This window comes from Triticum aestivum, chromosome 5A, assembly GCF_018294505.1.
Source record: "Triticum aestivum cultivar Chinese Spring chromosome 5A, IWGSC CS RefSeq v2.1, whole genome shotgun sequence".
NCBI classification, from domain to species: Eukaryota; Viridiplantae; Streptophyta; class Magnoliopsida; order Poales; family Poaceae; genus Triticum; species Triticum aestivum.
In genome coordinates, this window is record NC_057806.1 from 353355998 (window position 1) to 353428086 (window position 72089).

The following is a 72089-nucleotide window of genomic DNA, read 5'->3' on the forward strand; positions in this document are numbered from 1 at the left end:
AGTGTGAAGAAGGAGGGCTCTACGTCAATGACGACAACTCCGTGATGGCATCTGCAAGGACTGCATCTTCAAGGCCTCAAGACATCAAGACTAGAGACAAGAATTCAATATACCTCTGGTTGGAGAATGATTAATAAGGGTACATAGTGCACCCAGTACTCTGTGATTCCGGAGAAGCACCGCGATATCATGCGAAAAGCTCCACCCGGGCCCAAAGAGACGAAATAATACTTCATGCCCGGAAGCTTACCTGTGCAACCGTAAGTCACTATGGGCTCTGGCTTGGTTGACCTTAGTGGTGACTCTAGCTGGGACGGTGCCAGCAGATGTAGAACTACGGTAGGATTGGATGGGCACCGGACAGTGGTTAGAGTAACTCTTCGGAAGACCATGTTCCGATCGTCCTGCTCCCAAATGATCTAAAGTGCCAAGACGGAAAGGGAGGGATCGAATCTTGCGAGTACAGTGTACAAACCTATGCTGAGGGTTAAAACCTAATTGATTAGCCCTGTCCCGGATATAGACAATTTGAGCATCTGGACTTGGATCTATCTCAGAACTCTCAACATGAGATTGATAACTTAATTGTGGGCAACTTATGATGATTTGGGCTATGAGATATCAGTTGGCCGAACCATGTCATAGTATATAACTCTGTAGTGAAGACTCCTGATATCCCATTGTTGTAGGGAAAATAAAACCAGCTTTTACGCAAAAACTCAGGCCCAGAGCCACAAAGCCATATTGCATATAGTATAGTTATATCATATGTTTTTCTTACAGTGATCTTGCCGGTACATTCAATGTACTGACCTACACGGCTGCAACGTCTCATGTTGCAGATATTTCTTCGACGAGTAAGAGTTACGATACAGGGTTATGGTCTACACTCAACCTGCCGATGGCATTGATGGGACTCCACACCCGTTGTTTATTTCCGTTGAGACTTATGAGGTATATATCAGTTTTACGTTATTTATACATGTGATTGCACTTTGATATATACATTGATGTATTGTGTGTGCCAGCATACTGATCCAGGGATGGCACAGATACACAGAGACTTGACCGTTTGAGGTCGGGTCACTACATGATTATACTTATAATAACTTGAGGTTTAATTAAAAAAAGACATTATGCATGTTGATGTCTACTACACAACCTTCTTCTTGTAGACATTGTTGGGCCTCCAAGTGCAGAGGTTTGTAGGACAGTAGCAAATTTCCCTCAAGTGGATGACCTAAGGTTTATCAATCCGTAGGAGGCGTAGGATGAAGATGGTCTCTCTCAAGCAACCCTGCAACCAAATAACAAAGAGTCTCTTGTGTCCCCAACACACCCAATACAATGGTAAATTGTATAGGTGCACTAGATCGGCGAAGAGATGGTGAAACAAGTGGTATATGGATAGTAGATAAAGGTATTTGTAATCTGAAATTATAAAAACAGCAAGGTAGCAAGTGATAAAAGTGAGCATAAACGGTATTGCAATGATAGGAAATAAGGCCTAGGGTTCATACTTTCACTAGTGTAAGTTCCCTCAACAATAATATCATAATTGAGTCACATAACTATCCCTCAACATGCAACAAAGAGTCACTCCAAAGTCACTAATAGCGGAGAACGAACGAAGAGATTATGGTAGGGTACGAAACCACCTCAAAGTTATTCTTTCCAATCAATCCGTTGGGCTATTCCTATAAGTGTCACAAACAGCCCTAGAGTTCATACTAGAATAACACCTTAAGACACAAATCAACCAAGACCCTAATTTCACCTAGATACTCCAATGTCACCTCAAGTATCCGTGGGTATGATTATACGATATGCGTCACACAATCTCAAATTCATCTATTCAACCAACACATAGAACCTCAAAGAGTGCCCCAAAGTTTCTACCGGAGAATCACGACGAAAACGTGTGCCAACCCCTATGCATAGGTTCATGGGCGGAACCCGCAAGTTGATCACCAAAACATACATCAAGTGAATCACGTGATATCCCATTATCACCACAGATATCCACGGCAAGACATACATCAAGTGTTCTCAAATCTATAAAGACTCAATCCGATAAGATTACTTCAAGGGGAAAACTCAATCCATTACAAGAGAGTAGAGGGGGAGAAGCAACATAAGATCCAACTATAATAGCAAAGCTCGCGATACATCAAGATCGTGCCAAATCAAGAACACGAGAGAGAGAGAGAGAGATCAAACACATAGCTACTGGTACATACCCTCAGCCCCGAGGGTGAACTACTCCCTCCTCGTCATGGAGAGCGCCGGGATGATGAAGATGGCCACCGGAGAAGGATTCCCCCTCCGGCAGGGTGTCGGAACGGGTCTAGATTGGTTTTTGGTGGCTACGGAGGCTTCTGGCGGCGGAACTCCTGATCTATTGTGCTCCCGGATGTTTTTAGGGTATATGGAGATATATATATAGGCGGAAGAAGTACGTCAGGGGGGCCACGAGGGGCTCACGAGGGTGGAGGGCGTGCCCAGGGGGGTGGGTGCGCCCCCTGCCTCGTGACCTCCTCGCAGATCCCCCGACGTGCACTCCAAGTCTTCTGGGCTTCTTTCCTTCCAAAAATGAGTTCTGTGAAGTTTCAGGTCAATTGGGCTCCATTTGATTTTCCTTTTCTTTGAAACCCTAAAACAGGGTAAAAACAGAAACTGGCACTGGGCTCTGGGTTAATAGGTTAGTCCCAAAAATGATATAAAAGTGTATAATAAAGCCCATAAACATTCAAAACAGTAGATAATATAGCATGGAGCAATCAAAAATTATAGATACGTTGGAGACGTATCAGCATCCCCAAGCTCAATTCCTACTCGTCCTCGAGTAGGTAAATGATAAAAACAGAATTTTTGATGCGGAGTGCTACTTGGCATAATTTCAATGTGATTCTTCTTAATTGTGCCATGAATATTCAGATCTGAAAGATTAAAGATAAAAGTTCATATTGACATAGAAATAATAATACTTCAAGCATACTAACTAAGCAATTATGTCCTCTCAAAATAACATGGCCAAAGAAAGTTCATCCCTACAAAATCAAATAGTTTAGTCATGTTTCATTTTCGTTACACAAGAATGCTCTCATCATGCACAACCCCGATGACAAGCCAAGCAATTGTTTCATACTTTAGTGATCTCAAACTCATAAACCTTCACGCAATACATGAGCGCGAGCCATGGACATAGCACTATGGGTGGAATAGAATATAATGAGGGGGTTATGTGGAGAAGACAAAAAAGGAGAAAGTCTCACAACAATGAGGCTAATCAATGCGCTATGGAGATGCCCATCGATTGATGTTAATGCAAGGAGTAGGGATTGCCATGCAACGGATGCACTAGAGCTATAAATGTATGAAAGCTCAACAAAAGAAACTGGTGGGTGTGCATCCAACTTGCTTGCTCACGAAGACCTAGGTCACTTGAGGAGGCCCATTGTTGGAATATACAAGCCAAGTTCTATAATGAAAAATTCCCACTAGTATATGAAAGTGATAACATGAGAGACTCTCTACTATGAAGATCATGGTGATACTTTGAAGCACAAGTGTGGTAAAAGGATAGTAACATTGTCCCTTCTCTCTTTTTCTCTCATTTTTTGGGGGCCTTTTCTTTTTTTATGGCCTTTCTCTTTTTTTTGGGCCTTCTCTTTTTTTGGGCCTTCTCTTTTTTATGGCCTTTCTCTTTTTTATGGCCTTTCTCTTTTTTTATTTTTTTATTTATTCCTCACTTGGGACAATGCTCTAATAATTATGATCATCACACTTCTATTTATTTACAACTCAATGATTCCAACTCGATACTAGAACAAAGATGACTCTATATGAATGCCTCCGGCGGTGTACCGGGATGTGCAATGATTCATGAGTGACATGTATGGAAGAATTATGAACGGTGGCTTTGCCACAAATACTATGTCAACTACATGATCATGCTAAGCAATATGACAATGATGAATGTGTCATGATGAACGGAATGGTGGAAAGTTGCATGGCAATATATCTCGGAATGGCTATGGAAATGCCATAATAGGTAGGTATGGTGGCTGTTTTGAGGAAGATATAAGGAGGTTTATGTGTGAAAGAGCGTATCATATCACGGGGTTTGGATGCACCGGCGAAGTTTGCGCCAACTCTCAATGTGAGAAAGGGCAATGCACGATACTGAAGAGGCTAGCAAGGATGGAAGGGTAAGAGTGCGTATAATCCATGGACTCAACATTAGTCATAAAGAACTCACATACTTATTGCAAAAATCTACAAGTCATCAAAAACCTCGGCACTACGCGCATGCTCCTAGGGGGGTAGATTGGTAGGAAAAGACCATCGCTCGTCCCCGACCGCCACTCATAAGGAGGACAATCAAATAACACCTCATGTTTCAAATTTGTTACACAATGTTTACCATACGTGCATGCTATGGGACTTGCAAACTTCAACACAAGTATTCCTCAAATTCACAACTACTCAACTAGCACGACTTTGATATTATTACCTCTATATCTCAAAACAATCATCAAGCATCAAACTTCTCTTAGTATTCAAAACACTCATAAGAAAATTTTATTTTTCTTGAATACCTAGCATATTAGGATTTTAAGCAAATTACCATGCTATTTAAGACTCTCAAAATTATATAATTGAAGCATGAGAGTTCATCTATTTCTTCAAAATAAAACTGCCGCCATGCTCTAAAAGATATAAGTGAAGCACTAGAGCAAATGACAAACTACTCCGAAAGATATAAGCGAAGATCAATGAGTAGTTGAATAATTATGCAACTATATGAAGACTCTCTAACATTTAAGAATTTAAGATCTTGGTATTTTATTCACACAGCAAGCAAAGAAAAATAAAATGACATTCTAAGAATGGCAAACATCATGTGAAGAAGCAAAAACTTAGGATCAACCGAAACTAACCGATAGTTGTTGAAGAAGAAAGGTGGGATGCCAACCGGGGCATCCCCAAGCTTAGATGCTTGAGACTTCTTGAAATATTATCTTGGGATGCCTTGGGAATCCCCAAGCTTGAGCTTTTGTGTCTCCTTAATTCCTCTCATATCACGGTCTCCCTAAATCTCAAAAGCTTCATCCACACAAAACTCAACAAGGACTCGTGAGATAAGTTAGTATAAACCATTGCAAAAACCTTATCATAATCTACTGTAGCAAATCAATAAAATTATTATTCAACATTGGATACTAAATGCCTCTGCATATTTAATAGTCCTATCCTCAAATAGAATCATTAAAGAAGCAAACATATGCAAACAGTGCAAACATAACAGCAATCTGCCTAAACAGGATAGTCTGTAAAGAATGCAGCAACATCCATACTTCCCTAGATCCAAAAATTATTAAATAAAATTCCCACTCTGGTAAATTTGTAAGAGCTTAATATGCAAAAGGTTTCAACATTTTATCACATTCTGACTTTTCTAGGGAATTATTGCAACAGTGGTAAACTTTCTGTTTTCAAACAGCAACATGTACACTTGTAACATAGGCATAGTAAAGGCTATCAATGCCACTTTTATTGAAATAAAAGATGCAAAACATTTTTCTAAATAACATAAAGCAAATCCTCACAAAATAAATTGACGCTCCAAGCAAAACACATATCATGTGGTGAATAAAAATATAGCTCCAAGTAAAGTTACCGATGAACGAAGACGAAAGAGGGGATGCCTTCCGGGGCATCCCCAAGCTTAGGCTCTTGGTTGTCCTTGAATATTACCTTAGGGTGCCTTGGGAATCCTCAATCTTAGGCTCTTGCCACTCCTTATTCCGTAGTCCATCGAATCCTTACCCAAAACTTGAAAACTTCACAACACAAAACTTAACAGAAAACTCGTAAGCTCCGTTAGCGAAAGAAAAGAAAACACCACTTCAAGATACTGTAATGAACTCATTCTTTATTTATATTGGTGTTAAACCTACTGTATTCCAACTTCTCTATGGTTTATAAACTATTTTACTAGCCATAGATTCATCAAAATAAGAAAACAACACAATGAAAACAGAATCTGTCAAAAACAGAACAGTCTGTAGTAATCTGGATCAAACTTATACTTCTGGAACTCATAAAATTCTAAAATAAATTGCTGTACCTGAGGAATTTATCTATTAATCATCTTCAAAAAGAATTAACTAAATATCACTCTCCAAATAAAAATGGCAGCAATTCTCATGAGCGCTAAAGTTTCTGTTTTTTTACAGCATGATCACAAAGACTTCACCCAAGTCTTCCCTAAGGTTCTACTTGGCACAAACACTAATTAAAAGCATAAAACCAAATCTAAACAGAGGCTAGATGAATTATTTATTACTAAACAGGAACAAAAATCAAGGAACAAAAATAAAGTTGGGTTGCCTCCCAACAAACGCTATCGTTTAATGCCCCTAGCTAGGCATGATGATTTCAATGATGCTCACATAAAGGATAAGAATTGAAACATAAAGAGAGCATCATGAAGAATATGACTAGAACATTTAAGTATAACCCACTTCCTATGAATAGGGGTTTTGTGAGCAAACAACTTATAGGAACAACAATCAACTTGCATAGGAAGGTAAAACAAGCATAACTTCAAGATTTTAAGCACATAGAGAGGAAACTTGATATTACTGCAATTCCTACAAGCATATGTTCCTCCCTCATAATAATTTTCAGTAGCATCATGAATGAATTCAACAATATAACCAGCACCTAAAACATTCTTTTCATGATCTACAAGCATAGAATTTTTATTACTCTCCACACAAGCAAAATTCTTCTCATGAATAATAGTGGGAGCAAACTCAACAAAATGATTATCATGTGAGGCATAATCCAATTGAAAACTAAAATCATGATGACAAGTTTCATGGATATCATTATTCTTTATAGCATACAAGTCATCACAATAATCATGATAGATATCAACTTTGTTCTCGTAATCAATTGGAACCTCTTCCGGAATAGTGGATTCATCACAAAATAAAGTCATGACCTCTCCGAAACCACTTTCATCAACATAATCATCATAAATAGGAGGCATGCTTTCATCATAATAAATTTGCTCATCAAAACTTGGGGGACAAAAAATATCATCTTAATCAAACATAGCTTCCCCAAGCTTGTGGCTTTGCATATCATTAGCATCATGGATATTCAAGGAATTCATACTAACAACATTGCAATCATGCTCGTCATTCAAATATTTAGTGCCAAACATTCTAATGCATTCTTCTTTTAGCATTTGAGCACAATTTTCCTTTCCATCATACTCACGAAAAATATTAAAAAGATGAAGTGTATGAGGCAAACTCAACTCCATATGCTTTTGTAGTTTTCTTTTATAAACTAAACTAGTGATAAAACAAGAAACTAAAAGACTCGATTGCAAGATCTAAAGATATACTGATACGTCTCCAACGTATCTATAATTTTTGATTGCTCCATGCTATATTATCTACTGTTTTGGACTATATTGGGCTTTATTTTCCACTTTTATATTATTTTTGGGACTAACCTATTAACCGGAGGCCCAACCCAGAATTGATGTTTTTTGCCTATTTCGGTGTTTCGAGGAAACGGAATATCAAACGGAGTCCAAACGGAATAAAACCTTCGAGAACGTGATTTTCTCACCGAATGTGATCCAGGAGACTTGGACCCTACTCCAAGGAGTCAAAGAGGTGGTCACGAGGGTGGGGGGCGCCCCCCCTAGGGCGCGCCCCCTGCCTCGTGGGCCCCTCGGTGCTCCACCGACGTACTCCTTCCTCCTATATATACCTACGTACCCCCAAATGATCAGAAAAGGAGCCAAAAACCTAATTCCACCGCCGCAACTTTCTGTATCCACGAGATCCCATCTTGGGGCCTGTTCCGGAGCTTCGCCGGAAGAGGGCCGTCATCACGGAGGGCTTCTACATCATCATAGCCCCTCCGATGGAGTGTGAGTAGTTTACCTCAGACCTTCGGGTCCATAGTTAGTAGCTAGATGGCTTCTTCTCTCTTTTTGGATCTCAATACAAAGTTCTCCCCCTCTCTCATGGAGATCTATTCGATGTAATCTTCTTTTTGCGGTGTGTTTGTTGAGACCGATGAATTGTGGGTTTATGATCAAGTCTATCTATGAATAATATTTGAATCTTCTCTGAATTCTTTTATGTATGATTGGTTATCTTTGCAAGTCTCTTCGAATTATCCGTTTGGTTTGGCCAACTAGATTGGTAGTTCTTGCCATGGGAGAAGTGCTTAGCTTTGGGTTCGATGTTGTGGTGTCCTTTCCCAGTGACAGAAGGGGCAGCAAGGCACGTATTGTATCCTTGCCATCGAAGATAACAAGATGGGGTTTATTTCATATTGCATGAATTTATCTCTCTGCATCATGTCATCTTGCTTAAGGCGTTACTTTGTTTTTAACTTAATACTCTAGATGCATGCTGGATAGCGGTCGATGAGTGGAGTAATAGTAGTAGATGCAGAATCGCTTCGGTCTACTTGTCACGAACGTGATGCCTATATACATGATCATGCCTAGATATTCTCATAACTATGCTCAATTCTGTCAATTGCTCAACAGTAATTTGTTCACCCACCATAGAATACTTATGCTCTTGAGAGAAGCCACTAGTCAAACCTATGGCCCCCGGGTCTATTCTCATCATATCAATCTCCATCACTTTAATCTTGCTTTGCTTTTTACTTTGCCTTTACTTTTCACTTTGCATCTTTATACCAAAAATATTATATCTATCAGATCTCACTCTCCTAAGTGACCGTGAAGGGATTGACAACCCCTAATCGCGTTGGTTGCGAGTAGCTATCGTTTTGTGCAGGTACGAGGGACTTGAGCATGGCCTCCTACTGGATTGATACCTTGGTTCTCAAAAACTGAGGGAAATACTTACGCTACTCTGCTGCATCATCCTTTCCTCTTCGAGGAAATCCAACGCAAGCTCAAGAGGTAGCAAGAATAATTTCTGGCGCCATTGTCGGGGAGTCTATGCAAAAAGTCAACATACCAAGTACCCATCACAATCCCTATCTCTCGCATTACATTATTTGCCATTTCCCTCTCGTTTTGCTCTCCCCCACTTCACCCTTGCCGTTTTATTCGCCCTCTCTCTCTCTATCCTCCCTCTCTATTTGCCTTTTTTGCATGTTTGCCCTTGTTTGCTCATGTGCTAGTTTGTTTGCTTGTTTGTCGCGATGGCTCAAGATACTAACAAATTGTGTGACTTCACCAATACCAATAATAATGATTTCCTTAGCACTCCGATTGCTCCTCTTGCCAATACTGAAACTTGTGAAATCAATGTTGCTTTGTTGAATCTTGTTATGAAAGATCAATTCGCCGGCCTTCCTAGTGAAGATGCTGCTACTCATCTGAATAGCTTCATTGATTTATGTGATACGCAAAAGAAAAGAGATGTCGATAATGATGTTGTTAAATTGAAGCTATTTCCTTTTTCTCTTAGAGATCATGCTAAAGTTTGGTTTTTGTCTTTGCCTGAAAATAGTATTGATTCTTGGAACAAGTGCAAAGATGATTTTATCTCTAAGTATTTCCCTCCCGCTAAGATCATCTCTCTTAGAAACGATATTATGAACTTTCAACAACTTGATCATGAACATGTTGCGCAAGCTTGGGAGAGAATGAAATTAATGATACGTAATTACCCTACTCATGGTTTGAATTTGTGGATGATTATACAAAAAATTTATGCCGGATTGAATTTTTCTTCTAGAAATCTTTTAGATTCGTCGCGGGAGGTACTTTTATGGAAATCACTTTAGGAGATGCTACTAAACTCCTAGATAATGTTATGGTTAATTATTCTCAATGGCATACTGAAAGAACTTCTAATAAAAAAGTGCATGCGATAGAAGAACTCAATGTGTTGAGTGGAAAGATGGATGAACTTATGAAATTATTTGCTACTAAGAGTGTTTCTTCTGATCTTAATGATATGCCTTTGTCTACTTTGATTGAGAATAACAATGAATCTATGGATGTGAATTTTATTGGTAGGAATAATTTTGGTAACAACGCTTATAGAGGGAATTTTAATCCTAGGCCATACCCTAGTAATCCTTCTAATAATTATGGGAATTCCTACAACAACTCTTATGGAAATTATAATAAGATGCCCTCTGAATTTGAGAATAGTGTTAAAGAGTTTATGAATTCACAAAAGAATTTTAATGCTTTGCTTGAAGAGAAATTGCCTAAAGTTGATGATTTGGCTAGGAACGTTGATAGAATTTCTCTTGAGGTTGATTCTTTAAAGCTTAGATCTATTCCTCCTAAGCATGATATAAATGAGTCTCCCAAAGCCATGAGAATTTCCATTTATGGGTGCAAGGAAAGAACCGCTAGGATGCGTTCTTCCAATGATGCCTTTATTAAAGCGTGTTCTTCCAATTCCTATGAAAATCAAGATGAAGATCTAAAAGTTATTGATGTGTCTCCTATTAAATCTTTGTTTTGCAATATGAATCTTGATGAAACTTAATATGATCTTCCTTTACCTAGAAGGCATTCTAAAAATTCGGAGTATTTAGATCTTTATGATGAAATTGATGAAAGTGGGATTGAAAGAAATAAAAATTTAGATGTTGCTAAACCCACTATATTGGATTTCAAGGAATTTAATTATGAAAGTTGTTCTTTAATTGATTGTATTTCCTTGTTGCAATACATGCTAAATTCTCCACATGCTTATAGTCAAAAGAAAGCCTTCACCGAACATATTGTTGATGCCTTGATGCAATCTTATGAAGAAAAACTTGAGTTGAAAGTTTCTATCCCTAGAAAATTCTATGATGAGTGGGAACCAACTATTAAAATTAAAATTAAAGATCATTAGTTTTATGCTTTGTGTGATTTGGGTGCTAGTGTCTCCACTATCCCCAAAACTTTGTGTGATTTGCTAGATTTCCGTAATTTTGGTGATTGCCCTCTAAACTTGCATCTTGCGGATTCTACTATTAATAAACCTATGGGAAGGATTAATGATGTTATTATTGTTGCAAATAGAAATTATGTGCCCATAGATTTCATTGTTCTTGATATAGATTGCAATCCTTCTTGCCCTATTATTCTTGGTAGACCTTTCCTTAGAACGGTTGGTGCGATTATTGATATGAAGGAAGGGAATATTAGATTTCAATTTCCATTAAAAAAGGGCATGGAACACTTTCCAAGAAAGAAAATAAAATTTCCATATAAAACTATCATGAGAGCCACTTATGGATTGCCTACCAAAGATGGCAATACCTATATCTATCTTCTCTTTTATGCCTAGCTAGGGGCGTTAAACGATAGCGCTTGTTGGGAGGCAACCCAATTTTATTCCTTGGTTTTTGCTCCTGTTTAGTAACAAATAAATTATTTAGCCTCTGTTTTGGTTGTGTTTTTTTGTGTTTAATTAGCGTTTGTGCCAAGTAGAACCGTTGGGAAGACTTGGGGAAAGTCTTGTTGAACTTGCTGTAAAAAACAGAAACTTTAGCGCTCACGAGAACTACTGTCATTTTTATTTGGAGAGTGCTATTTAGTTAATTATTTTTGCAGATGATTAATAGATAAATTCCTCATGTCCAGCAATTTATTTTAGAATTTTTGGGGTTCCAGATCTTGCGCTAGCTACAGATTACTACAGACTATTCTGTTTTTGACAGATTCTGTTTTTCGTGTGTTTTTTGCTTATTTTGATGAATCTATGGTTAGTAAAATAGTTTATAATCCATAGAGAAGTTGGAATACAGTAGGTTTAACACCAATATAAATAAATAATGAGTTCATTACAGTACCTTGAAGTGGTTTTTTGTTTTCTTTCGCTAACGGAGCTCGTGAGTTTTCTACTTTAAGTTTTGTGCTGTGAAGTTTTCAAGTTTTGGATGAATTCTTGTGATGGATTATGGAACAAGGAGTGGCAAGAGCCTAATATTGGGGATGCCCATGGCACCCCCAAGATAATCCAAGGACACCAAAAATTCAAAGCTTGGGGATGCCCCGGAAGGCATCCCCTCTTTCGTCCACTTCCATCGGTAATTTACTTGGAGCTATATTTTTATTCACCAACATGATATGTGTTTTGCTTGGAGCGTCTTGTATTATTTGTGTCTTTTGTTGTTACTGTGCCACAATAATCCTTGCTGTACACACCTTTTGAGAGATCCATACATGAATTAGAATTTGATAGAATACTCTGTGTGCTTCACTTATATCTTTTGAGCTAAGTAGTTTTGCTCTATGTGCTTCACTTATATCTTTTGAACGTTATAATTTTGCTCTATGTGCTTCACTTAGATTTTTTAGAACACGGTGGTGGATTTGTTTTAAAGAAACTATTGATCTATCATGCTTCACTTAAATTATTTTGAGAGTCTTAATAGCATGGTAATTTGCTTAATAATAACATGCTTGGTATTCAAGATTTGTGAAACTTTCTTTTGAGTGTGCTGAATACTAAGAAAAGTTGGGTGCTTGATAATTGTTTTGAGATATGGAGGTAGTAATATCAAAGTCATGCTAGTAGAGTAATTGTGAATTTTATAAGTGCTCGAGTTAAAGTTTGCAAGTCCCGTAGCATGCACGTATGGTAAACGTTATACAACAAATTTGAAACATGATGTGTTATTTGATTGTCCTCCTTATGAGTGGCGGTCGGGGACGAGCGATGGTCTTTTCCTACCAATCTATCCCCCTAGGAGCATGCGCATAGTACCGAGGTTTTTGATGACTTGTAGAATTTTGCAATAAGTATATGAGTTCTTTATGACTAATGTTGAGTCCATGGATTATACGCACTCTCACCCTTCCATCATTGCTAGCCTCTACGGTACCGTGCATTGCCCTTTCTCACATCGAGAGTTGGTGCAAACTTCGCCGGTGCATCCAAACCCCGTGATATGATACGCTCTGTCACACATAAACCTCCTTATATCTTCCTCAAAACAGCCACCATACCTACCTATTGTGGCATTTTCATAGCCATTCCGAGATATATTACCATGCAACTTTCCACCATCATGACACGCATTCATCATTGTCATATTGCTTTGCGTGATCATGTAGTTGACATCGTATTTGTGGCAAAGCCACCGTTCATAATTTTTCATACATGTCGCTCTTGATTCATCGCAATACCGGTACACCGCCGGAGGCATTCATATAGAGTCATACTTTGTTCTAGTATCGAGTTGTAATCATTGAGTTGTAAATAAATAGAAGTGTGATGATCATCATTCAATAGAGCATTGTCCCAATAAAAAAAGAGAAAGGCCAAAGAAAAAAAGAAGGCCCAAAAAAAGGGCAATGCTACTATCCTTTTTCCACACTTGTGCTTCAAAGTAGCACCATGTTCTTCATATAGCGAGTCTCATATATTGTGCTTCAAAGTAGCACCATGTTTTTCATATAGAGAGTCTCTTGAGTTATCACTTTCATATACTAGAGGGAATCTTTCATTATAGAACTTGGCTTGTATATTCCGACAATGGGCCTCCTCAAGTGCCCTAGGTCTTCGTGAGCAAGCAAGTTGGATGCACACCCACTAGTTTCTTTTGTTGAGCTTTCATACATTTATAGCTGTAGTGCATCCGTTGCATGGCAATCCCTACTCCTTGCATTAACATCAATCGATGGGCATCTCCCTAGCCCATTGATTAGCCTCGTTGATGTGAGACTTTCTCTTTTTTGTCTTCTCCACATAACCCCCATCATTATTCTATTCCACCCGTAGTGCTATATCCATGGCTCACGCTCATGTATTGCGTGAAAGTTTATGAGTTTGAATAAAGGTATGAAACGATTGCTTGGCTTGTCATCGGGGTTGTGCATGATGAGAGCATTCTTGTGTGATGTAAATGGAGCATGACTAAACTATATGATTTTGTAGGGATGAACTTTCTTTGGCCATGTTACTTTAAGAAAACATAATTGCTTTGTTGGTTTGCTTGAAGTATTATTATTCTCTATGTTAATATGAACTTTTGTCTTGAATCTTCCTAATCTGAATATTCATACCACAATTAAGAAGATTTGCATTGAAATTATGCCAAGTAGCACTCCGCATCAAAAATTCTCTTTTTATCATTTACCTACTTGAGGATGAGCAGGGATTAAGCTTGGGGATGCCTGATACGTCTCCAACGTATCTATAATTTTTTATTGCTCCATGCTATATTATCTACTATTTTGGACTATATTGGGCTTTATTTTCCACTTTTATATTATTTCTAGGATTAACATATTAGCCGGAGGCCCAGCCCAGAATTGCTGTTTTTTGCCTATTTCAGTGTTTCGAAGAAACGGAATATCAAACGGAGTCCAAATGGAATAAAACCTTTGGGAACGTGATTTTCTCACCGAACGTGATCCAGGAGACTTGGACCCTACTCCAAGGATTCAAAGAGGCGGTCATGAGGGTGGGGCCCCCTAGGGCGCGCCCCCTGCCTCGTGGGCCCCTCGGTGCTCCACCGACGTACTCCTTACTCCTATATATACCTACGTACCCCCAAACAATCAGAAAAGGAGCCAAAAACCTAATTCCACCACCACAACTTTCTGTATCCACGAGATCCCATCTTGGGGCCTGTTCCGGAGCTCCGCCGGAAGAGGGTCGTCATCACGGAGGGCTTCTACATCATCATAGCCCCTCCAATGAAGTGTGAGTAGTTTACCTCAGACCTTCGGGTCCATAGTTAGTAGCTAGATGGCTTCTTCTCTCTTTTTGGATCTCAATACAAAGTTCCCCCCTCTCTCGTGGAGATCTATTCGATGTAATCTTCTTTTTTCGGTGTGTTTGTTGAGACCGATGAATTGTGGGTTTATGATCAAGTCTATCTATGAATAATATTTGGATCTTCTCTGAATTCTTTTATGTATGATTGGTTATCTTTGCAAGTCTCTTCGAATTATCCGTTTGGTTTGGCCAACTAGATTGGTAGTGATTGCCATGGGAGAAGTGCTTAGCTTTGGGTTCAATCTTGCGGTGTCCTTTCCCAGTGACAGAAGGGGCAGCAAGGCACGTATTGTATCATTGCCATCGAGGATAACAAGATGGGGTTTATTTCATATTGCATGAATTTATCTCTCTACATCATGTCATCTTGCTTAAGGCGTTACTCTGTTTTTAACTTAATACTCTAGATGCATGCGGGATAGCGGTCGATGAGTGGAGTAATAGTAGTAGATGCAGAATCGTTTCGGTCTACTTGTCACGGACGTGATGCCTATATACATGATCATGCCTAGATATTCTCATAACTATGCTCAGTTCTGTCAATTGCTCAACAGTAATTTGTTCACCCACCGTAGAATACTTATGCTCTTGAGAGAAGCCACTAGTGAAACCTATGCCCCCCGGGTCTATTCTCATCATATCAATCTCCATCACTTTAATCTTGCTTTGCTTTTTTACTTTGCCTTTACTTTTCACTTTGCATCTTTATACCAAAAATACCAAAAATATTATATCTATCAGATCTCACTCTCGTAAGTGACCATGAAGGGATTGACAACCCCTAATCGCGTTGGTTGCGAGTAGCTATCGTTTTGTGCAGGTACGAGGGACTTGAGCGTGGCCTCCTACTGGATTGATACCTTGGTTCTCAAAAACTAAGGGAAATACTTACGCTACTCTGATGCATCATCCTTTCCTCTTCGGGGAAATCCAACACAAGCTCAAGAGGTAGCATATACCTTCAAGCACTCACCTCCCCGGCAACGGCGCCAGAAAAGAGCTTGATGTCTACTACACAACCTTCTTCTTGTAGACGTTGTTGGGCCTCCAAGTGCAGAGGTTTGTAGGACAGTAGCAAATTTCCCTCAAGTGGATGACCTAAGGTTTATCAATCCGTAGGAGGCGTAGGATGAAGATGGTCTCTCTCAAGCAACCCTGCAACCAAATAACAAAGAGTCTCTTGTGCCCCCAACACACCCAATACAATGGTAAATTGTATAGGTGCACTAGTTCGGCGAAGAGATGGTGAAACAAGTGGTATATGGATAGTAGATAAAGGTATTGTAATCTGAAATTATAAAAACAGCAAGGTAGCAAGTGATAAAAGTGAGCATAAACGGTATTGCAATGATAGGAAATAAGGCCTAGGGTTCATACTTTCACTAGTGTAAGTTCCCTCAACAATAATATCATAATTGGATCACATAACTATCCCTCAACATGCAACAAAGAGTCACTCCAAAGTCACTAATAGCGGAGAACGAACGAAGAGATTATGGTAGGGTATGAAACCACCTCAAAGTTATTCTTTCCAATCAATCCGTTGGGCTATTCCTATAAGTGTCACAAACAGCCCTAGAGTTCGTACTAGAATAACACCTTAAGACACAAATCAACCAAGACCCTAATGTCACCTAGATACTCCAATGTCACCTCAAGTATCCGTGGGTATGATTATACAATATGCGTCACACAATCTCAGATTCATCTATTCAACCAAAACATAGAACCTCAAAGAGTGCCCCAAAGTTTCTACCGAAGAATCACGACGAAAACGTGTGCCAACCCCTATGCATAGGTTCATGGGTGGAATCCGCTAGTTGATCACCAAAACATACATCAAGTGAATCACGTGATATCCCATTGTCACCACAGATATCCATGGCAAGACATACATCAAGTGTTCTCAAATCTATAAAGACTCAATCCGATAAGATTACTTCAAGGGGAAAACTCAATCCATTTCAAGAGAGTAGAGGGGGAGAAGCAACATAAGATCCAACTATAATAGCAAAGCTCGCGATACATCAAGATCGTGCCAAATCAAGAACACGAGAGAGAGAGAGAGAGAGAGAGAGAGAGATCAAACACATAGCTACTGGTACATACCCTCAGCCCCGAGGGTGAACTACTCCCTCCTCGTCATGGAGAGCGCCGGGATGATGAAGATGGCCACCAGAGAAGGATTCCCCCTCTGGCAGGGTGCCGGAACGGGTCTAGATTGGTTTTCGGTGGCTACGGAGGCTTCTGGTGGTGGAACTCCCGATCTATTGTGCTCCCGGATGTTTTTAGGGTATATGGAGATATATAGGCGGAAGAAGTATGTCAGGGGGGCCATGAGGGGCTCACGAGGGTGGAGGGCGCGCACAGGGGGTGGGCGCGCCCCCCTGCCTCGTGACCTCCTCGCAGATCCCCCGACGTGCACTCCAAGTCTTCTGGGCTTCTTTCCTTCCAAAAATGAGTTCCGTGAAGTTTCAGGTCAATTAGACTCCGTTTGATTTTCCTTTTCTTCGAAACCCTAAAACAGGGTAAAAACAGAAACTGGCACTGGGCTCTGGGTTAATAGGTTAGTCCCAAAAATGATATAAAAGTGTATAATAAAGCCCATAAACATTCAAAACAGTAGATAATATAGCATGGAGCAATCAAAAATTATAGATACGTTGGAGACGTATCACATACTATTTTTCATGTGCCTGCTCTCTTTGATTATCACATCAAAGGATGATATTATGTTTTTGAGAACGAGGCCCGCGCGCACAACGCGGAGGTCGCGGCTGCTCGGCAGGCTGAGGTGGTTGCACCAAGAGCCTTCATGAGCTACCACCCTGACATCTATACAGAACGCGGATAGTGATTACCAAGCTAGGCCAAAAGCCTAAGCTAGGGGGAGTACGTGTTTCCACCGACGTTACATTCATGTTTACACATTTCATTCCAGTTCTCGGTGCCCACACTTTTTCATTGTATTATCCATGTTAGATTTATTTTCTCGCTTTCTTCTTGTGTGTTTGAAAAAAAGACTTTGAGAAAATTCAAAAAAAATGTGTCGCTTCTTTTCGGTTTTTCTTTCTAGTTTAGTTAGTTGTAGTATTAAAAAGAAACCCCAAAAATATTTCCTAGTTCTTCTTTTGCTTGTTGGGAGCTTTCCCGTGTAAATAGTTTTTCTCGTTTTTGTCTTTCTTTCTTTAATTTTGCTTCCTTCAAGAAAATTAAGAACTCCAAAAATATTCAATGTGTTTCTTTGAAATTCTTTCCTTTTTATTGAGTCGTACCGAGGAGAAGACCACAATGAAAATGTTGAGTGGCTCTCATATGCATGATTGTCAATCTAACAAAGGGATCAAATTACTTTGTCTTCTCTTTTTGAATAAAATGTTTGCAGATTCCAGCTTAGTCCACGGTACTCTTGCACTATTATTGTTTTCATATTGTTCAGTCATGCAAGTGAAAGGCAATAATGATGATATTTGACGAACTGGTTGTGGCAGAGAGAAACATGTATGAACTCAACTTGTTCTGTTTTTGTAATATGTTTAACCTTGTATCCATGATTCAGCCTATTATGATCAAACATGTTTTCAATGACAATTAGAGATTATAGTTTCTCATGACATGCTTAAGTAGCTAGGAGTGGATAATGATTTATCTTGGATGTTAACATTGTGTTAAAATGATTGTGATGTGGTATGATGATATGGTATCCTCCTGTAAATGTTCCAAGTGGCTTGACTTGGCACATATTTATGCATGTAGTTGAATCAAAACCAACATAGCCTCTATGATATTTATGTTCATGGTGTCCATATCCTACTCATGCTAGTATCCAATGTTTATTATTCATAATGCATGTTCATGACCGTCTTCTCTCTCTAGCTGGTCGCTTCTCAACCTATTTGCTAGCCTTCGCCTGTACTAAGCGGAAATACTGCTTGTGCATCAAAATCCTAAAACCCAAGTTATTCCACATGAGTCCACCATATCTACCTATATGCGGTATTACCCTACCGTTCTAAGTAAATTTGCATGTTCCACCTCTAAAAACTTCAAATAAACACATGTTTTTGTGTGCCTGGATTGTTCATAGAGCGACAGGGGGTAGTCGATATCTTCCATGCTAAGCGGGTTATTCTCATGATGAGTGTTTATTCACTCGTCCTTGCACGAGAGGGGCGGTAATAGGGATGCCCAGTACCGAGTTCGAAATTGCAAATAATTAAATAAAAACTCCCCTAGGATTGATGTTGGGATGGACGGTACCCGTGGATTTGGCTAGCCCTGGAGTGTGTTTGTTGGTGGAGGGGGAGTAACCCTTTACTTTTATCGCTTGGGAACCACCACTAATGTGTTTACATGGAAGATATTGATAACTTTCGGTCGTGAAGTAAATAGGAAGGGTGCATTTCTCAAATTTCATTTATCTCTGTTTTAAAATTTTGAGCTCTGGCACCACTGCAAATCCCTGCTTCCCTCTGCGAAGGGACTATCTATTTACTTTTATGTTGAGTCATAACCTTCTCAAATAAGCGCCAGATCTGAGAGAACTATTGTCATCCTCATGCATTGTGTATAGTTAAGGTTGGATGCATCATGACTAGATCTGTTCTACCATGAATTACAATGTTTAGTCACTGCTTGAACTTTGGAGGTGCTCTGCATTTATGTTTTACGGTCTCGGAAAGGGCTAGCGAGATACCACTACTGTCATATTATATCATGATTGTTTTGACAAAGTGTTGGCATTTGAGATATCTTATTATTGCTCGCTAGTTGATTATGTCATTGATATGAGCTATAATTTTTAAGAGTTATTGTTGACATGGTTAGTCATGATCTTTGCTGAAAACCTAGGTGCTACTTAAACTTATTTATGTAAACATGAGCAAAAAGTTCGTAAAAGTTCTTCTTTTTCACTTCCAATTTATCAACTGAATTGCTTGAGGACAAGCAAAGGTTTAAGCTTGGGGGAGTTGATACGTCTCCGTCGTATCTACTTTTCCTAACGTTTTTCCTCTGGTTTCGGACTCTAATTTGCATGATTTGAATGAAACTAACCTGGACTGACGATGTTTTCAGCAGAACTTCCATGGTATTGTTTTTGTGCAGAAATAAAAGTTTTCGGATTGGAACGAAACTTTTTCGAGAATTATTTTAGAATAAAAGAAAAATACTGGAGCCAAGAACCATCGGAGGGGCGCCCCTGGGTGAGCACAACCCACCAGGGCACGCCACCCCTCCAGGCGCACCCAGGTGGGTTGTGCCTACCTGGTGGCCCCGTAGACCCTGATCTTGACTCCATAAATACCTGTTTTTTCTAGAAAAAATGAGGGAGAAAGAATTATTGCGTTTCACGAGACGGAGCCATGCCACCTCCTGTTCTTCATCGGGAGGCCAGATTTGGAGTCCGTTTGGGGCTTCGGAGAGGGAGATCTTCGATTTTCGTCATCACCAACTCTTCTCCATCACCAATTCCATGATGCTACCCACCGGGAGTGAGTAATTCCTTCGTAGGCTCGCTGGTCGATGAGGAGTTGGATGATATTCATCATGTAATCGAGTTAGTTTTGTTAGGGCTTGATCCCTAGTATTCACTATGTTCTGAGCTTGATGTTGCTATGACTTTGCCATGCTTAATGCTTGTCACTTTGGGCCCAGGTGCCATGATTTCAGATCTGAACTGTTTATGTTTTCACCATTATATATATGTCCTTGTCCGATCTTGCAAGTTGTATGCACCTGCTACGTGTTATGATCCGCAAACCCCGGAGTGACAGTATTTGGGGTACTTTCTGGTGATGACGTAGTTTGAGGAGTTTATGTATTCACTATGTGTTAATGTTTTGTTCCGGTTCTTCTATTAAAAGGAGGCCTTTATATCCCTTAGTTTCCTTATGGACCCCGCTGCCACGGGAGGGTAGGACAAAAGATGTCGTGCAAGTTCTTTTCATAAGAACGTATGACTATTTATGAAATACATGCCTACATTATATTTATGAGCTGGAGCTAGTTTTGTATCGCCCTAGGTTATGACTGTTATATGATGAATATCATCCAACAAATCCACCGATCCAATGCCTATGAATTTCCTACATATTGTTTCTGCTAAGTTACTACTACTATTGTTACTGTTACACTTGCTACAAAATTATTGCTATCACTGTTACCGTTACTAACGCTGCTACCATTACTATCAAAACTATCATATTACTTTGTTACTGATCACATTGTTGCAGACAATTAATCTCCAGGTGTGGTTGAATTGACAACTCAGCTGCTAATACTTACAAATATTCTTTGGCTCCCCTTGTGTTGAATCAATAAATTTGGTTTGAATACTCTACCCTCGAAAACTGTTGCGATCCCCTATACTTGTGGGTTATCAACCGCCCGCCATCCAACCCGGCTGTAAATATCCAAAACTACCATCTCCCACCGGGTATGCCCAATATCCAAAAGCTCCCTGGCTTTCGTAGGAGTGAGTAACGACCAGGTACGGGTGCCCTGCTTGTTGTGATAGAAGATGGTGGAGACTTTTGTTTAAGCCCACACAGTAGGCACTCTAGACAAAGAAGACTCATGCAGTACCAAAATTATGTGGATTGCCGAGATGGAAAAGGTGAAGTTATTTTATTGACGACATATCTGAAATACCTCGATGCAACCTTTCATCTTACCATAGATATTTGTTTTATGTATTTATGTTTGCCTCTTTGATCTAGTGTATTTTTTAGTTAAGCAACAAATTAAAGTCATATTGTTTTTTTAACAAAAACAGATATACCAAATATATATATTTTTCCTTCGCTTCTTTACAAAAATTACAAAAAACAAATCATAATCAGCACGTTTCTTGTAGGAACTAAGAAAAAACAGCTCCACAATACAAGTGGGTAACAATCCTCTTGCTATGATTTTTCTAAAACGCGCATGAGACTTGTGCATGGTTTCAATTAAAGAGAAGAACAAAGTTTTAGGTTTTTACAACTAGACTGCCCAAGGCAAGGGGAACCCGAGGCACCACAGTCCACAAAGCACACCTAGTGCAACTACTCCCGGATGCCCACTGGACCACGGCTAATCTTCTTCTGCTCTCGTGCCAATTGCCACACCCTCCATTCATCCCGAATGTGAGACGAAAGCCAACTCCTTGTATTTGAAACATTGTCAAACACTCTACGGTTCTGCTCTTTCCAAATGGAGTACATGACCAAAATGATGAGGTTGTTCACCTCTTTCTTCCGCCCCTTCGGCGCCACGTCACACTCATTCCTTCCACCACTCAACCACCTGTGCATGCACCATCGGAGTGAAACTCTCCCATCCTTTAACCTGCAACACATCAATCCAAATCGCATGCGCGAAGGACCACTGCACCAGCAAGTAATCCTATGATTCCTGGTCCTGCAAGCACAAAGGGCAGCACATCTAATGCACTAGTCCCCTTGTTGTGAGACGATCGGACGTCTAGCACATGTTCTTTGCGATGAGACACGCGAAGAACTTGAGTTGTGGACTAGCCTAAAAACTCCAGATTTCTCGCGCACCGAGCATCCCGGTAAGGCAGAAGAAGCATGCCCGATATGCCGACCTCACCGAATATTGACCTGTCTCCGACCAAATCCACCGGAAGGAGTTCGGCTCCTCTAATGCCTGACAAAGAATTTTGCTCCATAGACTGCAAAACTGGACTATCATCTTGATGTTGAAGAGGACCTTGATGTGCTCGATCCACTTTGTATTCATGATCCCCTCCTTTACCACACAAGTTAACCGGATCTGAGGGACACCTTTGACAATGTCTGACATAATTTCCCCAGCCAAGACTCCCTCGATCCGGCAATCCACCCAAAACACAGCCACCGTACCTTCTCCAACCGAACAGATAGTCGATGTCAGGAACATATCGGCCACCTCCAACATGATATGGACCTATAGGCCCTGCCATGGCCACTCTGGGTCTGTTCACATGAGCCAGAACTAGTGCACTCACGGCGCCATGTTCAGGATCCAGAGGTTGTGAATGCCAACCCCCCCCCCCCAGTTCCTTTGGCCGACACACCATGTCCCAAGCCACTTTACAATGCCAACCCTCATATCCACCAATCCTATCCACACGAAGCTTCTTTGAATTTTGTTGATAGTGTGTAACACCCAAGGGGGGATATCCATGGATAGCATCTGATATATCGACGTGGCCGTCAGCACAGAATTAATAAGGACTACCCTCCCAACTGCCGTTAGCAGCCCGCACTGCCAATGATGCAACTAGTTGAGAAAGCGCGATGCAAGCGGCAATCCCAAGTACTTACATGGGAATGAAGCAATCGTGCATGGCAAGTTAGGCATCACATTGCCCACCATTGAAGGTGTGCACCAAATGGGAATGATGGAGCTCTTTCACATATTCACTTGTAAGCCCGGGGCTTATCCAAAAATCTGAAACACCTCTTTGATCATGTCCATCTCTCTCACAGCTGGCTGAGCAAAGAGTACCACATCATCAGCATAAAGGGATAATCGGTGTATCACTCCCACATTGGCCATCAAAGCCTACAGACTCTATTGTTCAACCTTCTAGATCATTACACTAAGAACGTCCATCGCTAGTATAAAAAGCATTGAAGAGATTGGATCTCCTTGCCTTAGACCCCTTGCATGCCAAATTTTCTCTCCCGGCCTTCCAATTTATGAGAACCCGTGTTGACGCAAATGATAGTGATATGTCTCTAATGCATCTAAAATTTATGAAGTATTAATGTCATGTTTACAATAATTTTATATGCTTTTGGTGTAATTTTATGTTATTTTTATGGACTAACATATTAATCTAGTGCCCAATGCCAGTTCCTGTTTTTGGTCTATTTCTTTGTTTCACAGAAAATCCATACCAAACAAAGTCCAAACACGATAAAATTTACAGTGATTTTTTAGGGAAGAAAAGAGACCCAGGAAGCTTCGGGGGAGCCAGAAGGTGTCCAGGGGAGCCACAAGCTCAAGGGGCGTTGTCATGACCCCGACTCAATGCCACATCGATCTAGCATGTAACACCTCATATCACTTTGCGGCCTCACGCACGGTATTCCCACGGGTGTCGCCTTACCTTTGCCCGGGACCATTTGCGCCTTTTGGCACACGTATATGATAGTGTTGCTAGCATCCATATGATAAGGAGCCCGGGCTGACATGGCTAGTCGTAAACCCGAAGTGGCACAAACTTACAGGGACAGGCATCCATGACCCAGCATCGAACGTGTCGGTCATCAGCGGGTGAATCCAGGCTGTAGCACTGGGCTAGCAGGACTCCGGTGAACCGGGCTGTAGCGGGCTAACAGGACTCCGGTATTCATCGCGTGACATTTCTCCGAAGGGACAGACACAGGAACGAAGAAGGACACATGCCGGCCAGCCTAAGTGTTCCGGAGCAGTAGCAAGCTACCATGGCTCGGTGGAAACACTAGGAGTCATTTCCCGGTAAGAGAGGCTACTAAAGATAAACAACTAGATAGTCAGATTCCACACATACCAAGCATTTCAATAACATACACACAATATGCTCGATATGTGCAAATACAACATGGCATCACAACATGACTCTACGACTCAAGTATTTAACCAATAGGCTCCGAGGAGCGAGATATTACAAACAGGGGTCTCATGACCCAACATTCAGAGCATACAGATCAAAACACAAGCGGAAGCTAATATGTCTGAGTACAGACATCTACAAATGAAAGAGGCTGAGAAGCCTGACTATCTACCAGATCCTGCCGAGGGCACAAGATCGTAGCTGAGGTATCAAACTAAACGTCAAAGTCCACGTGGAACTACTAGCGAGACTGAAGTCTCTCTGCAAAAACATAAAATAGGCAAACGTGAGTACAAATGTACCCAGCAAGACTTACATCAGAACTAACTACATATGCATCATTATCAACAAAGGGATGGTGGGGGTTTAATTGCAGCAAGCCAGCTTTGACTCGGTGGCTATCCTGAACTACGACTGCAAGTAACTCTTTTGAGGTGGCGCACACGAGTCCACATATTCACCAACCAATACACCACTATGGAACCGCTCCCGTCTCCCTACGAGAACGCCATCCATAGCACTCACGCTTATCTTGCGTATTTTAGAGTATCCACTTTCACTTGTCTATGAACTGATATAAGCAACCCAGAAGTCCTTTACCGCGGACACGGCTATTCGAATAGATCATGTTAACCCTGCAGGGGTGTACTTCTTCATACATGTTTCCACCACTTAGCGTCTGCACACGACATGTGCTCGGCAGACTTCAAGCGAAAGCCGACGTGGGTGTAGACCACGACCTACCTAAACACTCAAGTCTCTAGTCTAGGTTTATCGCTTATTCGGGTTCCATCCATGAGGAGATCCGGCCGGAGTTTCGCTCACAGCCCCAAACGATGTGTGCAGGGTTCCCGAGATACCTAACGGGTATCCGGTACACCGTGCCACGTACCTACCGCATCACAGCCCACCCCTATGGTCAGCGCTGTCCACGGCCTCCAGTAGGCTACAAATACCAGAAACTACTTGCAACTCCTGGACAGAGGACTAGGGTGAATAAGAAGTCGAGCGGGGTCATATTTCAGGGCCCAATGCATGGTAGTAGCTGAATCATGGATCACAAACACAGAACTCAGTTCCTGAGGACGGCTTCAATGAGACAACCCACCATGTACTCCTACATGGCCTCTCACCGTTACCTTTTACCAAATCGTGTTCACACACTTAGCTCACACACAGTAGGATATGCTCACACACCTCTGATTCATTCCCGATGAATCAGACCTGACTCAACTCTAAGCAGTAGCAGGCATGACAAACAAGCATGAATGAGTAGGCACAACAAGGCTCAAACAACTCCTACTCATGCTAGTGGGTTTCATCTATTTACTGTGGCAATGACAGGTCATGCAGAGGATAAAGGGGTTCAGCTACCGCAGCAAGTAACAGATGAATCGTTGTTGTCCTAATGCAGTAAAAGAGAGCAGGAGCAAGAGAGTGGGATTGTATCGGAATGAACAAGGGGGTTTTGCTTGCCTGGCACTTCTGAAGATAATATAGTTCTTCATCGGTGTCATCGAACAATCGTCGGAACGTCGTCTACTGAGAGGGGACAATTACAGGCAAACAAGAAAGAACACAATCAATGCGATGCAACAATATGATGCATGATAATGACATGGCAATATGCTGGTGTTTTGAGCTAATGCAGCTGTAAGCCAAATTAATTGAAGTGGAATTCAAACAAGGTTAAACTCCAACTCCAAATGTTCTTTCACAAATTACCCTAATCATGATTCATCCTATTCAGTGAGGTTAACTTGTTCAAATATGCATGATCATGGCATAAACAGGTTCTTCATATTTTTCTGATCATTTTTCATATATAATTTATTTCATTCTGAGTTACGGTTGATTTTATATGATTTTTAGAAGTTTTGGACATTTTTCTGAAAATAATAAATCATTTAAGATTTATTCAAATTCCAGAAAGGAATTATTGCGTCAACATGACCTCATAGTGACGTCAGCAGGTCAATGGGCGTCGTCCAGGTCAAACCTGACGTGTGGGGGCCACACGTCAGTGTCACAGGGCTGCTTAGCTCACTGACAGGTGGGACCAAGTCAACGGCCACGTCAGCGTAGTCAACACTGACGCGTGGGCCCACCAGGGTTAGTTAAATTAAGCAGAAGATGTAATTTGTGTTAATTAGGGCGTGGGGCCCATTAGTCAGTGGCCTAGGGGGTTGGTTAGTGTGTGTGTGGGGGGGGGGGGTTAGCCGCTAATGATGCCCACGTCATCATCGCCGGACTTAGGCCGGCGACGACCAGATCGGCGGCGGAAGTTCGCCGGGGCTGCGCTACAGGCGGCGGCTGGGCAAGAGAAGGGCACAGGGAGAAGGCCCTCACTCGCGCGCATCGAACGGAGCAGGTGGGAGGTCGCGGGGTGGTCGGAGCTTGCCGGAAGTGAGCTCGCGGCGGCGCCGGAGTTCGGGTGAGTGCGGGGTTGGCGCTGTGATGCACGGGAGGGCGAGTTAGAATATGCGTTAGGCTCCTGGTGGCTTCCTGAGTGCGGTGACATGCTCCGAATCGAGCTCAAGCGGCTGCAGTGACGGCGGCGACGAGGTCAGCGGCGGCCGGAGTTCGGCCGCGACGGAGCTATGGCCTAGAGCTCGCAAACGCGAGGGGAAAGAGAGGGGTTCTGCACGGAGGCTCACAGCGAGGTCGATGAGCAGCTCGGTGGTCTCGGGGAGGCGTCGGAGGCGGCGAATCGACCGCGGCGATCGCCGGACAGATGCGGCGATGAAGGCGGCGGGGACGACGCTGCGGTGCACCCGGCGTCACGTGAGTTGGTGGAGACGAAGAGGAAGGCGCAGCGGTTCTTCTGGAAGCATCGGCGAGGCGAGGGGTGGACATTGGCCGCGGTGGAGCTCGTCGCTGCTCTCGGGTGCTCGTGGTCGATCGCGAGAGAGAGAGAGAGCAGAGGAGGAGGAGGGGGCCCAGAGCGAGGGGGGGAATCAGGGGGAGTGTCGTGGCGTCTCCACGCGTGGACAGGCTCGAAGGGGAGGCCTCCAGCGCGAAGCAGGAGGTGGCCGGCGTCGACGCGCGTGCGTCCAGCATGCAGCTGCTTCGGGGCGAGGGGGGAGGAAGATGACTGGCAGCTGGGCTGCACAGTAACGGGCCGCGCAGGAGCTAGGCTGGTTGGTGGCGCCAGGTAGGTAAGGGTCCAGGTGAGTCTCTATTCTTTCTATTTTTTTGTTTCTGTTTTCTAATTTTGCAGTTTTGTTTTAATTTGGTTTCTTAACCAAATTATTTTTGCAGCTCTCTGGGAATTATTGTGGATGCATTAAGGTTTATCCTAGAGCTCCACAAAATATTCCAGGATTATTGGAGCAAATGAAATATTTATAGAATTTATTTGCTCCAACTCAAATACAATTATGAATTAATTCAAAAACCATAAATGCATTGGAAAAATGTGCATGACCTCTGATTAAGGTTTTAACCTTTTCCCAGAAATAATGAACATTTTTGGAGGGCATTTTGGGTCCAATGAAAATATTTGAATTGAACCTAGTTAAAATTATTATCTGCTAGGGTTTGAACATCCCCACTTCAAAATTTCATTTGAATTTAGACATGATGCATGAATGCTTATGCAAAGTCAGGCAAGGGCTTAGCTAGGGCTGTGACAACTCACCCCCACTAAATAAAAATCTCGTCCCGAGATTCAAGCGTAGGGTAAGATGAAAGGGGAATGCAAACTAACACAATCTTCATGATCCAGGGTGCACTTCATAAGAACGTTGATTCGACCACCATCATTGTCTCGATGTCTTGCTCCGAGAACTCCAACCGTCATGACAACGAGAGGAGAAAGAAAACTCTAGAAGGATCGATCTTCTCGAAGGTCGAACAACTCAGGATTAACTCACGGAATGAGACATAGCAACATCTCTTGAGCTGAGAGACGGAGCACACCTCTAGCGGAAAGGAGTGGAACAAATGACGGAGGTTTACCAGGTAGACTACAATTCCACACTTAAAAAGGTGGTAAACGATTGTCAACGTAGCGAGGAGTTGAGTTGCCATGATACCACAACGAGGCACCTTAGGGATGGTGACTCGCAGATATATCCCCTTAAGTGGCAAAAAGAATTACCTTTGATTCAGAGATCATTGAAACTCTTTAAACCAGCCTAAGGCAATTCTCGAGCGATCGTTTGGAGGGGGTCGGTAGAATGGCATACTCGGACTTGGATGATGTGGATTACCTTGTTGAAGACAACGTAATGGATGAATTTGCTTACCACCGGAAATGGAAGAGACCCATGGTAGAATGGCACATTGGTGGTGCAAGCTGGGAACAAAATGCAAATGCTGGGAATGATTCTGGTAACTGGGGAAGAACCCAACAATAGAGAGTGAATTCACTATTTGAAAAGGTCATAGCATTGCCGAGGAAACTGAGAGCACTATACAGTTAATGCCGACGATCAAACCTAGCACTTGCGCGTGCTCTCAAGAACTTGAGCATTTCCATAATCATCAAGATTTTACCAATATCCGTGTCAAGGGTGCTGACAACACAACATACTACCATGATGAATAGCGATGGACGATGAAGATGCAAAGGAGGATAACACTTTCTCAGATTTCACCCTTGGCGGGGCCAAGGAATCAAAATCTGGATGATCGACCGAGAGACATTTAGCACTCGGCTTCTAATGTTCTCCTTGACGTGCTAGCGTATTCCATTCATAGATATGGTTGATAACTAGAACATCAAGTAAAAGGTCAGACTTCCGGAGCAATAGAATCCATAAGGAACAGTTACGGAGGTAAATCCTACGAAATCCTTATGGGGAGGTGGCCAACTTCTCCAATCAAGATACTACAATATTAGGTCTCCCGGCGGGGTGTGTTGGCCACGACATTCACTTTACCGGTTATCGCGAGACCAATATTATAATTCTTGGGAAATGTTCCAACCATCACATCTGCCAGAGATTCAGATCTGGTTGGTGTCAGAATATTCCAGACTCATCAAGTCTAGAAAGAAAAATGAAAGTTTACAACACAAATCGACGAGACGGCGTTGCGAGATTCTCGGGAAATGGACTACGGTAGTAAGCTCCAAAATATGAGCCGGTTCTGCTACAAACATGTGAACACGTTGTCCGAGACAAACGGGACCACGTGGTAGTCTTATAATAAAACACTACCGAGTTCAGGAGGGGAACCATCAACGAGGATATCGAAGTCCTTGCATAAGTCTAGCTCTTAAGAAGAAACTCCTTCTCCTTGAACAAATCAATCAGTGGCTTGATGTGCTAGGGGATACATATGGAATGAGGATGATCAGTCTATCAGACCATAGAATACTTCGCACATGCATGACTGACTTGGGATGATTCCAGAGGAGCAAAAACAAACTTTCTCGAATTCACGGCGGCAACTTACATCAAATGCACATGAATTAAAGGAAGTCACTACCTTCATCCAAACATATGCTTCATAAACGAAACATGAAGAAATGCTTACACAAGTTTCCAACACTAGGTTGATGTTCAACATGACTCATGGGGGAGACAAAATGCTGCTGATGGGCTCAACAACAACTCATCGGAATTTCCATATCACTGGACTTCCACCATCATGTGAACACGGTGATAGTATTGGTCATACCAAAGGATGTAATGGTATATGCTCGAGGGATCAACCATGAGTAAGACAACATTACGAGCATCGTTGGTACTGATTCGATTTGACGATAGCCCACACTCAAATCAAGGATTGATAAGACAATAGTTCCAGCAACTGATCACAGGGACCAATCGATGAAGATATCATCTTTCTTCAACACGCACTACACAAGAATATCCCTTTGGAACGAACTAAGTTAGGCAAGCTTTTATCTTCCAATTCTCCAAGTTGTTGTCTAGCTTAACTAACTAGCTCCGGGATATCCAACACAGATTCTTGGAGAAAGGCTGGTTCACAAGAAACCAACTTGATCACGAGCTCAACATAACAGTCAGGAAACAACCCAGTAACACTTCCAAGAAGATATTTGGAAAGTCACGAACCACCGATAGGTTACTAAGCTCGAGAACAATCTTGCTTTTCAGGGCAAGATGATGTGATCAATTAAGCAAGGGATTGAAACCCTAACTCATTGATCGAAGAGTGCACCAGAAATAAGGACTAGGTAGCACGAACAGTCTTAGAATGATGATTCAAGAACCAACACGCTAAGAATGAAATTATTGTCCTTTAACTACCAAGCAACAAGGTTGCTAGGAGTATTGATTTCACACATCACGATTCACTTGTCGGCATTCCGGTTGTAACAACACGGGAACCGAGAAATGAATAATGATGGACAGAAGTATCACTTTACCAAGAGTTCGTAGGATGGTGTGCAATTCCCATAACAATCCCGATATGAAAGATGGTAATACTCCAAGGTAGAACAGACCAGAAGCTGGATTAGCATTTTGATCTGCGGAGTACAACTACTTTGACCCAATCCTGGATATGGACGAGGTTCTGGAGTTTGTTTCTCCTAGTCATTCCAGAATAGAATGGTTTGACGGACCACAAGAATAATAAGCATTGATAACACGAATGCACAATTACTCCTGACTATCAATTTATAGACGAGAGCAAGGAAACAACTAAAGAGGGCAACTCAAAAGAACATATGATTTTCTGAGTTGTGGATGCATGGATTAGCATGTCGAACGAGTTCAACATGTTTCTTCCGGATAACCCATGCAGAGAGGTAGGACTGGCAGACTCACAATGTGGAATGGAGAACTCATCAAGAGCACTCTTGTTGTGATCTTTTGATCCAACAAACTTCTGCCATAAGTGGTTCATAGTATTTGGAAGAAGGAAATACCACGGACCTTGAGGACTATCGCAAAGTTACTAATATCCTAAAGGAACTAGCAAGACTATCAACATGAGATAAATGGGGTGAATCTTGGGTTCAGAACCCAGAAATAGAATGCCTACTAACTAAATGGCATCACGGGATGCTTTCGATAATGACGGCCAGAATCATCACACTGGAAACACAGATCATGGCTAGACCACTAGATGATCCCCTAAACACTTAGGGTCATAATAATAACTCCAACATATATGTCAAGGCAATAAATTACCTCAACGCACCGGTTAGTGTGCTTATTCTGACCATAAAGGACATCGGGAACGGAAAGAAAGGATTTGCAAATGCATCAGGCTATTTAGAAACCTAGGATGACTCGGACAGCATAACGGCTGTAAATGCTCAGAAAAGATTTGAGACATTCAGAAAAATGGTGGCATAACTACTCGGAAGCACAATATCAAGGTTTCGAGATCAACAGTTAACGTACAGAAGTAGTAGGAACTGGACTGTGGCTTGAAACCAGCAATCCTATAAGTCTATGGATTAGTAACACGTGATCCTGATAGAAAGAAGAGATAGCCTAGTTCTTAATCCCCGTAGAAGAGAAGAGGATGACTCAGATCAGAGGGCCATGAGGTATAAGGAGTAAAAGAGCCTTACGTTCCATCCCACAATCAATTCCCTTATATAACTAAAGAATTTCTAGACTCAACTTCGACTAGTTTGGCTTGGAGAACCTACAGACAGTCAAGCTCTGATACCAACGCTGTCAGGACCCCGACTCAATGCCACATCGATCTAGCATGTAACACCTCATATCACTTTGCGGCCTCACGCACGGTATTCCCACGGGTGTCGCCTTACCTTTGCCCGGGACCGTTTGCGCCTTTTGGCACACGTATATGATAGTGTCGCTAGCATCCATATGATAAGGAGCCCGGGCTGACATGGCTAGTCGTAAACCCAAAGTGGCACAAACTTACAGGGACATGCATCCATGACCCAGCATCGAACGTGTCGGTCATCAGCGGGTGAATCCAGGCTGTAGCACTGGGCTAGCAGGACTCCGGTGAACCGGGCTGTAGCGGGCTAACAGGACTCCGGTATTCATCGCGTGACATTTCCCCGAAGGGACAGACACAGGAACGAAGAAGGACACATGCCGGCCAGCCTAAGTGTTCCGGAGCAGTAGCAAGCTACCATGGCTCGGTGGAAACACTAGGAGACATTTCCCGGTAAGAGAGGCTACTAAAGATAAACAACTAGATAGTCAGATTCCACACATACCAAGCATTTCAATAACATACACACAATATGCTCGATATGTGCAAATACAACATGGCATCACAACATGACTCTACGACTCAAGTATTTAATCAATAGGCTCCGAGGAGCGAGATATTACAAACAGGGGTCTCATGACCCAACATTCAGAGCATACAGATCAAAACACAAGCGGAAGCTAATATGTCTGAGTACAGACATCTACAAATGAAAGAGGCTGAGAAGCCTGACTATCTACCAGATCCTGCCGAGGGCACAAGATCGTAGCTGAGGTATCAAACTAAACGTCAAAGTCCACGTGGAACTACTAGCGAGACTGAAGTCTCTCTGCAAAAACATAAAATAGGCAAACGTGAGTACAAATGTACCCAGCAAGACTTACATCAGAACTAACTACATATGCATCATTATCAACAAAGGGATGGTGGGGGTTTAATTGCAGCAAGCTAGCTTTGACTCGGTGGCTATCCTGAACTACGACTGCAAGTAACTCTTTTGAGGTGGCGCACACGAGTCCACATATTCACCAACCAATACACCACTATGGAACCGCTCCCGTCTCCCTACGAGAACGCCATCCATAGCACTCACGCTTATCTTGCGTATTTTAGAGTATCCACTTTCACTTGTCTATGAACTGATATAAGCAACCCAGAAGTCCTTTACCGCGGACACGGCTATTCGAATAGATCATGTTAACCCTGCAGGGGTGTACTTCTTCATACATGTTTCCACCACTTAGCGTCTGCACACGACATGTGCTCGGCAGACTTCAAGCGAAAGCCGACGTGGGTGTAGACCACGACCTACCTAAACACTCAAGTCTCTAGTCCAGGTTTATCGCCTATTCGGGTTCCATCCATGAGGAGATCCGGCCGGAGTTTCGCTCACAGCCCCAAACGATGTGTGTTGGGTTCCCGAGATACCTAACGGGTATCCGATACACCGTGCCACGTACCTACCGCATCACAGCCCACCCCTACGGTCAGCGCTGTCCACGGCCTCCAGTAGGCTACAAATACCAGAAACTACTTGCAACTCCTGGACAGAGGACTAGGGTGAATAAGAAGTCGAGCGGGGTCATATTTCAGGGCCCAATGCATGGTAGTAGCTGAATCATGGATCACAAACACAGAACTCAGTTCCTGAGGACGGCTTCAACGAGACAACCCACCATGTACTCCTACATGGCCTCTCACCGTTACCTTTTACCAAATCGTGTTCACACACTTAGCTCACACACAGTAGGACATGCTCACACACCTCTGATTCATTCCCGATGAATCAGACCTGACTGAACTCTAAGCAGTAGCAGGCATGACAAACAAGCATGAATGAGTAGGCACAACAAGGCTCAAACAACTCCTACTCATGCTAGTGGGTTTCATCTATTTACTGTGGCAATGACAGGTCATGCAGAGGATAAAGGGGTTCAGCTACCGCAACAAGTAACAAATGAATCGTTATTGTCCTAATGCAGTAAAAGAGAGCAGGAGCGAGAGAGTGGGATTGTATCGGAATGAACAAGGGGGTTTTGCTTGCCTGGCACTTCTGAAGATAATATAGTTCTTCATCAGTGTCATCGAACAATCGTCGGAATGTCGTCTACTGAGAGGGGACAATTACAGGCAAACAAGAAAGAACACAATCAATGCGATGCAACAATATGATGCATGATAATGACATGGCAATATGCTGGTGTTTTGAGCTAATGCAGCTGTAAGCCAAATTAATTGAAGTGGAATTCAAACAAGGTTAAACTCCAACTCCAAATGTTCTTTCACAAATTACCCTAATCATGATTCATCCTATTCAGTGAGGTTAACTTGTTCAAATATGCATGATCATGGCATAAACAGATTCTTCATATTTTTCTCATCATTTTTCATATATAATTTATTTCATTCTGAGTTACGGTTGATTTTATATGATTTTTAGAAGTTTTGGACATTTTTCTGAAAATAATAAATCATTTAAGATTTATTCAAATTCCAGAAAGCAATTATTGCGTCAGCATGACCTCATAGTGACGTCAGCAGGTCAACGGGCGCCGTCCAGGTCAAACCCGACGTGTGGGGGCCACACGTTAGTGTCACAGGGCTGCTTAGCTCACTGACAGGTGGGACCAAGTCAACGGCCACGTCAGCGTAGTCAACACTGACGCGTGGGCCCACCGGGGTTAGTTAAATTAAGCAGAAGATGTAATTTGTGTTAATTAGGGCGTGGGGCCCATTAGTCAGTGGCCTAGGTGGTTGGTTAGTGGGGGGGGGTTAGCCGCTAATGATGCCCACGTCATCATCGCCGGACTTAGGCCGGCGACGACCAGATCGGCGGCGGAAGTTCGCCGGGGCTGCGCTACAGGCGGCGGCTGGGCAAGAGAAGGGCACAGGGAGAAGGCCCTCACTCACGCGCATCGAACGGAGCAGGTGGGAGGTCGCGGGGTGGTCGGAGCTTGCCGGAAGTGAGCTCGCGGCGGCGCCGGAGTTTGGGTGAGTGCGGGGTTGGCGCTATGGTGCACGGGAGGGCGAGTTAGAATATGCGTTAGGCCCCTGGTGGCTTCCTGAGTGCGGTGACATGCTCCGAATCGAGCTCAAGCGGCTGCAGTGACGGCGGCGATGAGGTCAGCGGCGGCCGGAGTTCGGCCGCGACGGAGCTATGGCCTAGAGCTCGCAAACGCGAGGGGAAAGAGAGGGGTTCTGCACGGAGGCTCACAGCGAGGTCAATGAGCAGCTCGGTGGTCTCGAGGAGGCATCGGAGGCGGCGAATCGACCGCGGCGATCGCCGAACAGATGCGGCAATGAAGGCGGCGGGGACGATGCTGCGGTGCACCCGGCGTCACGTGAGTTGGTGGAGACGAAGAGGAAGGCGCAGCGGTTCTTCTGGAAGCATCGGCGAGGCGAGGGGTGGACATTGGCCGCGGTGGAGCTCGTCGGTGCTCTCGGGTGCTCGTGGTCGATTGCGAGAGAGAGAGAGCAGAGGAGGAGGAGGGGGTCCAGAGCGAGGGGGGGAATCTGGGGGAGTGTCATGGCGTCTCCACGCGTGGACAGGCTCGAAGGGGAGACCTCCAGCGCGAAGCAGGAGGTGGCCGGCGTCGACGCGCGTGCGTCCAGCACGCAGCTGCTTCGGGGCGAGGGGGAGGAAGATGACTGGCAGCTGGGCTGCACAGTAACGGGCCGTGCAGGAGCTAGGCTGGTTGGTGGCGCCAGGTAGGTAAGGGTCCAGGTGAGTCTCTGTTCTTTCTATTTTTTTGTTTCTGTTTTCTAATTTTTGCAGTTTTGTTTTAATTTGGTTTCTTAACCAAACTATTTTTGCAGCTCTCTGGGAATTATTGTGGATGCATTAAGGTTTATCCTAGAGCTCCACAAAATATTCCAGGATTATTGGAGCAATAAAAATATTTATAGAATTTATTTGCTCCAACTCAAATACAATTATGAATTAATTCAAAAACCATAAATGCATTGGAAAAATGTGCATGACCTCTGATTAAGGTTTTAACCTTTTCCCAGAAATAATGAACATTTTTGGAGGGCATTTTGGGTCCAATGAAAATATTTGAATTGAACCTAGTTAAAATTATTATCTGCTAGGGTTTGAACATCCCCACTTCAAAATTTCATTTGAATTTAGACATGATGCATGGATGCTTATGCAAAGTCAGGCAAGGGCTTAGCTAGGGCTGTGACAGGCGTCCCCCTAGGGGCGCGCCATCTGAGCTTGTGAGTCCCTCAGGACACCCCCTACGTGAATACAATGCTGAAATCCTATAAATCAAGAAGGGATTTTTATTTCTGTGCCCCTGGTTCGTTAGTTCTACTCATTCATCCCCACGCTTTTAACTTTTGCTCACTTTTCCCCACTCCCTTGCCCGAAACCCTCAGAACTGGTCACAGCGGACGTTGTCGCCGGGTCAATGGCTTGACCTTAACTCTGACTAGTGGGGCCGCGTAGGGCGGAGTCCACATTCTGACCGTTACGTGGTAACTAGTGGGGCCGAGAAACTGACACTCACTGTAATCTGAATCAGATCCAGTCGCTTCCGCGCCGCCCCCTCTGCCACCGTCGTGCCGCCTCTGCCGTCGTCGTGCCGCCTCCGCCGCACTCTTGCCGCCTCCGCCACAGTCATGCCGCCTCCGCCGCATCTACCATCTCTCCCCATCTAGGATTAGGAAGCGATGTCGGGGGGGCACACTGTCCGGCCCATCGACCTTGGAGATGATTGGGTCGAATCAGAGGCTGATAGTTCATGGATTCTACCTGCGTAAGCATCGTTTTCCTCTCAAATTGATTAGGAGATTCGTAAATTAGGCTATATTTGACCATCGTTGATGTGAATCGGTGCAATTTATCTGAATTTTTTTGGCCTAACTGCGCCCTTTATGTTATTTCAATCGAATTGGGTTGACCCTACACTTGCTTTTCGGCTGGCGGTTAGAGTGGAAACTAGCGAGCTGCGTGGAACTAAACTGTGTGTGATTTCTGGATTTTTCTATCCTAAAGTGGTAAAAACCAGTGTTTCGTTCAGAGATTTCCACGAGGCACTCTGTTGTGAGTATCCGTGGAGCCCTGCCGATGTTGTTGAACTGAGATGTTTCGACAGTACCGAGCAAATATTTGTCCCATTAACTTGTGATGAGCATCTGGGATTGCTATTTAGTTTGAATGTTGACAGCTGTTTCAGTAAAATCCATATCGATGTGCTTCAGGCACACAAACAACGTATCCCGAAGGGTGTTTAGACATCATATGTCTCTGCTAATAGCGAGCGTCCTCACACTCCTTGTAGGTCGAGACCAAGTAAACCTAGTGGTTCTGAAAGCCACAACATGTCGGCTACCGCTAATTCTGCCACTTCTCCTCTCCCTTATGCACCTGATGTAGAAGTAGATGCAGAGCCTGACGAGGAAGTGCCTCGACATGATGATGAGGATGAGATTCTATTCCCTGAACTGGTAGATAGAGTCAGTCAACAGGCAGTGGAAGATGAATATGTAGAGGAGCCTAGCAGCCGTGCTAGATTTGATGACACTGATGATGAAGAGAGGGAGGAGAACATCGACTCCTTAGTTTTACAAGAATATGATGGTGAGTACGTGCCAACAATTGAGTGGAACAGGGAGAATCCTGACCTTACTCCAGGAACCGTATTCGAATAGATGGTGGACTGTCGTAATGCAGTGACTACATATTGCATTCTCACTGAAAACTCTTATGAGGTTGATAGGAGTGAGCTAGGAAGATTCACTGTTCATTGCCCTTATGATAGGTGTAGGTGGAGGTTGCATGCATCCACTATGTGAAAGAGCAAATTGATTCAGGTATTACAACTGAATATTGTTATCAGATTATTTATCCATTCTATATTCAGATATGTGTATTGTTTCTTAATTGTGTTTGACATCATTTTTAATTTTGTTTCAGATAAAAAGCAACCCACACGGGCACACTTGCCCACCTGGAGGGGGAGGGGGAAAGGACAAATCTAAGCTTGCAAAGACTAGGTGGGTGGCAGATGCAATCTTGGATTGGGTGAGGGAAACACCAACAATTGGTCCAACAGCACTCCATGGGAAGCTATTTGAGAAGTACAAGATTAATGTACAATACATGAAGATTTTCTATGCTAAGGAAATGACTCTTGATAGGATTAATGGTCCATGGAATGAGAGTTTTCAGTTGCTGTACACCTTAAAAGCTGAAGTGGAGATGGCTAGTCCAGGGAGTGTTGTAGAGATTGACAAGCATACAGTTAAGTACAAATTAAAAGGGAAGGCAATGGAGAAGGAGTGCTTCAGGAGGGCTTTTGTTTGTTTCAAGGCTTACTGTCAGGGGTTTCTGAATGGTTGTAGGCCCTATTTGGCTGTCGATGGACTGCTTTGAATGGAAGATGGAGAGGCCAGCTAGCAGCAGCTTCTGCAGTTGATGGACACAACTAGCTATTCCCAGTTGCATTTGGTGTGTTCGAGGTAGAGAGTGAGGAGAGTTGGGTCTGATTTCTGCAGCAGTTGCGCAACATTATTGGTACACTCTCAGGTTTAGTTATACACACAGATGCTTGCAAGGGTTTAGAAAGTGCAGTAGAAATTGTATTCCCTGGAGTGGAGCATAGTGAATGTATGCGACACCTAGCATAGAATTTTAAAAAGAAATTCAAAGGCAAAGTTTATGATGAGAATCTATGGCCAGCATCATACACATGCAGCTTGAGGAAGCATGAGCACCATTTGAGAGTGTTGTATGCTCATAATCCTTTGGTGAACGGGTACATTGATGAACATCATGGAAAGCTGTGGTCAAGAAGCAAATTCAATGAAATCTGCAAAGTAGACTATGTGACCAATAGCCTCACTGAGTGTTTCAATATTAAGTTCAAGTCAGTGAAAGGGCTTTTGTTGTGGCAAGCATTTGATAAGATTAGGCAGATGATCATGGTAAAGATGGCTCTTCGTAATAGAATTGCAGAAACACAATATGTTGGCCATCTTATGCTCCCATCTCTAATTAAGGCATTGCATGCCAAGGCAAGAGGACTAAGGATGAAATGCATTCGACCGTCGACATACGAGGTTAAGGTGACATACACTGACAGTAAAAATAGGGAATGGAGATATCCAGTGAACCTTGCAACCAATGAATGCAGTTGTAGGCAATGGCAGATCCGCAGGAAGCCATGCATACATGCCCTACATCTCATGACTGTTATTGGAGATGAAGATGGTGAAGTTTATCAGTATTTCTCTGAATATTTCTCTGTTGCCAAATTTAGGGTTGCTTATGCTGAAAATGTGCATGCACTCTTGGGAAAAGACCAATGGAACATAGTAGACCCAGGGTTCAAACTCCATTCTCCTGTACTGACTAGACCACCAGGAAGACGAAGGAAAAAACAGGATAAGAGCTGGTGAAGAGGGTCGTGTAAAAAAACAGCGCAAGTGCAAAAGATGTGGTATCTTAGGGCATATTGCTAGGCTTGTACCAATCTAGTTGATGCATCATTTGGAGAAGAGGAACAATGGGCAGCAACAAATGCAGAGGAGAATGCGGCAAGTTTAGAGAATGAAGCAACTGAAGTAGCAGCTTGGTATGTGTGCAATCTTTCCATTTTTTGCATTTGTTCTCTTTTTTATCGATGGCTAGGATTATTTCTATTTGACCCAGCTCTAGGATAATTAGAGGCACAAGACAGAAAAGACCTAGGGAGGAAGAAACTTCGGTTGAACCATCATCTAATGCGGAATTTGAAACCTTGGCTTACGAAGGTTTTGAAGCTATAAGAGAGGAGGAAGTTATTTTGTCTGAAGTTCCTTTAAAGATTAGTGAGCCCACAGATGACCATCAACTGGTCATCACTTGCTCGGTCAGTCAAAGCTCAACGAAACCGCCACCACCAGAAGTGAAGATCAGAGGCAACAAAACAAAGCTTTCATAAGCACAAAATATCCTAGTCAGGGAAACTAGAAGCAAGACGGTTAATCCATCCCGGAACACAAGGAGCAAGGCAAAGATTTGAATTTGAACTTGAATGCAAGTCATAAACTTTGAACTTTAAAGGTTTGTAATAAGGATGCTATCGTCAATTTAAAGTACTGTGAAAACTTGTAAGCTGTAATAATTCTATATGTAAACTTTGAATTTGAACTACTGAGGCAAACTTTGAATTTGAACCAACACTTCAGTCCATTCCCCTGTGGTGTGAGTTGCACAGTTTGCTGAACTATTATAAATGTTAGGTGATCAATCCGATCTCTTTTGCATCTACAAAACTTGTAGTCATGAGAAATGTGCTCCAAATGAGCTCCCAAGCTAGGGTAAACAGCCCCATTTGTAATCAAGTTTTTTTGGACCTACTCCAAATGAGCCAAATATTTTTTATTAAACCAAATCAATCTATATAGTGTAGATTCGAAGAATCACTATTTATTGAATTAATATTTCTATTTTTACATTTTTTCAAGAAAAAATACTTTAATAGAAAAACCATTAAAAACACGTTTACCCTATGAAAATGGAAAACTAAGTTCAGATCATTCTTATTCACTTTGAAATCAAGCTTTGGTGATTTTTTTGATTTTTAAAAAAATTCAAAAACCGAAGGGAAACCCTACCTCCTCTCCTTGGTCTCTATGAAACGTTGTACATGATAGCTCATATGTGTGAAGGTTTTTTCATGAAAATGTGCATAGATAAAGTTTATGATTTTTGGTTGGTAACATGTCGCACAAGACAACATTGTGCGCAGGTTTTATATTTTTTTGATTTTTTTTAATTAATGGTGCTCATTTTACCTCGATCGTGCTAGCTAGGTTTTTTTTCTCTAAATGTACGTATACCAAGTTTATATTTTTCTTTGTTAGTGTGTCCTATAAAACGACGAACAACGAAGGTTACGTATTTTTTCAATTTTTTAATTATTTATGCTCAGTCAAAGCCTTTGAAACCCCGTTGACCAGCTCAAAACCCCTCTAAACCCGCGGGGTTTCGCCTAACCTTAGCTCCGAACGTCAGCCGTACGATCATACCCTAGCGCCAAGTGACAGCCCTCAGATGTGGTCTTCTAGAAGTAATTCCGAGGGCAGGCTGTGAGCGGGCTCCGCGCCGTTGGATCACATGGACGGCTCCGCATCGTTGGATCATGGGGCGATCCGCAAGAGGCGATCCGCGAGACTTGTTGGTTGTGCCTCCCCTTTCTTTGGGTACCCCCTTTATTTTGGTGCTTATTCTGCAGCGACGAGAGGAGCCACTCCTCTTCTGCTTCTTCTTCTCTGGCGACGAGAGGAGCCAGTCCTCTACTTCTTCTCCGGCGACGAGAGGAGCCAATCCTCTACTTCTTCTTCTCCGGCGACTTTGGGCAATATGTCGAGCTCCACTTCAGCCTCCCGCCCCTCGTGGACCTAGTATGGTCCACTTCCCATGGAGCGATGTCCTGACTGCCCACGCAGCGCGCCACTGACACGGTTGACTTCGAAGGAGGTCAAGAATGGCAACTATGCGCGCAAGTTCGTGAAATGTGAGAGCAAGCCAGAGGGGCAGGTTAGATCTCATGATTTTTCTCTAATTTCTTTTTCTATTTTCTTTTAATTCTTTTTCGATCTAGGATTTAGGGTTCATGTTTTCGTTTCAGATCGTGAAGAAATGCACACATTTTTAGTGGTTGGATGACTACGTTAAGCGGATTCAATTCAATGGGGCCCCAACCCGGGAGCTCAATCTGCCGCCAGCAACAACGAATTTGGTCTCTTAAAGTGCTGCTCTGACAGTTGGGGATGCAGATCTGAAGGGGGAAATAAAGAAGATGAACAAGAACTTGAAGCAGATGATTCAATTGAACAAGCAGGCGAATATGATAGCTTTAGGATTTTATCCCTTTTATTTTTGTGTAGTTGCTCTAGGATTTGCTTACTTGCTGGTCATCACTCATTAGATATGTTATTAGTGTGGTGTCATGTGCTCTAGGATTTGGTTAAATTTGTGGATCATGTGCTCTACGATTTGCTTAAATTTGTGGATCATGTGCTCTATGCTCTGTGTTGCTCAATTTGTGGATCATGTGCTCTATGCTCTGTGTTGCTTAATTTGTGGATCATGTCAGTTTCGGGTACCCGTCAATTTTGTACACTTTCAGTTTCGTCAGACAACACCGACCGCAGAATAAAAAAACATAGTTCTAGGGCCCAAATTGAAATTAAGCTCTGGTTGGGCCATCTCATTGCGTTGAGTGTCGAAGGCCCACGCGTTGTCTCTGTTTTTCCCTTGATTATTACCATGGTAAATCCATTTATTGCCATGACGAACAAAAATAGTGCATGATCGTAAATCGATTTATTGTTGGACTTGCACATGTCAAATTTATGTGTACATATCATGGCAATTTCCTTCTGTATACAGCCTACGGCACAACACTTTCATTTTTTGACATGCGGGTATTATAAACAAGTTTTTGTTGCAAGAAAAATATTGTATACATGATTTTTTGTTTTTGTTTTTTTATTAAGAACATGTCAGACTTAATTATGTAGATCATGATATCTATCTGAAACCACATCCAAAATAAAGTCCGGTGGCACCATTAGCCAGCATATCCATCTAGAGAGCATGTCTAGGTTCGGCTATGGCAAAATATCCATCTAGAGAGCTTGTCTATGGCACCATATCCATCGACCGATATCTCATGTAGCAAGCATACATCCATAACATAAAAAGTAGCAACCATAGCATACTTCTACGTAAAACATAGGGTACCCTAAACCATAGCATAGTCCACAAACTATTCAAAAATTAGCTTGTTTTTGTTCATACAATATACGTAATAGGGCCACCAACAATTCAAAAAAATAGCTTTTCTTCTTCTTTTCAACATCAACATGGCTCATTTTTCTACCTTTAGTTTCCTTTTTGACACTTCAACTACTCCATTATCCGCATGTGCGAAAACTTGACCCTACTCTAAATGGGCGAAAACTTGACCCTACTCTAAATGGGGAAAACTTACTGGTTTTCATTGGGGAATACTCAATCATTGATTGATTTAGAAGAAGGGCTCGTGTATGGCACCATCCCCATCTAGCGATTTATCTCACGTCAAATAAGATAGAAATAGCAAGTAAAAACACGGATAACCAACGACATATCAAATAAGGGTAGCAAGCATAACAAAGTTCTTAGGGGATAACACGGCAGAGATTAAAAGTTCACGGTACAACCAACGACATAATTGAGATACAAATATATAAAAGATAAAAATTCCTAAAACCCTAGGGCAAGACAAGCTCACGATCAAGACCGGGACTTCACCACCATCTTCACCGCGCCTTCTCTTCACTGCTCCTCCTCTCCATGCCGTCCTGGCCGATGTAGTAGGGGAGGTTGTGCATACCATCGCGGGTGAGGAAGATGCACTCGAAGTTTGTGAAGATGTTCTGGGTTGTGAATGCGATGAATTCGCATCCACACCAAAACACCTTGCCGAGGAGGTAGTACGCATCAAATCTGTTGGTGAAGGTGACGGTGAGCCCTATCGGCGGAGTCCTGGAGTTTGGATGCACTTCCTCCAGTCGGAACATCACCGGCGAGCCCGCCGGGAGGTGGGCGAAGCCCGCACGGAGTAACCACTCGGCAAACCCCCTTGCACCCCTCCAGCGTGAGAACGACCACACGCGGAGCGTCCTCTCCATGACGACGCTGGCCGGATACCGTCTCTCCGGCACGATCGGTGGGAGCTCGAAGGTGGGGCCGTTCTACTGCATCCTCGCCTCGCTTTGAGAGTGCTTTGGGTTTGGGTGAAGAAGAGAAGGGGGCGGCGCAAATGGATGTGTGGAGAATAGCTGGAGGGGTGGTGGTTTAAATAAGGAAAGGGGAAGGGAAGGGGAGTGGCACCGGTCGCGCTTTGGATTTGCTACATTCAAACGAGCCGCCTCGATTGATATGCCACTTTAATTGCCAATAGGTTTTAATTGCCACGTTGAATAGATGCGAGTGGATCAAAAAGTGTGAAACAATGCTCTACATCGAGGAGACACGCGTGGGAGATGATATGAACCAGTGGCAGCAACCGTCCCTGCGTCCATGGCGGCTCGTGTGAAAATGATGTCGGTCAGCGTCTGTGGCGGCTTGCGTGAAAAAGAGGCCGGTCAGCGCATCGTGGCGGCGGGCAGCAGCGCATGCAGGTAGGCTAGCTATGTGCATGCAGGCAGGCTAGCTGGACATGTCGTGCATGCATAACAGGCTTCTGTCGTTGCGACGCGCGCACGGCCCAAGTCTAACCACGGCCCAACGGGTTAACCGCAGCACCGCCCGCCGTGACCCCACTCATCAGGTCCAACGAGCGACACAGTCAGCACGGCCCTAACGGTCAAAGCACTGACCCGACGGCATCCACCGTTTGTGACCAGTTCTAAGGGTTTCGGGCAAGGGAGTGGGGGAAAGTGAGCAAAAGTTAAGAGCGTGGGGATGAATGAGTATGGCTAAGGAACCAGGGGCACATATGAGTTTTTCCGCTGCCACAAGCCTCTGTTCTAAAGTGGTCTCATCTATAACCATGTTCCGACACCCTGCTGGAGGGGGGAGTCATCACCGGAGGCCATCTTCATCATCCCCGCTGCCTCCATGACGAGGAGTGAGTAGTTCACCCTCGGTGTTGAGGTTATGTACCAGTAGCTATGTGTTTGATTTCTCTCTCTCTCTCTCTCTCTCTCTCTCTCTCTATATATATATATATATATATATATATATATATATATTGGTAGGACACGATTTTGATGTGCCATGAGCTTTGTTAATATAGTTGGATCATATGGTCTTCTTCCCCTCTATCTCTTTTGTGGGGAATTGAATCTTGCTCTTTGAGGTTTCTTTGTTATCAGAATGAATATTTTGGATTTGAGATCACTTGATGCATGTCTTACTCACGGATACTCGTGGTGACATTGCGAAATCTAGGTGATATTAGAGTTGATTGATGCGTATCATATGATGTTGTCGTAGTACGATCTCTATTCGTGACACTTTGGGGTGGTTCATAAGATTGATTAGAAACACAACTTTGAGGTGGTTTACTACCTACTCGATTTCATCCCACTTTCTCCGATAAGAATAGAGACTTTGAAGTGATTCCTTATCGCACTTTGAGGGATTGTTATATGATTCAATTATGATAGTAATGTTGAGACATTGCACTAGTGAAAGTATGAACCCTAGGCCTTGTTTCTAAGCATTGAGACACTGTTTTCACATACTTCTGTTACTTTCTACCTTGCTATTTTTATTTGTTGAGATTATAAAAAAGCTATTTCTACAATCCATATTACACTTGTATCACCATCTCTTCGTCGAACTAGTGCACCTATATAATTTACCATTGTATTGGGTGTGTTGGGAACACAAGAGATTCTTTGTATTTAATTGCAGGGTTGTTTCAGAGAGACTATCTTCATCCTACACCTCCCACGGATTGATAAACCTTAGGTCATCCACTTGAAGGAAAACTGTTGTTTTCCTACAAAACTATCCGTTTGGAGGCCCAACATAGTCTACAAGAATAAAGTTACATAGTAGACATCAGATAGTAGCGAGGCAATCCAGTACCTCCACCTGGTACCTAACCCATGATGGGCAAGCACCTCCAGAAGAACGTCCATGCAAGAGAATCAAAGGCCTTCGCCACATCCAGCTTGAGGACAAACGATGACACAATTTTCTATGCAACGTCCTAACCATCTGATGGACCAATGTGAAATTGTCATGTATACTCTTTCGGCTATGAATGCACTCTGGTTGTGACCCACCAATCCACATAATTTCTTCGCAATCTATGCAAGTGCAAGAGGCTAATTGGGTGAAAGTCACCAATGTCCACCACTCCTTTCTTTTGTAATAAGATGATAATCACCTTGTTTAGAAGCTCAAAGCTTCGATTGTCTCCATAGAAGAATTGTTGTATAGCCTCTGTCGGTGTCAAAACCGGCGGATCTCGGGTAGGGGGTCCCGAACTGTGCGTCTAGGGTCGATGGTAACAGGAGACAGAGGACATGATGTTTTACCCAGGTTCGGGCCCTCTTGATGGAGGTAATACCCTACGTCCTACTTGATTGATATTGATGAATATGAGGATTAAAAGAGTTGATCTACCACGAGATCATTGTGGCTAAACCCTAGAAGTCTAGCCTGTATGATTGATCTTGCCTCTACGGACTAAACCCTCCGGTTTATATAGACACCGGAGGGGCCTAGGGTTGTACAGAGTTAGTTTACAAAGGAAGGAATCTACATATCCGAATGCCAAGCTTGCCATCCATGCAAAGGAGAGTCCCAACCGTACACGAGAGGAAGTCTTCTGTCTTGTATCTTCATAGCCCATTAGTTCGGTCGTGTTACATAGCCCGGACGCCCGAGGACCCCTTAATCCAGGACTCCCTCAGTAGCCCCTGAACCAGGCTTCAATGACGATCTGTCCGGCGCGCAGATTGTCTTCGGCATTGCAAGGCGGGTTCCTCCTCCGAATACTCCAAAACAACTTTCAAACACAAAAAACGTGTCCGGCTCTGCAAAACGAGTACCACACACACATGCAGAGAGTATAGTATTTTACGAATCCAATCCACTGACAACTATTGTAGTGTGACATCATGTCACTGCCCGGTCATTATTTCGAACCGTTTTTTAGCCTCCCGCTCCATGTTTCAAGATGCGGTTTTATTGGCACGCCTTGTCAAAGCAAAGATCGTGTCCCCTTATTGCGGGATTCTCATCAATACGGGCATGGGTAATCCAACTGCGCCGTCTGCACGGCCCTTGGGGAATAGGCGAGTTTTAAGGCGAGCGGGGAGGCGCTTGATATTCGCAGCCTTTATAAAAGGATAAGGGTTTCACCTTTTCACCCACGCCTTCTTTCTCTCTGCCCATCCATCCTCGAGCTCTAGCGCCCAAGCTTCCACCCGTTCCACCTCAAAAAGCACTCCAACCATGTCCAGATCTGGAGCGCAGGGCAAGTGGATGGTTTCCTCCGTCAAGGAGAAGGACATCACCAAGCTCCGGGAGGCCGGGTACTTGGCCAAGGAAATCGCCCACCGGCTTCCAGCAATGGGGCAGCTCATCCCCACCCCGGAGCCCCATGAGAGGGTGGTATTCATCCCCCACTTCATCCGCGGATTGGGATTCCCTCTCCACCCATTCGTCCATGGACTCATATTCTACTACGGGCTGGATTTCCACGATCTGGCCCCCAACTCCTTCCTCAACACCTCGGCATTCATTGTCGTGTGCGAGGCCTTCCTCTCCATCCCCCCCCCCACTTCGGATTGTGGTTAAAGATTTTCAATGTGAATCCGAAGGTGGTGGGCGGTCAACACGCAGAGTGCAGAGGCGCCATGGTGAGCAATCTTCCCAATGTCACATGGCCCAAAGGTACCTTCGTGGAGACCATCAAAGGGTGGCAACAGCAATGGTTCTACGTCACAGAGCCTCGCGACGCCACCTGGGCTGCGGCTCCTGAATTCTAGTCCGGCGCCCCGATGCGGCTCACCTCCTGGCTAGAGAAGGGCCTAGACTGGTCTTCGTCGGATGAGCTAACAACGCTTCAGACGCGCATCAGGAGCATGGTGGACAAGAACGTCAAGCTTGTCAATGTGATGCAGGTGATGCTTGCTCGCTGGATCCTTCCGTGCCAAAGCCGGAGTTGCCATTTGTGGGAGTTCGATCCGGCCAAGCACCAGACCTTGCAATAGTTCTTCGGTACTACGCACGAAGACATCTGGAAGGTGCTCTTTAAGGCCAACGAGATGTGGCCGGCGACGACCAAGGACCGTGGGCATGACCTGGCCCATACCGCGAGTGCGGTAAGTTTTCCGTATTTCAAGGTGTATCCTTTACTTGCATACTCGAGGAAGACGCCCAAGCTTCCCCATTCATTTTTTTCAGGGCTGGACAAAGAAGGCGGAGCGGATCCAGTGTCCGGCTCCGCTGCTCGAAAACCCAGCAATCCCTCTTTTGACAAAGATGCTGGTTCCGGCACCCTACCAAGCGCCGGAGAAGAAGGCCAAGAAGAAGGCCAAGGAGACCAGGAGTGGTCTCCGCCATAAGGGCACTTCGGAGGTGACGTCCGAAGACGCCAAGACCCACTCTTCCCACACCAATGACGAGGAGGAGGAGCAGGAAAGCAATTCTCCCTCGGAGGGGGAAGGAAGAAAAGGGCGGCCTCCACACATCTGGAGGAAGAGGCGTCCAACAAGGGGAAGGTTTCCCTCGCGGACAACTCTGCGCGGGACATCGACAGCAGCTCCGAGTGGCGCCCCAGGGATAAGCCCTTGGCCGAATGGTAAGTACTCAAAGACGCATGCACATATTCGGCTCCTTTACTTCATGGTTTTAACATGTTGAATCATGCGCTGGGTCTGGCTCGTTCCGACCTCGAGTGATCCTCATCTTCGAGGAATTCGCTGGATCCGAAGGTGATGGACAGCGGGTCCCTTCCGGCGGCCTCTTCTCCCAAGGCCATGGATAACACCGAGGTGTTGTCCCGAAGGACCTCCCCAGGCCAGGGAGAGACGTAGGAGGCCGTTAGGATGGCGCCAGAGGGTGAACCCTCGGCCACCGGACACATGGGGGAGCAAATCCCCATGGAGACTGGCGATGGGGGCCATATCCAATCTGACCCCCAGCCGAATACAACTCCGGAGACCTATACGGCTCCGGAATCCGGCAAGCAGCCTCCTTCGAAGGAAGGAGGTGCACCGATTCCACCGGTGACCTCTATCCATCCAGATGCACCGGATACTCTACTGGAAGCATTGCGAGGCGCTTCCATTGTTGAGGAACACCGCACCCTCATGGGTACAGTGGTGGAGAGGATTCAGTCCGCGAAGAGCAGACTGACCGAAGCCTGCACAAGCCTTCTAACAGGCTTTGAGGTATGAAAATGCAATTTATGCCAAAGGAATGCCATAGTATAGACAGTAGCCCCTGAGACACTGTTCGGTGTTTGAAAAGAAAAGCCAGACAGAGGATCAACTAATTTTCGCAGGAGACTAACCATATGTGTCTATGTGAATAAGCAGGCGTCTTTGCTGGTTACGACCTCTCATGCTGCTGAGGTCTCCGGACTGAAGCAGAGTCTGGAGCGGACCGAGGAAGAGCTCGGCCGCGTGAAAAAACAGCTAGAAGACCATCAAGGTATGCAATGACCTTGTGTAGATTTTAGAAAGGATGAATGATTTGTGTTGACCATAGTGCCATTATATTTTGTAGGAGTGGCGACCGAGGTGGAGACCCTCAAGAAGGCGCTGGCCAAAGCCCAGGAGAGAGCGGCAAAAGAACAAGCCGCTCGTGAAAAACACGAGGCCGGGGTTGGTGAGGTCCAGCAGGAGCTCCAGGATGCCGTGAAGAAATACGAGTCCTTGGAGCGCAATATTGCAGACCAAGAGTCCGAACTTTCCAAGGACCGCCAAAGCGCACACGATGCCTGGGTCGAAGCCCAGGGCGCCCTCCAGGAAATCCAGAAGGCCAAAAAAATCATGGTGGGTAAGGCCTTTATTATGCAGAGCAAGTATGTGAAGAAAATGTTCCTCTTACTGACCCGGATTTGGAGTTCTCCAGGGGCGTTTGCGGATCTGGCGCGCAGTGCTGCCGACGCTATGGAATTCTTCCGAGCCAAAGAGGGGAGCTCGACGGAGAAGCTGTTCTGGTCGCAATACCTTGCGCCAGAGCATCTGGTGGCCCTTAGCGATCAGCTGAAACAGCTGACCGAACTGCATAGGGTGGCCGAACTGGCCATGAAGGATTTGATAATCCATGTGTGGCCTGCCGAAGCCATACCCAAGCAGCTACTTCGGGCTCGTGAAGCGGCTGGTCAATTCCTGCCCTCGGCTTAACGCCATCAAGCGGTCGGTCTGTATTGAAGGTGTGCGGATGGCCTTCGCCCGTGTCAAGGTGCAGTGGGCGAAGATGGACGCCGTCAAGCTCGCCACCGAGGGACCGCCCGCGGGCAAGGAGCACCGCACGCCCGAGCGGTATTTTGAGGATGTCCTGAAGGGATCCTGCATTGTAGAGGGCCAATGTTCAAAATACATTATCTTTGCATGAAGTCATTCATGTTATCCCTTCCTGTATTGTGAAACAAAGTCTTTATGTAATATAATATTTGTTGTTTGAAATTTTTACCTCCTGTGCGGCCGTTTTGTTAAATCTGAGAGTTGGCCAGTCGTTGGCTTCATCCCCCACGTAGGTAGTACGGGGGTGTTCGGGATAAATCTAAACACTCTTGATCCAATAGTTTGGTCCTTGAAGCAGGTGTTTAGCGCGACGAACCAGGCAATCGGACTATGTGGCTTTAGCACTCTCACTTAGCCATAGGAGTTTCACAATAGAAATGTAGGCGCAGCCCCTAGTTAGTATTTAATCCGGACGAGGGTGTTGTAGACACCTGATCGGGTAGAAGCCGATTCGTCGCATAATGCGGAAAAATTGCAAAAGATTTGTAACCTCCGAATAGCTGACCAGCTCTCGCCGTATCATGACAGTCAGTTTTCGGCTTTCTCTACTGAGGTGTTTGCTTGGATAAACCAGAAACACAATCACAGTAGTTCTCCCTTTACTACCCTAGCCGATAGGACGAAACGTAAGGTAGCAAGCACATGAGTCGGGCAACCCAACTATTGACCAAAGACATGATTTGGAGCCAATGCATATAATGCTAAAATTTGGGGTGCTAAATTGTACTGTAAAAAGTGTTTGGACTTTGTTGTCGTAGTATGGGGCACAATGAAGCCCCTGGCGAATCAAAGCGTACCAAACTGTATGGGTGGAATCGATAAGAATAATAAAATTAAGTAGTAAGCTAGTGCCACGTAAGTTGGGCCGCAAACTGTTTCCATTATAATTTGATTAATATGTCAAAGTGTATAGTGCGATAAGCAACCTGGCTATTTAACATGCCAAGACCAAGGGGGGGCTGCGTGCGGGTGCCGAAAACAGGTAGAACGATCATCAAGAAGAACATCTAGAGATTCCCCCACACGTATGTACTGCTTGCTGCCTTGGTGTATCTATCCTTCGAAAGGACCGATGGTCAGGCCGTCGGGAGGGGCCTATGAAAAAGAGACCAAAAATGGTAAAAAGGAAAAGGAAAATTATGTGTGTGAGCCGTATGATGGACCACAATCAAGTTACGCCTCCATCTATGCCCATGGTATTTTGAGTGCGTAGTTATGTACGCGCGGTACGTACGCCGCTAGTTGGTCGGGACTCAGACGGAGGCCGAATTGCTAGCCGAGCTCCTGACGGGCTGGACTGTTCTCCTGCAGAGTAGTCTGGACTCGTTTGACAGTGTCCGGGAGCTTGGCCGCCGAATTAAGGTTCAGCTAGATAAGGCCGCTCTGTACTTCTGCTGCTAGGGCCGCGGTGTGCTCCTCAGTACGAAAGGAGCGCTCCGTGTTTCCGTTGACTGTTATGACACCGCGTGGTCTGGGCATCTTAAGTTTGAGATAAGCATAATGTGGCATTGATGTCTACTACACAACCTTCTTCTTGTAGACGTTGTTGGGCCTCCAAGTGTAGAGGTTTGTAGGACAGTAGCAAATTTCCCTCAAGTGGATGACCTAAGGTTTATCAATCCGTAGGAGGCATAGGATGAAGATGGTCTCTCTCAAGCAACCCTGCGACCAAATAACAAAGAGTCTCTTGTGTCCCAAACACACCCAATACAATGGTATATTGTATAGGTGCACTAGTTAGGCAAAGAGATGGTGATACAAGAGCAATATGGATAGAAGATAAAGGTATTTGTAATCTGAAATAATAAAAACAGCAAGGTAGCAAGTGATAAAAGTGAGCGTAAACGGTATTGCAATGATAGGAAATAAGGCCCAGGGTTCATACTTTCGCTAGTGTAAGTTCTCTCAACAATAATAACATAATTGGATCATATAACCATCTCTTAACATGCAACAAAGAGTCACTCCAAAGTCACTAATAGCGGAGAACAAACGAAGAGATTATGGTAGGGTACGAAACCACCTCAAAGTTATTCTTTCCAATCAATCCGTTGGGCTATTCCTATAAGTGTCACAAACAGCCCTAGAGTTCATACTAGAATAACACCTTAAGATACAAATCAACCAAAACCCTAATGTCACCTAGATACTCCAATGTCACCTCAAGTATCCGTGGGTATGATTATACGATATGCATCACACAATCTCAATTCATCTACTCAACCAACACAAAGGACCTCAAAGAGTGCCCCAAAGTTCTACCGGAGAATCACGACGAAAACGTGTGCCAACCCCTATGCATAGGTTCCCAATGTCACGAAACCCGCAAGTTGATCACCAAAACATACATCAAGTGGATCAATAGAATAACCCACTGTCACCACGGTTATCCCACGCAAGACATACATCAAGTGTTCTCAAATCTTTAAAGACTCAATCTGATAAGATTACTTCAAAGGGGAAACTCAATTCATTACAAGAGAGAAGAGGGGGAGGAGAAACATAGGATCCAACTATAATAGCAAAGCTCGCGATACATCAAGATCGTATCATCTCAAGAACACGAGAGAGAGAGAGAGAGAGATCAAACACATAGCTACTGGTACATACCCTCAGCCCCGAGGGAGAACTACTCCCTCCTCGTCATGGAGAGCGCCGGGATGATGAAGATGGCCACCGGTGAGGGTTCCCCCCTCCGGCAGGGTGCCGGAACAGGGTCCCGATTGACTTTTGGTGGCTACGGAGGCTTCTGGCGGCGGAACTCCCGATCTAATCTCTGTTCTGGAAGTTTTAGGGTATATGGAGTTATATAGGCAGAAGAAGCATGTCAAGGGAGCCACGGGGGCCCCACGAGGCAGGGGGCGCGCCCTAGGGGGGTGGGCGCCCCCCCCCCCACCCTCGTGGGCAGCTCCCGTATCTCCTGACGTGGGGTCCAAGTCCATCAGGTGTGTTTCCTTCCAAAAATAACTTCTCCAATTGATTTCGTTCTGTTTCGACTCCGTCTGATATTCCTTTTCTTCAAAACACTGAAATAGGCATAAAACAACAAATCTGGGCTGGGCCTCCGGTTAATAGGTTAGTCCCAAAAATAATATAAAAGTGGATAATAAAGCCCAATATTGCCTAAAACAGTACATAATATAGCATGGAGCAATAAAAATTATAGATACGTTGGAGACGTATCAAGCATCCCCAAGCTTAATTGTTGCTCGTCCTCGAGTAGGTAAATGATAAAAAAGATAATTTTTGACGTGGAATGCTAGTTGGCATAATTTCAATGTAATTCTTCTTACTTGTGGCATGAATATTCAGATCTGAAAGATTCAAGACAAAAGTTCATATTGACATAAAAATAATAATAATACTTCAAGCATACTAACTAAGCAATCATGTCTTCTCAAAAATAACATGGCCAAGAAAGCTATCCCTACAAAATCATATAGTCTGGCTATGCTCCATCTTCACCACACAAAATATTTAAATCATGCACAACCCCGATGACAAGCCAAGCAATTTTTTCATACTTGTGATGTTCTCAAACTTTATCAATCTTCACGCAATACATGAGCGTGAGCCATGGATATAGCACTATAGGTGGAATAGAATGGTGGTTGTGGAGAAGACAAAAAGGGAGAAGATAGTCTCACATCAACTAGGCGTATCAATGGGCTCATCAATAGATATCAATGTGAGTGAGTAGGGATTGCCATGCAACGGATGCACTAGAGCTATAAGTGTATGAAAGCTCAACAAAAGAAACTAGTGGGTGTGCATCCAACTCGCTTGCTCATGAAACCTAGGGCATTTTGAGGAAGCCCATCATTGGAATATACAAGCCAAGTTCTATAATGAAAGATTCCTACTAGTATATGACAGTGACAACATAGGAGACTCTCAATCATGAAGATCATGGTGCTACTTTGAAGCACAAGTGTGGTAAAAGGATAGTAGCACTGCCCCTTCTATCTTTTTCTCTCATTTTTTTATTATTTTTTTATTTGGGCCTTCTCTTTTTTATGGCCTCTTTTCTCTTTTTTTTATTTGGGCTTCTTTGGCCTCTTTTATTTATTTATTTTCGTCCGGAGTCTCATCCCGACTTGTGGGGGAATCATAGTCTCCATCATCCTTTCCTCACTGGGACAATGCTCTAATAATGATGATCATCACACTTTTATTTTTCTTACAACTCAACAATTACAACTCAATACTTAGAACAAGATATGACTCTATATGAATGCCTCGGCGGTGTACCGGGATGTGCAATGATGCATGAGTGACATGTATGAAAGAATTATGAACGGTGGCTTTGCCACAAATACAATGTCAACTACATGATCATGCAAAGCAATATGACAATGATGGAGCGTGTCATAATAAACAGAACAGTGGAAAGTTGCATGGCAATATATCTCGAAATGGCTATGGAAATGCCATAATAGGTAGGTATGGTGGCTGTTTTTAGGAAGGTATATGGTGGGTGTATGATACCGGCGAAAGGTGCGCGGTATTAGAGAGGCTAGCAATGGTGGAAGGGTGAGAGTGCGTATAATCCATGGACTCAACATTAGTCATAAAGAACCCATATACTTATTGCAAAAATCTACAAGTTATCAAAGCAAAGTACTACGCGCATGCTCCTAGGGGGATAGATTGGTAGGAAAAGACCATCGCTCATCCCCGACCGCCACTCATAAGGAAGACAATCAATAAATAAATCATGCTTCGACTTCATCACATAACGATTCACCATACGTGCATGCTACGGGAATCACAAGCTTCAACACAAGTATTCTTTAACTTCACAACTACTCAACTAGCATGACTTTAATATCACCATCTCCATATCTCAAAACAATCATCAAGCATCAAACTTCTCTTAGTATTCAACACACTCATAAGAGAATTTTATTATTCTTGAATACCTAGCATATTAGGATTTTAAGCAAATTACCATGCTATCAAGACTCTCAAAATAATATAAGTGAAGCATGAGAGTTCATATATTTCTTCAAAATAAAACTACCACCATGCTCTAAAAGGTATAAGTGAAGCACTAGAGCAAACGACAAACTACTCCGAAAGATATAAGTGAAGATCAATGAGTAGTCGAATAATTATGCAACTATGTGAAGACTCTCTAACATTTAATAATTTCAGATCTTGGTATTTTATTCAAACATCAAGCAAAACTAAAAAAATGACGCTCAAAGCAAAACACATATCATGTGGTAAATAAAAATATAGCTCCAAGTAAAGTTACCGATGAACGAAGACGAAAGAGGGGATGCCTTCCGGGGCATCCCCAAGCTTAGGCTCTTGGCTATCCTTGAATATTAACTTGGGGTGCCTTGGTCATCCCCAAGCTTAGGCTCTTGCTACTCCTTATTCCATAGTCCATCGAGTCCTTACCCAAAACTTGAAAACTTCACAACACAAAACTTAACAGAAAACTCGTAAGCTCCGTTAGTATAAGAAAATAAATCACCACTTCAAGGTACTGTAATGAACTCATTATTTATTTATATTGGTGTTAAACCTACTGTATTCCAACTTATCTATGGTTTATAAACTATTTTACTAGCCATAGATTCATCAAAATAAGCAAACAACACACGAAAAGCAGAATCTGTCAAAAACAGAACAGTCTGTAGTAATCTCGATCAAACGTATACTTCTGGAACTCATAAAATTCTCAAATAAATTTCTGTACCTGAGTAATTTATCTATTAATCATCTTCAAAAATAATTAACTAAATAGAACTATCCAAATAAAAATGGCAGCAATTCTCGTGAGCGCTAAAGTTTCTGTTTTTGACAGCATGATCATAAAGACTTCACCCAAGTCTTCCCAAAGGTTATACTTGGCACAAACACTGATTAAAAGCATAAAACCACATCTAAACAGAGGCTAGATGAATTATTTATTACTAAACAGGAGCAAAAAGCAAGGAACAAAAATAAAATTGGGTTGCCTCCCAACAAGCGCTATCGTTTAATGCCCCTAGCTAGGCATGATGATTTCAACGATGCTCACATAAAGGATAAGAATTGAAACATAAAGAGAGCATCATGAAGAATATGACTAGCACATTTAAGTCTAACATAATTCCTATTCATAGGGATTTTGTGAGCAAACAACTTATGGGAACAATAATCAACTAGCATAGGAAGGCAAAACAAGCATAACTTTGAAACTTTAAGCACATAGAGAGGAAACTTGTTATTATTGCAATTCCTACAAGCATATATTCCTCCCTCATAATAATTTTCAGTAGCATCATGAATGAATTCAACAATATAACCAGCACCTAAAGCATTCTTTTCATGATCTACAAGCATAGAAAATTTACTACTCTCCACACAAGCAAAATTCTCCTCATTCAGAATAGTGGGAGTATCATAAGAGACTTGAATACTATAAATTGTTTCCACATTAAAAGAGTAATGTTCAGAGAAGGGGTAATCATAATCATGACAAGTTTTATAAATATAATCACTACTTTTTATAGCATAAGTATCATCACAATAATCATCATAAGTAGGAGGCATGCTATCATCATTATAAACTTGCATATCAAAACTTGGGAGACTAAAAACATCATCTTCATTAATCATAGCATCCCCAAGCTTGGGACTTTTCATAACATAAGCATAATCACTCTCATCATTAATAGTATGGATAGCACCAATAGTATAGCAATTATCATATTCTTCCAAGCAAGTGCCAAAAAGATTTTCAAGATCATAAGAAGTATCATTATCTTCCACAATTATATTTTCATGAGGCACAATAGTAATGGGAGCAGCATTATTTGGGGGAGATATCTTTTTACCTCTCTTCCTTTTTCTTTTATTCTTCTTCACCACATCATGTGTGGGTTCAATCCTCTTTTTGGAGCTCCTTATTAATGAGATTGGTTGAATAGGAGGCTCCTCCTCGTTACCTGATTCATCATAAGAAATAATAGGAGGATATTGGGAAGTCTCTTCCCTTTCATTAGTATTCTCTTCATCTTCTATTTGTTTTATTTTCTTTATGTAATTGGCAATATAAGGATTTTCAATACAATTCACCGCACAATACATATAAATATTCTCTAGATCAAAATGAAGAACTTTATCAAGATTAAACTTGGGAATACCCTTAGTTATACATTTCATTTCCTCATACCCCCAAAGAAGACTAATCTCTTTATGATGCTCAAGGGTAATCAAATTATCACAATTTTTGGATACGATTCGGTCATGAAACAATTTGCATTGGAGATTTAAATGACCATGTTCATTGCAAAGTTCACAAGGAGCGTGAAAAATATTGAATTTTTCAGCAAATTCATCTAGCTCTTCTTGCAACAATTTGGTTTCTAAGTACTTATGCCTCTTGCAATATTTATCTTCCCTATTCGGTGTGTACTTGCAAACCCAGTCTACTCACCAAAAATTGACATGTTTATAGGAGACATTTTCATCATAACTAGTGCAATCATCATTATTATCATGGATATTCAAAGAATTCATACTAACAACATTGCAATCATGCTCGTCATTCAAATATTTAGTGCCAAACATTTTATAGATTTCTTCTTCTAGCACTTGAGCACAATTATCCTTTCCATCATACTCACGAAAGATATTAAAAAGGTGAAGCGTATGAGACAAACTCAATTCCATTTTTTATAGTTTTCTTTTATAAACTAAACTAGTGATAAAACAAGAAACTAAAAGACTCGATTGCAAGATCTAAAGATATACCTTCAAGCACTCACCTCCCCGGCAACGGCGCAAGAAAAGAGCTTGATGTCTACTACACAACCTTCTTATTGTAGACGTTGTTGGGACTCCAAGTGCAGAGGTTTGTAGGACAGTAGCAAATTTCCCTCAAATGGATGACCTAAGGTTTATCAATCCGTAGGAGGCGTATGATGAAGATGGTCTCTCTGAAGCAACCCTGCAACCAAATAACAAAGAGTCTCTTGTGTCCCCAACACACCCAATACAATGGTAAATTGTATAGGTGCACTAGTTCGGCGAAGAGATGGTGATACAAGTGCAATGTGGATAGAAGATAAAGGTATTTGTAATCTGAAATAATAAAAACAGCAAGGTAGCAAGTGATAAAAGTGAGCGTAAACGGTATTGCAATGATAGGAAATAAGGCCCAGGGTTCATGCTTTCGCTAGTGTAAGTTCTCTCAACAATAATAACATAATTGGATCATATAACCATCCCTTAACATGCAACAAAGAGTCACTCCAAAGTCACTAATAGCGGAGAACAAACGAAGAGATTATGGTAGGGTACGAAACCACCTCAAAGTTATTCTTTCCAATCAATCTATTGGGCTATTCCTATAAGTGTCACAAACAGCCCTAGAGTTTGTACTAGAATAACACCTTAAGATACAAATCAACGAAAACCCTAATGTCACCTAGATACTCCAATGTCACCTCAAGTATCCGTGGGTATGATTATACGATATTCATCACACAATCTCAATTCATCTACTCAACCAACACAAAGGACCTCAAAGAGTGCCCCAAAGTTCTACCGGAGAATCACGACGAAAACGTGTGCCAACCCCTATGCATAGGTTCCCAATGTCATGAAACCCGCAAGTTGATCACCAAAACATACATCAAGTGGATCAATAGAATAACCCACTGTCACCACGGTTATCCCACGCAAGACATACATCAAGTGTTCTCAAATCTTTAAAGACTCAATTTGATAAGATTACTTCAAAGGGGAAACTCAATTCATTACAAGAGAGAAGAGGGGGAGGAGAAACATAGGATCCAACTATAATAGCAAAGCTCGTGATACATCAAGATCGTATCATCTCAAGAACACGAGAGAGAGAGAGAGAGAGAGAGAGAGAGAGAGAGATCAAACACATAGCTACTGGTACATACCCTCAGCCCTGAGGGAGAACTACTCCCTCCTTGTCATGGAGAGCGCCGGGATGATGAAGATGGCCACCGATGAGGGTTCCCCCCCTCCGGCAGGGTGCTGGAACAGGGTCCCGATTGACTTTTGGTGGCTACGGAGGCTTCTGGCGGCGGAACTCCCGATCTAATCTCTGTTCTGGAAGTTTTAGGGTATATGGAGTTATATAGGTAGAAGAAGCACGTCAGGGGAGCCACGGGGGCCCCACGAGGCAGGGGGGCGCGCCCTAGGGGGTGGGCGTGCCCCCCACCCTTGTGGGAAGCTCACGTATCTTCTGACATGGGGTCCAAGTCCATCAGGTGTGTTTCCTTCCAAAAATAACTTCTCTAGTTGATTTCGTTCCGTTTCGACTCCGTCTGATATTCCTTTTCTTCAAAACACTGAAATAGGCATAAAACAACAAATCTGGGTTGGGCCTCCGGTTAATAGGTTAGTCCCAAAAATTATATAAAAGTGTATAATAAAGCCCAATATTGCCTAAAACAGTAGATAATATAGCATGGAGCAATCAAAAATTATAGATACGTTGGTGACGTATCAGGCACCGCATTGAATCGAGCAAATGCGGTTCATCCGAGGAGTGCGTGATAGCCACTGCGGAAGGGGACAATGTCGAAGATCAATTCTTCGCTTCGGAAGTTGCCCGGAGATCCGAAGACAACTTCAAATGTGATTGAACCCGTGTAGTGGGCCTCTACACCTGGTATTACTCCTCTAAAGGTAGTTTTTGTGGGCTTGATCCTTGATGGATCGATGCCCATTTTGCGGACTGTATCCTGATACAGCAGGTTGAGGCTGCTACCACCGTCCATGAGGACTCGCATGAGGTGGAATCCATCAATGATTGGGTCGAGGACCAGTGCGGCTGAACCGCCATGACGGATACTGGTCGGATGGTCCCTGCGATCGAAAGTGATCGGGCAGGACGACCATGGGTTGAATTTCGGGGCAACTGGCTCTATCGCATAGACGTCCCTGAGCACATGTTTGCGCTCCCTCTTGGGGATATGGGTAACGTATATCATGTTCACCGTTTTAACCTGGGGGGAAACTTCTTCTGTCCCCCGTGTTCAGCGGACGGGGATCCTTGTCATCATTCTCACTTTGCGACCCCTTCTCCTTGTCTTCGACTTTTAACTTGCCGACCTGTTTGAAGACCCAACAACTCCGGTGGGTATGAGTGGCTGGTTTATCAGGGGTGTCGTGGATCTGACATGGACGATCGAGTATGCGATCCAGGATGGAAGAGACCGAGTTGTTCCTTTTATACGGCTTCTTCTGTTGACCGGACTTGGAGCCACTGAATCCGGCGTTGATCGCCGTGTCATCAGTATTGTCACTATTGTTTCGACGCTTATGCATGTTGCGTCGGGGCTTGCCATTGCTATTCTTGGCTTCGGAGGTGCCAGGTTCGCTTGCATTATGGTTTCTACGGGCTAGCCAACTATCTTCGCCCGCACAAAAGCGGGTCATAAGTGCCGTGAGGGCCGCCATGGACTTCAGCTTTTCTTGACCGAGGTGTCAGGCGAGCCATTCATCGCGGATGCTATGCTTAAGGGCCGCTAGGGCTTCGGCATCCGGGCAGCGACGATCTGGTTCTTTTTAGTTAAGAACCTTGTCCAGAATTTCCTGGCTGACTCTCCGGGCTATTGAACTATGTCACTTAAGTCGTCGGCATCCGGGGGTCGGACGTATGTGCCTTGGAAGTTGTCGCGGAAGGGGTCTTCCAAGTCCTCCCAACTGCCAATGGAGTTTTCGGGTAGGCTGTTCAACCAGTGTCGAGCTGGTCCTTTGAGTTTTAGCGAGAGGTATTTGATGGCATGAAGATCATCACCAAGGGCCATATGAATATGGAGAAGAAAGTCCTCAATCCATACTGCGGGATCTGTTGTTCCATCATATGATTCAATATTTACGGGCTTAAACCTTTCTGGGAATTCATGCTCCATTACTTCGTTAGTGAAGCAGAGGGGGTGTGCGGTGCCTCTATATCGGGCCAGGTCACGACGTAGTTCGGATGAAGTCCGTTTGCAGCTTTCGGCCCAGGCGTGATTATGCTTGTCATGTTTGGCTTGATAGCCGTCCTCGCGCGTCAAGGCACGCCCCCGCGATCCATAGATCGACCTGGTTGGACCTGGTTTATTCTTCAGGTCCTGCCGCACATATGTGTGTCCCTGAGCCGTTTGGTCTCTACCTTTATGGCGAGATAGTATGGGTCGGTGTTCGGCTTGAGTTGCCATTTCTCCCGGCCATGTGGTGGCCGGTCAACTGCATTATGCGCTGCTAGTACGGGCTCAAGTGCCTCGTCGTCGAATTGAGGTAGCAGTTTGCGCTTCGGGTAACTTTTGGTTGGGCGCACGAGGCCGTATTCCTCGGCTGCCAGGACATTAGTCCATCTGTCGTTGAGTAGATCTTGATCAGCTTGAAGCTGCTGTTGTTTCTTTTTCAGGCTCCTTGCAATGGCTATTAGCCATTGCTTAAAGCGCTCCTACTCGAGAAGTTCCTCAGGCATGATGAAGTCTTCGTCGCCGAGGCTCACCTCATCCTCGGAGGGGGGAAGATAATTATTGTCCTTCGAGTCTTCGTTTGCGGCCTCTTCATCAGGGCTAACTTGCCCATCTTCTCGGTCTTCCTGTTCGGAGGTTAGCTCGACGGGGTTTTCTTGGTCTTTGGCCTCGTCCGGAGTGTTGTTGTCTCTCGTGCCGGTATCGCTGTCTTTTTCATAGTGTGATTTAGAGTGGCGCCGCTGACGTTGGCGTTTTGGCTGTATCACGGGAGGTTTGTCCTTGACTGGATTTTTCTCATTATCGTCGTCACCCTCGTTGGGTGTATCCACCATGTACACATCATACGAAGAGGTGGCCGTCCAACGTCCGGTAAACGGCAGGTTTTCGGCCTGCTCCTCTCTGGCATCGTCGTCCATACCGTCGATGTCTTCGGAGCCGTAGTCGAGCATGTCAGTTAAGTCCTCGACAGTGGCTATGAAGTGGGTGTTAGGTGGGATGTAAAATTCCCCGCTCTCATCCCCTAGTCCGGGTTGGGCGTAGTTCGGACATTTCTCCTCTGTAATGACGAGGGATCGCATCAAGTCCAGAGCCTCGCTTAAAGGCGAGGTTTGGCCAGGGAGAAGAAAATCCATGGAGTACGGCGGGAAGGGGATTCCTCGGTCGATCTCACACGATGCTGACTCCGAGAGTGCGGAGCCAGTGTCCGGGAAAGAGTCCAGATTTTTGATGGTTGCCAGCGACACTGCTTCCTCCGGCTCTCCCATACTGGGCTTAGTGGCCACAGATAGTCCGGTGTCGCGACCGGGTTTTCCGGGTAATAAATTTCCAGAAAAGACCGTCGTGCTCATCAGCCCCAGGATTACTGTTAGCTGATGAGGCTCCAACTTGATACAGAAATTCCAAGCAAAATACAAAATATGTAGTACAAGACCGTTCTGGCCTGTGAGTACAACAAATGGTTTCTAGTGGTTGATGGCGGAAGCGGGTTGTGAATCATCAGTGTCTATGGGACTCCAATTCCCGCAGGAACAGCTGACCAGGTTAACTCCTATCTTCGCGAGGCTGCTATCTCCCTTGAGTGGGTTCCGGGGCTGGCATCGCGTCGCTCCTCTCCGTGCAAGAAAAATCTGGCCAAGACAATAGCCAGGGACAAGCCAGTGAGTACTTTGAATGTACTCGCAAACATTATGAACACAGGTATAATATAACAATGACGTACTAAAAATATTTTATGCTCATGACGTCAGTCACAAAAGATAAATAAATCTCGGATACGTGCAAGCAAGTTATTTATAAAATTGCAATAACATAGTAGTATTAAAATTTATGAAATAAATAACAAGCAATGCCACAGTCGGGCGTCTTAGCGACACCACATAAAGGGCTTTAAAAAGAATGCCACAGTCGGGCGTCTGAGCGACACCACATAAAGGGCTTTAAAAGAAATACCACAGTCAGGCGTCTAAGCGACACCACACAAAGGGCTTTAAAAGAAATGCCACAGTCGGGCGTCTGAGCGACGCCACATAAAGGGCTTTAAAAGAAATGCCACAGTCGGGCGTCTGAGCGACACCACATAAAGGGCTTTAAAAGAAATGCCACAGTCGGGCGTCTGAGCGACGCCACATAAAGGGCTTCAAAAGAAACAATCATAGTGAATATCCCGGAGGTAGGACCATCCCAGAGATACTCGATAATAACAATAATATCACGGGTTAGTCAATAATAATAATAATCATAGTTATCACAAGTCACAAGCAGTAATTCCATTTCTGGTTAACCGTTTCACCTCCGAAGACCGACGCTAAGACCGATACCTGACCCATCCCAGACTGTAATCCTTAACCATGGACACGGCTATTCGAATAGGTTTAATCTCTGCAGAGGGGGTACTCTTTACCCACGAGTAACGATTTCTTTAGTCCATCGGGACTAATTCCGTCTACGGTCTTTTTGTTGAAAACACACCTAACTTGCACACACCAGCTTAACTCACCGGTGTCTGGAATCACCCACGACACCTGTCAAGCAAAACTCTAAGTGGGGAGGCTACAACCTCGCGTAGCATGGGATCAAATTTATACCGCGCGCTCTAAGGGGTGCCCCCCTCTCGGTCCCAACCGGAAACACCCATGCCCCCGGACCAGGTGGCCTGCCTACCAGCTACAACCGGTATCTTCCACCCTGGCCTCTCTGTACGGTGTGTGCTAGAAAGAGGTTGACAACTTACTGAACCGTACTCTACTTGCTGTAGAGACGAGTGGTAGTACGAAACAAGTATGGGGGTTACTGGAACAAGACTCGATCTACGGTCGACTCAGGAGGTTTAAGTATTCCCTGCATGATTAGCATAACGAATATATTTCAACCAACAGAGTCACCGCTCATATCACCTGGCCATGCCATACCAGACATAACCGTCCCGACGGAGACCGGCGACAAACTCATGCCTACCCAAGGCAGAGGTTTTCCCGGGTTCCTGCCGGTATGCATGCAAGGCACATGAGGGTGATTATCATCACAAGTGTGTTCATTTCCAACAGCATGGAAATCAATAACATGCACCCATGCATATGATCATGTCACATGAAATAACAAGTTTCTCCGAAGTGAGGTGATGTTATAAACGTGTCATCGAACACACAAAAATATTATGCCGGGGTTCAGAATGCTTGCCTTCAATGTGTGGAAAGGCAGGGTGCACTCCAAAACTTGAAACATTTCTCTTCTCTTCCAAAAATCCTATTTTAGCAATATAAAAGAATTAACACACAAAATAAAAACAGCGCAAAAAGTTGTTCTGAATTTTTTTCAAATAAATCTTAAAATAAACTAGACAATATTTGAGAGATGTAGGAAAAAGAATTAATTCATTTGGAGTTATATTTAAAAAGTTATAACCAGTCAAAGTTCTGTTTTTAAAAAAAATAGAAAACGGAAAACGGTTCGCCTGGACTACGTCTTCTGAGATTGGTCGCGTACTTACCGGAAATACGCTTCCACCAGAGAAAAACGTATCGGTCGGGTTGCGCCACTAGTGGCTTGGGTTGGCTCACCGACAGGTGGTCCCCACCTGTCGGGTTCATCTTCTTCCCCCCCCCCCCCCCGTGCGCGCCTCGACAGAGACACGGGCCATTTCCAACGGCGATCCCCGGCGACACAAGCCACCATTCGACGCGCTCGCGATATGGGGGTGATCGGGAGGAGGAACCGCATCCATCTGCAGTGGTTGGGGCGCGGGGGAGCTTGAGGGTGAGAGCACCTTCCTCCATGGCGGAGGGGAATCTTCGGGAGGGAATGGCGTTCGGCATACCGTGGCTCCCGGGTGAAAATGGAAGTGGGAAAGGGTTCTCGGGGTAGATTTGGAGCTAATGGAGGAGAGTATGGAGGGGAAGCAGCTCTGGTTGCTCGGAATCGACCGGAGGGCGGCGGCGGCCCAAACTGCCAGAGATGGAGGGAACGACGGCCTCTGGAGGAATGGGAGCTAGAGGGGCCTTGATATGGCATCGAGGAGGGTTCATGTCCAGCATGAAGAGCTCGGAGTGGGTTTATATAGGCAATCGGGGGCGGTTCCGACGATGGCCGAGGATAAGAACGTCGGCGACCGCCGTAATGTGATGCAGGGCGACGTGGCGGTGGTTGGTCGGCTCCAGGAGCTACCGACGAAAGCTCCACTGTCCATGGAGGCGAGCTGGCGCGCTGTGGTGGTCGGGGCGGTGCTGCCCATGGCGGTGGTGGATGCGGCCGCGGGCATGCCGCCAAGAGGGCTCTGGTGGCGGCGCTGTGAGGTGCCAGGGGTGGTCGGGGTGGCGTGGCGGTGCGGGGGATACGTGGCGTGCTAGCAGCTATTGGCCAAGGGCCGGAACGAGTCGGAACGGGTGCGGGGCGAGACGCGGCGGCTCGAGCGCACTGGCGTGCCAAACGCACGCTCTGGGCGCGCCCAGAGCACGCCCACCATCTGTTCGGCGAAATGCCGTGGCCTGCTAGATGGCTTGGTTGGAGCTGAGGATTAGCAGTTCTAGTCTAGGGCTAGTTGAGATGCTAGTGGACATGCTAGTTTGATCAGAGGTGCAAGGTCACAGTGCAAAACAAAAATCATGTCAAAACTGATCATGCCCCTAAGGTGTTTGACAAAATGCCACAGGCACCTAGGCTTTTCTTGGAGGGGCCAAATTCTCCAGACCAGGGTCTCCTTAGATGTACAAGAGGGTGGTGAGGTTAGTTTGTGAAAAGCACAAACTTGTTAGTGCAAGTTTTGCAGAACTTCAATTCTGGACAGGAAATAAATGACATTATTTCATGAACCAAAATTAATCCAAAAGGTGCATGCTCCTGGACTTAAGGGTTTAACATGGGGGACTACAAGTAGGAGAAATAATCAAGGGTCAAAGAGTAAGTAAAAACATGGTTGCTGTACAAACCATCAAGTTGGTCCAGAATGAAAATGAGGTTGATTCACTCAAATTTTTCAAAGAACATAAATAGGTTTTTGCACAAAGTGAAATAATAGGCTCCTACTGACCTCCCCTAATTTTGGAAGAAGTTTTAAAGAAATATTTAAATAGGTTGTAGTGCAAAATGCACTCTGGACCAGAGAAGAAAAATTGAGTGTAGAGCTCAAAATATTTCATGAATGAAATATATTTTTGCATAAAAGTGATTTAAAAACATCTCATGACATCTCCAAATTTTTGTGGGAATTTTAAGTGAATTTATCAAATGGTTGTAGTTCAAAAAGAGCTCCAAATTTTAAAACAAGTCATTTAATGAATAAAGCTCAGGGTGAAATAATTTTATAAATAAATCTACTGATTGAGGGATGTTTTTAAATGAGAGGGAAAATAAGTCCAATATGCTTTGGAAGGATCCACTTGGGAAAAACTCCTTAATATTAAAAGAAAAGTTTTGAAATCAACAGATATATTCTTGCAGGCAAAAATTTTAAATTCTTGGCAAAATTTTAATAACTAAAACCTGGTTAAATTTTTGGGGTGTTACATCCGGCGGGTTTAAAAATCTCGTCTTCGGACCTGGCGACGCGCTCCGGCTCTAAGGCCAGAGCGAAAGTTGGGGTCGTGAATCCTTGGAAGATCAAGTCTCCTCGGATGTTAGCGACGTAATCCAAGTTTCCAAAGCTAATCTAGTGACCTGGGGCGTAGTTATCGATCTGCTCTAGATGACCAAGCAAGTTGGCCTGCAGTGCGAAGCCGCCGAACACAAAGATCTGACCGGGGAGGAAAACCTCCCCCAGGGCAGCGTTGTTGTAGATGATTGATGGAGCCATCGAACCTTCCGGTTGTTAAACATACATGGTGCATTACACATATACATGACAGAGGAGGATCTTCAGAGATAGTTCAGGAGGTAGTTTAGCTAGGATATGATATCTATTCGGTTGTAACCAAGTCTATCTATTGCTTTCTTTCTCCTCAACTTGTATCCTGATTCTCTCTTATCTTCTCAACCAACTCATGTATGCGCCTCAGGGTTATTGCACCCCTGCTATATAACACGTAGCACGTTTCCCAGGATAGGGCAAGACGTTTCCGCCATCGCACAGGGTATCAGAGCCTTCCTCTTCCAATCTAGCCTCCTGATTGCATCTAGTGCATAGACATGTCTTCATCCTCCGGTGCCGCTCAACCTAGCATCAATGGCCGGGTCACCGAGAAGCTCAACTGCATGAACTATATGCTATGGCGCACGCAGGTCACACCCCACCTGCGGGGCGCCGGTGTCTTCGGCTATGTCGACGGCACCACGCCGGAGCCGGCCAGACTCCAGGTCACCAAGGACAAGGACGGCAAGGAGTCTTCTGAGCCCAACCCTCTCCACCCACTTTGGGTCCAGGAGGATCAACAGGTGCTTGGCTATCTGCTGAGTACCCTCTCCAAGGAGGTGCTGGTCGCGGTCACCGCAATCACCACGGCGCGCGACCTCTGGGTGGCCTTGGCGGGCATGTTCTCGTCCCAGTCCCTCAGCCGCATCAACAACATCAGGACTGCGCTCATCAATGCGCAGAAGGGCAACCAATCGGTCGCCTCCTACTTCGCCTCCCTGTGCGGCCTCGCCGATGAACTCGCCGCCGCCGGAAAACCTATCCAGGACGACGAGTTAATCTCGTACATCCTCCACAGCCTCGACGTCGACTACCAGCCGCTCGTCTCCGCCCTCGACACCCGCGTCACGCCCGTCACCCTCGATGAGCTCTATGCCATGCTGAGTAACTTTGACCAGCGCATGGCCCAGTTCCACAGCTCCTCCGGCGGCTTCAAGTCTTCGGCCAACGCCGCATCTCGTGGTCGTGGTGGCGGCTCTCGCTCGCGTGGATCTCCCCGCAACAAGGGGCAGTCAGGAGGAAACAACAACTCTAGCGGCTCCTCCAACTCTCGCAACGGCCGCTCCACTAACTCCAAGCCTCGCCGCGGCGGCGGCTCCAGCCAGTCCCGTCCTGATGCGCCCCGCTGTCAGATCTGTGGCAAGCTTGGGCACACAGCCAAGGACTACTGGTACCGCTACGATGAAGATGACGACTCCTCCCAAGACGAGGACAAGGTTGTTTCAGATGCAGACGGCTCCTACGGTGTTGACACGAACTGGTACGTTGATAGTGGGGCTACCAACCACATCACCAACGAGCTCGAGAAGGTCACCATGAAAGAAAAATATCGGGGCAAGGATCAAATCTACACTGACAACGACGAAGGTATGAGGATCAGTCATGTTGGTCACTCACTTTTTAGTACCCCTCGTCGTAAAATTCATCTAAAGAAAATTTTGCTAGTTCCTAGTGCCGACAAGAATCTCATTTCTGTTCATCGAATTGCCATTGACAACCATGTCTTCCTTGAGTTTCATCCTTATTTTTTTCTTGATCAAGGATCAGGCAACGAAGAAAGTGCTCTATCAAGGTAGATGCGTTCGAGGGCTCTACCCGTTGATTCCAGAGCGTAGAAGATTCAATAAACAAGCCTATGGTTCTGCCAAACTCTCATCAACACAGTGGCATGATAGATTAGGACATGCTGCTTTCTCTTTAGTTGGAAAACTGCTTAGGAAAAATAAGCTCCCGTTTGTTGGTGAGCGTGATCTTGAAACTATTTGTGATTCTTGTCAACATGCAAAAAGTCATCAATTGCCTTATCCCATATCTACTAGTGTTTCTACCAAACCCTTGCAATTAATCTTCTCTGATGTTTGGGGCCCTGCTCCTAGTTCTGTTGGTAGACACAATTATTATGTGAGCTTCATAGATGACTACAGCAAATTTTCTTGGATTTATCTTCTCAAGAAAAGATCCGATATTTTCAAGTCTTTCAAAACTTTTCAAGCTCTCGTTGAACAAAAATTCGATAGTAAGATCATTGTTGTCCAGTCGGACTAGGGAGGGGAATATGAAAATTTTAATTCCTTCTTCCAAAACCTTGGCATATCACAACATGTGTCATGCCCTCACGCTCATCAACAGAACGGCTCTGCTGAACGCAAGCACAGGCACATAGTTGAGGTTGGTTTAGCCCTCCTAGCTGGCGCATCTATGCCCCTCAAGTTCTGGGATAAGGCTTTCCTCCCAGCCGTTCATATCATAAATATGCTTCCTAGTCGTGTCATTAACAATCAAACACCACTAGAACGACTTCTCCATGTTAAACCCGACTACAAATCTCTTCGTGTCTTTGGGTGTGCCTGTTGGCCCAATCTTCGCCCATACAACAATCGAAAGCTCATGTTTCGCTCCAAACAATGTGTTTTCCTAGGCTATAGCACCCAACATAAAGGTGTCAAGTTCCTCGACGTTGCCACTGGCCATGTGTATGTCTCACGCGACGTTGTCTTTGATGAAACCAAATTTCCTTTCGCTGATCTTCACCCCAACGCCAGTGCTCTTCTTCGCCAAGAGATTCTTCTTTTGCCTCCTCATCTCTCCGGTGTTGATCAAGGGGGAAACAATAGTGATGATCAACTACTGACTAACCCTCTTACTGATGATATGCATGAGCCTTGTGGTGTTACAGGTGAAAACAGCAAGGAAAATGGCGAAATCAGAGAAGAAAATGGTGAAGAAAATCCTCCACTAGCACCATATTTCATGTGCCCGGAATCTGGAGACAAATCCCCCTCGAGATCCGTTCGCTTGCAGCATATCAGATCCGCCTCGGGATCAGCAGCGGCAGATGCGCCAGGGGCGCCAGCAGCGCACACGCCCGCCTCGGACCAGGCGCGCCCCACGCGGCCACCGCTCACGGGCTGCGGCGCGTCGTCACCTCCGCACCAATCGCCATCCACCACTTGTCAGGATGTGGTTGGCATGGGCGGTGCACGCTTCACCGGCCAACCGGTGTGCTACAAGCGGCAGCACCCGGTCCGCCCGACCGGTGTGGGGCCCGAAGCTGGCGCGGGATCCAGCATCGATCCACGCGTGCGCACGACCGGCGTCAGACCCGAGGCTAATTCGGCATCATGTGGCAATGCTGAACCTGCTGCTGCGGTCGGATCTTCTGTGGATTCTGCACGTGGGCAACCACTGCCCCTTGCCACAGAAAAACCGAGCGGGGCAGAATCTGCTGCTGCTGCGCACGAATCGTCCTCGGGATCGGCCCCTGCATAAACTCCTATTCAGCCTGCGGGATCATCTGTGGCTGAAAATCTGGGCACTTCTCCTCGGCATACACGACTACAAAAGGGAGTAATACAACCTGTTAATTACAAACGTGTAACAAAATATGGCATGGTTTGTTCTACAGGTGAATCAAGTGAACCTCATACTCTAGAAGAAGCACGTGGTGATGAAAAGTGGAAGAAAGCAATGAATGAAGAGTACATAGCTCTAAGGAAAAATAAGACATGGCACTTAGTTCCTCCACGGCAAGGTAAAAATTTAATTGATTGCAAGTGGGTATTCGGGATCAAGAGAAAATCTGATGGAACTATTGACCGCTACAAGGCTAGGCTCGTTGCAAAAGGATTTAAACAACGGTATGGCATTGACTATGAGGATACCTTTAGTCCAGTTGTTAAAGCTGCAACCATCCGTCTTGTTTTGTCTATTGATGTTTCTAGGGGCTGGAGTCTCAGACAGTTAGACATACAGAACGTGTTTCTTCACGGTGTTCTAGAAGAGGAAGTGTACATGAAGCAACCTCCTGGGTTTGAAAGCAAAAATTCCCCCTCTTATGTGTGTAAACTTGACAAGGCACTTTATGGGTTGAAGCAAGCACCGAGAGCATGGGACTCTCGTCTCTGTCATAAAATGCAAGCACTTGGCTTTATTCCATCCAAATCTGACACTTCTTTATTCATTTACAACAAGTCCAACACATGCATATTTGTTTTGATATATGTTGATGATATCATTGTGACAAGCTCATCAAATGAAGCAATCACAGGAATGTTGAAAGATTTGAGTGCATATTTTGCTCTAAAGGATCTTGGTGACTTGCACTATTTTCTTGGAATTGAGGTGAAGAAACATGCAAGTGGGCTTCATCTCTCTCAGGAAAAGTATGCATATGATTTGGTAAAAAAAAGGCTGGTCTGCAAGGTTGTAAGCCAACACCTACTCCATTATCTAGCTCAGAAAAGCTGTCTCTCACAGAAGGTAATCTCTTGAGTCCAGAAGATAGCACAAAGTACAGGAGCTTGGTAGGAGCACTTCAATATCTCACTTTGACCAGACCTGATATATCTTTTGCTGTCAACAAAGTGTGCTAGTTTCTTCATGCACCTACTAATGTCCATTTTACTGCTGCAAAACACATAGTGATATATGTCAAAGGAACTATGAACATTGGTCTAGAATTCAGCAAGTCATCTTCAAATCTTGTTAGTGCCTTTTCTGACTCAGATTGGGCAGGATGCCTGGATGACAGACGCTCCACTGGTGGTTTTGCAATCTTTTTTGGACCGAATCTAATCTCATGGTGTGCTCGAAAACAGGCCATTGTTTCTAGATCCAACACAGAGGCAGAGTATAAAGCACTGGCGAATGCTACAACTAAGATTATATGGGTTAAGTCCATGCTGAAAGAACTAGGCATAAAGGACACACCAGCTCCATGTATGTGGTGTGATAACCTCGGTGCAACTTATCTGTCTGCCAATCCAGTTTTTCATGCAAGGACAAAACATATTGAAATAGATTATCACTTTATTCATGAGAGAGTTGCTCAAAAGCAACTTGATATTCGCTTTATTCACTCCAAAAATTAGCTTGCAGATGGATTTACAAAGGCTTTGCCTGTGAGAAGCTTTGAAAATTTTAAACATAATCTCAACTTGATGAAGTTGTGATTAAGGGGGGTGTTAAACATACATGGCGCATTACACATATACATGACAGAGGAGGATCTTCAGAGATAGTTCAGGAGGTAGTTTAGCTAGGATATGATATCTATTCGGTTGTAACCAAGTCTATCTCTTGCTTTCTTTCTCCTCAAGTTGTATCCTGATTCTCTCTTATCTTCTCAACCAACTCATGTATGCGCCTCAGGGTTATTGCGCCCCTGCTATATAACACGTAGCACGTTGCCCAGGATGGGGCAAGACGTTTCCTCCATCGCACACTGGTGACGACGCAGCGGAACTCTCAATGAAAGCACCAATGTCGGTGTCAAAACCGGTGGATCTCGGGTAGGGGGTCCCGAACTGTGCATCTAGGATCGATGGTAACAGGAGACAGGGGAC